This window comes from Lycium ferocissimum, chromosome 3, assembly GCF_029784015.1.
Source record: "Lycium ferocissimum isolate CSIRO_LF1 chromosome 3, AGI_CSIRO_Lferr_CH_V1, whole genome shotgun sequence".
Taxonomy (NCBI): Eukaryota; Viridiplantae; Streptophyta; class Magnoliopsida; order Solanales; family Solanaceae; genus Lycium; species Lycium ferocissimum.
The window spans coordinates 8,583,462-8,655,550 of NC_081344.1; the positions used below are offsets into that span (position 1 = coordinate 8,583,462).

Below are 72,089 nucleotides of genomic sequence, written 5' to 3' on the forward strand. Positions count from 1 at the left end.
ATATTCTTTTGTTGATTTTGATCGTTTAACTGAAATAATATTACACCCTAAAAAATAAAAATAAAAGAGGGAAGTTGTAAAGGTGAGGGAAGAAGTACCTCTATGATGGATTCTATCAAGTATATTTGATCAACATGTTAAAACAAACTACAAGTCTTTCGTCGAGGACCAGGGGAGGAGCTAGCATGGAGATCGAGGACGGGTTCGGTAGAACTTAGTAACTTTGATTCAGAGCGTGTATGTTTGCTGAGAAATTCGGTGAATATGTACATATAATTAATAAACTTCAGATCCCATAAACTTCAAATTCAGAACCTATTAACTTCAAACCCTAGATCCGCTTATGTCGAGGACTCAGGTGGTTCCATCCCTAGCCTAAGCTCAAGGTCCAGTTCTGAAACAGGATTTCGCTGCATGCCCTTGTTTGCTACTTGCTCATCCACACAAGTGCTTGCTTCTTTAATTAATGGATACTCCTTGAATAAGGGTAATTGCATAAGATCTCCAATAATCACTTCATGATTATGATCATAATAATTCACCTTGGATGTAGGATGATCATTTTCTTCATCATATGTAATACAAGGCCTTTTTGAGGGGCTACTAATTATTGTTTCATCGTATGATGATGATACTCCTCGTTGCAACGAGTCATCATTTGCAGGAGCTAGAGCGGGAGGAGGAGAAGGAGGATTAACGGAGTTGTTGATGTCCAAAGAAAGCAAGTTTTGATCACTTGAAAATTCTCTAAGCCTGGCTCTATCTCTTCTATGGATGTTCATGTGTCCACCTAGTGCTTGTGCATTTGAGAAACCTCGTTTACAAAAGCTACACCTATAAAACTTAACATGCCCCAAACCTAGCTCCTCGGAGCTCCATGTGATTATTTGGTCAGATTTCTCAGGGTTTGAAGGATCAATCTCCATAGGATTAATTGAAAGGGCAGGGATGTGAAGAAGAGGGATCAAGAGATAATTGGAACAAAATTGAGAGAGGGGGTCATGGTCGGCACAGAATGAGACTTTTATAATTGACAAGAATTGAACAAGCATGCTTGATTTCGTATTTAAGATGATGATTAATAACTATGACTATAATATGAAGTTGTCTTTCTAATTAATAGCAAGTTGACACAATTATCCTATTGAATATTTTAATACTTTTTTAATTAATTCCTTCACAAAAAAAAAAATAAAAAAATTATGGATGTATGGTGGTCCGGGGTAAATGGATGACATGGGAAGGACAATGTGTGAATCGAACCATGTTATCTATGTGTTAAATTATGTGACTAACTCACCTATAAATTTAAATTGTTCAAAAGAAGACGCCCCGCTGATCATGTGTAGGCTGACTCTTCTTTACGTATCAAGTACACGAAAACTCTTTTTTATAATGAATAGCGAAGAAACTTGAACACGCAACTTGCACTATAAGAAAGAAGACATTTTGAAACAAAAATTTATTGATTATTGTTGCAAAAAATACTTTTAAAGAACTACATTTTTTGTTGTTGCATAAACTTTTGCCATTGGCGGTTATTGCAACGATATGCAACAACTTTTTTGTTGTTGCCAAAAATACTTATTGCAACAATAGTCAATATATGGCAACAAAATTAAAATGTTTGACAACAAAAAAAGTTCATTTTTAAAAGTTTCATCATATATGCCAACAATAAAACCAAATTGTTGCCAAATATTAAATTTTGTCAAAATATTGTTTTTGTTGCCAAAGAATTGTTGTCATTTCTGTACTTTCTTGTAGTGCTATACCTTCTATATATACCATGTTGCTTATGTGATTGTCGTCTAAAAATTTAAATCGTTTTAGAGATGAGACACGTTTATTTATGTTAGATTTACAACAAACTTGCTCATGAATGATTTAAACATGTAGCTTTTAAGCGTAGCATATTTAGCCTTACGTTACTCTCCAAAGGTGATCACCAATATTACAGACAAACTTGTACCTATCTCGACCTCTCCTATTAATATCTTGCTGGCAGAATTTCAAGAGTTGAAAACCCTGAATCACTAACATATCTAATTCGAGAAAAAAATTACTATACGTAAACTAATATCAAAAGTGCTGGTTTAAATTGATGAAATGTCTTAAAAAGGATTCAAGTACGGATGCACCTAAGAATTTAATGGATCGTTGTGAGTATTACAAATGAATAACCCTTTGGAAGAAGCGATAATACTCCAAATGCCTTTACTCGATATACCTCTATAATTGTAAGGGTACTAGAATCTGTAGTTTGTGAATTTTGGAGGAAATCCCCATCTTGTCTAGTTATAATAACCAGTAAGTTCTTTCATATATAATGTGCAAACACTTTAAATCATAAGTAAGTTTAAAAAGTTTTTTGAAGGGCTTCTTGAATCTTGGATACAGAATACATAATTGTACTTGTTTCATGACTATACGTACAACGTATACAATAAGAGAGCTGGCCATGAATATTCGAGATTTGGTTAAGTTAATAGCATTGAACTTGAACACGACTTATATTCTGGCACGCTTAGAGAACATATAATGCAAGGTCAACTAAATATTTTTATATATGACTTTAATTTGTCAACTGCTTCCTCACTTGTTCTTTTGTTCATTCATTAAGCAACAATAGAGGTTCTTGATAAAGAAATGCTAACCAAATGAATTAATTTGGAGTGGTAGGATTCATTGTATTCGAAAATATTCTCAATGCTATTTCTGTTGCCGCCCATGTTTCTATGTCTTTTTAATTAACAATTTCAACCTACTCATGAGTATTACAAAGAAAACAAAACTATATTCTTATATTTTTGCTTCTTTTTTAATTAACAATTTCAACCTATTCGTGAGTAAATTACAAAATACTTTCAAGAGTTATATTTATTGAAATTTAATAAATTTTTGGCAACCTTGCCCTCTTATTACTTTAACAACTTGTGTGGGACGCCCTTTTATTATTTCTAGTATAAGTTACGATTATTTCAAGGCATGGCCTTCTACTAAACTATTAGATTTTTCCAAAACAAATTCCGCTTGTGTATTAGGCCCACGTATATTTGATTACTCACTCTGGATGTGATTGGTGTATCTAGTTTGTTTAATGGGACCATGTAATCAGTTATTTAACCCGTTCAAAACACTGAAGGTAATTAGGGACGAGAGATACGCGGTTTGATCAGGATTTGGACGAGTTAAATTGAATTGAATCAATAGGTGGATGCCCTGGCCCCAATCATGTCCAAAGATTACTTGGGTTGAGATGGGTTGGATCATGATGGCTAAACATGGGTCATAATCTTATAACCCACTCGAATCATATTTTTATTTCCTGATTTTGTGCTCCCCAAATGTAACATGGCATGTTTAGAATTCTGATGTTGCGATCAAGGGTTGAAGTGCACAGATACCCAAATTCGAAATCACCATTTAAGTCACACTCGCATTGTGTGAAAATTTGCAAGCCTCCCACTTCAGAACAACTTCAAACATGTGGTATATGAAGTTAGACTTGATATGTGGCCGGAGTTCAGCCACTTTTGCTTGAATCTCAGCCATATATAGCTGAATTTAGTCATTTTGGTCTGAACTTCAGGCCTTTTTGCTTGGAGGTCAGGCATTTTTGCCCGAAGTACTTCATGAATATATGGTTGAAATTCATTTTTTTTTTTTTTTGCTTGAACTTCAGGAAAACAAGCCTGAACTTTAGCCATATGTAACTTCAAACATTTTTGTCGAAGTTGTTCTAAAGTAGGTATAGACGTGGAATTCTTTTTAAAAGAGGGTACATTAACATACATGTTAAATAGTGATGTCCAAGTAAGATACCCGTTATAAAATTATGCGAACAAGGATGACAACAAAGTTAATTTAAGGAGCCCATATTTAAAATCTTCAAGAGCTCACTTGGAATTATTCCCAGCACCTTCAATTCCAATCTCGATTAATTTGATCGGCATGGTCGTCATCCATCAAATTTAGCAGAAGCTCAGAAAATGAAATAACTCCAAAATATCAAACAAACAAACTTAGGCCTGTTGTTAAAGGTAAAAATTCAAAATGGCTATAGCGTAAAGTCACATGTACATACTGAAGTTTGTGTTAATTATCCAAATCCATACGACTAAAATGCAAAGGAAAAAGAGTAATTTCATATTGCCAATCTAAGAGTAGTCATTTTGTTCCTTGGGAAACAAAGTACAACATTGATAGTCAAAGAGAATTTGCCAGATATATATATGTGTACCAAATGTTCTTGGTTGGTTTGAAAGAGTAATTTCATTTTGAGTTGCTCAAAAAAAAAAAATGGACATTGTTAGGTGATAAGGTCGTCAAAAGCGATTAGTCTAATCTACAAGAATTTTTATAGATTTGAGAAACGTGTGTGGTGACATTCGAGGTTGAGGAGGATGCCCTCCCAAGTTGGTTTTGTAGTCAAACATTATGGTTAAATTTATTTAACTCAATTGTGACACATATTTATTCTCCTTAGTTCATTGTATGTCGTCTGCTTCTATAACTGTCCCTATGAGATGTGGCAGCGCATGATCTAAACAAGCAAGTCACAACTCGCATGATAATATTCACGTCATCTTAGATATTGACACTTCTCCTTAATACTAAGTAGGCTAATAATTAAACCTTTAAGCTTTACAGATATTGTAAAAGCTTTTACATAGTTAAATGATTAACATAATTTGATTGATTTCAAAAAAGTGAAGTTAAGTTCATGTTTCAATATCTAGAAGTAAATGTAGGTTATGATTTTGCCACTTTTGTGTATGACTATTAATGTTAGTGAACCTTCAAATCATATATTAAGGTGAAGGGTCACATTTTATAACGGTTAGTTAGCAACTTTACTTTACTACTATATAGAAGCACCACTTTGGTGCACTTTTTGGTCGTCCGTCTGTGGGCCCCAAAAAAAAATTTGTGGGCCCACATATTATTAAACACAAATCAACTAATATTTAAAAAAAAAAAAAAATTAGGTCCCCATATTAAACACAAACCAACCAATATTAAAAAAATAAACAATGTCAAAAAAAACGTGCAGATTTTGTATTAGTAATAAAACACTAATATAATAAAGTTTTAGATACGGAACATAAACTATAATTTAGTTGTGGGCCCACACATTAAACACAAACCAACCAATATTAAAAAAAAAAAAAAAGGCAAAAAAGTGCAACCCACCGTCTCCAAACTCACGAGCAAAAAAAAAATGGACCCCATATTAACAAAATCAAGCAACATAAAAAAAAAGTGAATCCCATATTAAAAAACAAACAATGTGTATGTAATTTTGTATTCGTAACAAACACTAATATAATAAAGTTTTATATACGGATCACAAACTACAATGTTATATTAATCGTGTTTTGAACATTAAAAAAATAAAGTAAAAAAGGTGGAACCCACTATCTCCAAACTCACGGGGAAAAAAAAAGTAGATCCCATATTAATAAAATCAAGCAATATAAAAAAAAATAAGTGAATCCCATATTAAAAAAACAAACAATGTCAAAAAAAAACGTGCAGACTTTGTATTCGTAGCAAACACTAATATAATAAAGTTTTAGATACGGAGCACAAATTACAATGTTATATTAATCGTGTTTTGAACATAGTGTGTGTATATATATATATATATATATATATATATATGCATAAAAATAGTGCAAACTAATAATGTCCAAAAGGGTGGGCCCTATACTAAACAACACCAAGCAATATAAAAAATGGACCCCATATTAACAAAATCAAGCAATATCAAAAAAAAAAAAAAAAGTGAACCCCATATTAAAAAAAAAAATAATGTCCAAAAAAAAAAGGACTTTGTTTTCGTAGTAAACACTAATTTCCAAAGTATCTCATTAAGTCAATAATGATGGATTCATTGCCACGTGCGTATCAATCCATTAGTGAAAGAAATGAAACTGCTTTTCTTCAAAAAGTTAAGCAGTCAAACCATACGATTTTTTTTATATTAACTTTATCTAATCTAAATATTAAAAAGCGTTGTATTTGCTATTCCGCCATGTCATTTATTTGTTATGTTCACTAAAATAAATATACTTAAAATATTTATATTTTAAAATAAGATATAATAATGTGAAAAGAGATTAATGTCGTAAAAAAAATCAAATAGACATCAAATAATGAATAAAGTAAATTAGTCAAATTATAATTCTAATCGACGTTTTCTTAAAAAACCATGCAAAAGACAACATGAAAAGTAAAATGAGCTAAACAGAATATTTATCAAAAATTAAAAAATAGTATTTCATCATTTAAATAGAAAATCAATTTCTATTTTGTTTCGTTTTAAACATGTAAAATTAATTTAATAATTTGAATTAGAATTATCCAAATCAAAATTTGATAAAAAATAATAAGTATTTTACACCTTTAAATTAATCGAATTAAAATTGAAAATATCAACCGATGCTTAAATATTGCTATTGTTTTATTTCAAAGAGAGGAAAATAGTTTCCTTTTAAACAAGTCTTCTCTTTTAAAAAATATTAATAAATTTGCCGATTTTGTATTCGTAGCAAACATTAATATAATAAAATTTTAGATACGGAGCACAAATTACAATGTTATATTAATCGTGTTTTGAACATAATATATATATATAAAATCACTATTTAAAAATAATTACATACACATAGATACACTATAATTTAAAGTGTTGGGCAGAAGACGACGGCCTAGGACGTCTAGTAGTATATAAAATATGGCTTCTTCAATGAAAAAAGTTTTCTATATCTAGAAGTGATGAATGTGGTAAGTGCAGCCAGAGCCGGCTACCAAGGCTTTCGGAGATCTGCTAGCAATTTCTCTTCTACTAGTATTGGTATCCACGCGATGCGCGGTTAATATAAAAAGAAATTAATTAATAAATTAGTATGATTTAGTGTAAACATTAAATATGAATAACTATTATAATGAAAGACTATCTTAACAGCTACACTCAACTATGATGAGATAAAATTTTTTTTATACTTTATACGTAAATCTCATATACAAAGGAGGACTTATCTTGAATTTCTTAACCTAAAATGTTGGTTAATTTTAATATAGAAAAAATTCAAATATTATCCTTGCAATATTCATTCAACGAAATCTTAACACTGCAATATCCTTCTGCAGTTTGGTATGGTGCTTTATTCTTATTATCTATTCTTCAAAGAAGCATATTTATATGCTTTGAATTAAAATTTTGTCATTACCTAATCTCTTGACAAACTCTCATCCATTTGAATTAAGTAGAACACAAAGTTGAATCTTGTAAAATATATTCGCAGCTTTGTCAAAAGACAAAAGAGACTAAGTTGTATTATGTAAAAACAAATGTGACCATTAAAAAGAGAGTGGTTGAGCATATAAGTCAAATTCTACAGAATATAGACTACTATCTCCATCAGCCTCACCCCGCCGTGCCATAAGTGATCTCCCCTTGTTGCAAATGACCACCGGGAATAACACCAAGTTTAGTTGTCCCACTTAAGTTTGTCCAATTTGTTGCGAAACTTAGCTAATCCTGATGTAAGCAAAAGATTTTTGTTAGATATGATGTTAAGGTTGTAGATATTATTTAAAAATTTCTTACATTCTTCAAATTTCTTAGGTAGTCTTTTTTCTCAGAGGGTCATTTGGTAATAGAACAAATACAATTACCGGGTTCACCTTAAGAATATATATCCGTTTTCATCTCAAGCATGCATGGTTGCATTCGACATGTATTTTTTTTTTCACACAAATTATTTTGCATCTCAATGGACTGCTTTATTATTTCCTTAACATAGAGATCTGACATGTATAAAGAGAAACTAAGAATCCACATGTTTCCATTAATCTATTAAACAACAAATAGGTAAAATATAAAGTAAAACATATTGGTCACCAAGGAGCTAGGCAACGAAAAATGAAGATATTGTCAAATTGAACTCTTTATGTCATAATGATTTACCAAACCAACTTACCCATAAAAAATGACTGCGAAAAATATCTTAGCTTCCCTTTTCAAAAAAACCATCTTAGCTTCTTAAAAAAAAAAAAAAAAAAAAATTGATGTTAAGGTTAGACCATAGGTATCAAAATCAATAGATAAATACATTAACTAATTCTCAGTATTTCTCATATAAGAATGAAACTATCCTGAAAGTATAGGCAACACAGTAAACTGACAACTCCATGCCAAGAATAAAAATTCTCTGTCTCCTTCTTCCTTTGGTAGTACCGTTCTTGTTGATTTTAATTGCATTATGTTGCATTTTAAGTCTTGGTTCTGCCAGTACAAAACATAAAAGAATTATAAAGAAAACTCAAATGTTAATCTTATAAAGTGAAGCATGTGAATAAATTAAGAAACTTTATATAGTGCAAGACAACAAACTTGTATATTTCAATATATAAACCAAAACAGTAACTGATAAGGCTAAGATACCAGAGCTTGCGAACCAGGAAAAGGACTATCTTCAAAAAGCAAAAAGATGTACTCCAGTGACCAGAAATAATACACAAAAAGTTGGAGAGAAAAAATTCCTTGCATGTTTCAAACATATAGCTTCGCGGTAGTTGGATAAGAAGAAAAGGCAAACTTGTAGGGAAAGAAATAAAAGACTGTTTGTGAAAAACAGTAAAGACTATATTCTCTCCCCCATAAATGCACGAAGCAGTTTTTTTCCTGAGTTTGCAGTTTTTAATTTTTTTTTGTTTTATATTTTTAAATTGTAATTTTATAGTGTTTTTTGACTCTTCTATTTTTCATTGTTACTCAAATTATTATTACTAGTATTAGAACCCACGCGATGCGCCGTTAACAATAAGGAAAATTAATTATCTTAATATCTTAATTTATTCTAGTAATAATTTTTGTTGCATCTGTTTGACATAACAATACTTAAAATAATAAATTTATGAAATATGAAAAACATAAAATTTAATATGTAATCTTATACAGAAATTTAAATTAATACCCAATTGACATATTATAAGATTATAAAAATAATAAAGGTGTGAAATATTAGAAATACTGTTGATTAGTTAATATAAGTGATCATGATGTAAAATTAGTGATGTAATTTTTATGTTTTAAAACTTGCTATGTTTCAATTAAAATTCAAAACAATTATCTTTCAATTCATGTTCAAAAACTAATCATATGCAACCTAAAAACTTTTATCTTTTTATTTAGATTCAAAGAACATCACAGTTAATTTAAAAGTTAACCACACTTGTCCTCATGAAAAAAAAATCCATTTAAAATTTTGTAGTGGAAATTTTACTTTTTCTCTATTCTTGTTCCTTGTTATCGTTATTGACCTATCTCTTACATAATATAATTATATTATCACGTGACTTTTATTAGCTTGCCAGTTGACTAAAGTATAAAAGTCTAGTACTCACGCACACTATTTTTATCCTTCTTGTTATATTGTAATTTCTCTGTGATTTAACTAACTTACTAATTTAGCGTTTTAACTATAATAAAAATAAAAATAATACTATATTGTATTCTAGATTGTGATTTGAATTCATCCAAAGTATAAACAGAGAAGTTTTGTTTTTTAATTTTATCATAAGATCTACCGATATTTGATTATTTTTGTTTTAGATTTAAGTGCAATAAGCAATACATTTTCCCTTTCTTTTGCTTTTGTATAAAGCGATCCAAACCCTTCAGTGCTTAGGATGAGGATCTGGACCAAATTAAATTAAAAAATAAAGCCATATAAGATTATATTTTTCACTAATTTTTTGCCTTTTTCTTCATTATCTTCAAATGATGAGCAGTCAATTACCTTTAATCACAATCTTAGGTGTACGTAAAGTTTAAATTTAATATGTGAATTAGGATCATTTCAAATTAAACCATGTTATATCCTTTTTTTCCTTAATTTTTTAATTCATTCGAATACTCCAACAATTGTAACACATATGTGACCTATATTGAGTTCTTCACTAGCATCTATGACCTATGTAGGAACACTTAAGTAAATAAATTGAATTAATAAGTTTAATAAAATTTGACTTACCTTGATATTTTTCCAGCAGTATGATATACCAAACACTGTGTTACCTGTTTGTTCCAAAGCAAAACACAAAATTTTGCTATGTTAATAAAATCAATAGCATTAATAGTCTTTTCCTAGCGCGCTCTATATAAGTCACAACATCAGGAATCACATGCTCCGTGAAACTCTTGTACTTCTCTGATCTCTTCGTAAATTAGACCCCTAATGTTGTTCATTCTTCACTTCGCCTCTTCTCGCGAGCCTGCTATCCCCTGAATGTTGTCACGGAACACCTTACCGTGTCATTTTTTGCACCGCCCTATCCTAATTCTTTGCCCCACTTTGCATGACCTGAGTGGGAAAATTGGTTTGTGAGATTAAAGAGGATTTTTTTAAAAATTCCGTGGAGTAGTTTGTAGCAGAATTAAACTGCCCATGACCATGATTAGAAGTTGGAGTCAATTGGTAGACTTTTCATTTTAAGTTGAACAAATTTGAATTTAATTTTTGTTATCTCAAGTCGAATATTTATTTTGAAATTCAAATTCATCATAACCAAGTGGGATGAATTAAACTACCATGCAGTTGGCGGCACATGTCGTGGTTATCTTTAAGTTGATCAAATTTAAATTTAATTTTTGTTATGTAAATTTTGCCTTTAATTTTTTGTATTTTAAAATAGAAATTTTGTGGTGATGACACTTATCATCTCTCATTGTTTTGCCTCTCCTATTATATATAGATTGTGACTCTAGTGCAACCATGTTTAGTATCAACGTTAATTTATACCGACTTTATAGTAACACCAATTACGTACAAAAAGTAACGAAAGGCACACTTTTTTCTGCTTATGCAAGCGGCCAGCTACAGAAATCAGAAATTAAATTTGGAGACAGCTCCAAGTTAAAAGGGACGATTAATATTGTTTCGTCACCATATTTTTATATGTTGGAAAGTATGAGATATTGAATTATTACTGATAGAATATTGTTAGACCTAAACATAATTAAGAACACACTTGGAAGCCAAAACAGAGGCTTATTTCTTACTGGGATTAATTAATTTGATCTGCCGTATGAAGCTAAAGTTGTCGGATACTTGTGCTACAAGTGTTCCATATGACCTCATGTAGCTTACGTCTATTTGGGATTCTATATCTAACGTAACTATCTAAGAGCTAGTTGTAAGAATTTATTCGAGCAACTTATAATTAAAAGATTTCTTTTTTGTTTTTATGTTTTTGTGTTTGTATATCTAGTTGACAATGTTATTCTTCAAGAAAAAGTAGCAGTTATGGTCCCGATTTATTGCTTTAATCCAATTGTAGTCCAAGTGCTATTCAATTGAACACGTATGACCTAGGAAATTGACACATATATACCAGTCATGGTACGTAGTTGTCGGCATCAAATTTAAGCAAGGATTAGGCATGGCAACAATAGTACATAAAAATTAGCATTCGTTAGCCAACTCTTTCAAAACCCAAAACTAAACAACACATCAGAGCCAACAAGTCCACTGTTATCTCCACCAATCTCGATAGTCGTGACCTATGCAGAAGCTCCATCGCCTCTCCTTTATTTTGCTACCCAAGGACCAAGATTCATTCTACATTTAAATTACATTTTAAATATTTTTTGAGTTGGTGTGGTTGGAATTAATTTAACTTGTACGTGGTTTAGGAAATATATGAACGAGGTTATATACACTATATAAGGAACATTAGAAGTCAAAACTCAGACCTTGAAAACATCAATGCGACATGCATATATCACGTTGTATATCACGTATATCATTGTATATTACACACATATTGTATATTACACACATATTTTCATGGATATTAATATATATACATGAGATCAACGGTTATAGAGTGTGATATGCATCGATATTCATAAGGATATACGCAGATATACTGGGGGAAACACATAGCCTTGAGTTTTCAAATCTAAAATTCAGCTTAAATCTGCCTGATATCGTCAAACACCTCCAATATTGATACTCAGGTTCCTTAAGATGTTTTCAACAAAAACCTCATAATACTTAATCGAAGCAAATCACAAATACGCAGATCAAAAAATCTGAATCAAGTTTCATAATGATCTTTAACAGTGTTTTCAAGTCCTTCTTCAAGATTTTCTTCCTACATATATTCTTCTTCATTGCAATTTGTTCATTGGATTGCAAGTTTGCGCGAAAATAAAATTCCTACATTTTTCTAGTGAGGTTGTTGGATCAAGATCTTCGATTGGAAACTTAAATATGAAGTTGATTAGCAGGTTTGGTTGAAAGGTTGAGCTATTAACTAAACTACCAAGTACCAAAGACAAAGGAATAGCGAATCTGGAATTGAAGCTTGAATTTGTGCAGCTGGATATAGTTTACCAAATTTTAATTTAAATTGTCAAACAATGCCAGTAAGAGAAAGTTAGGCTATAAAAAAATTTAAATGTCATTTATTATCAAATACTATTTATAATACAATAAAATATGGTTAAATTATCATGTATGAGATTGGATCTAGCCCATATAATCAACGGAAAAGGGTCAAATATTCCACTGTACTATTGAAAATAGTTTAAATCCTTATTTTAGTTTCGGTCCAAATATACCTCTTCCGTTATACTTTCGGTCCAAATATCCATCTCCTATTATATTTTAACACAAATTTAATGGGAATTATGGGGAACAGCTCAAAGTACCAAGGTAATCTCCAAGTTCAAGTTTTCTAATATTCATTTTCCTCAAAATTCCAATAGCGCTTGATCACAAAAGTAGATGTAATTAACATCGCGCCAGTGAATAATTGAAATGAAAAGAGAAGAAGCTAAGATGAAAAGAAAAAGAAAAAAAAACTGAAAGCGGAGGGAATGGGTGGGGACTAGTTAAACAGGTGAATTTCTAAAGAAATTATATATTTAAAATTGTGGTAGGTCATTTAATTCTTCATTTAATTCTAAGTTTGCCACGTGTCTTTCCGTCAAAATTAAGAATAAATTTGTGCCAAAGTATAATGGGAGGAGTATATATGGACCGAAAGTATAACAGGAGGGGTATATTTGGATTGAAACTCAAACGAGGGTATATTTAAACTATTTATGATAGTGCAGAGGTATATTTAGCCCTTTTCCATATAATCAACTATATCCATACCACCAAAGCGATGTGGTGCAACGAATATGACTGTTCCTCCCTTAATCAGAGGTCTTGAGTTCGAACCCTAGGTATGGAAATACCCTTGGTAGGGAACGTTTCCTCCAGAAATGGGTCATACTCAGCACGAATCCGAATATAGTTGGGCTTCAATGCAGGTACAAGACACCGAGTGAAAAAAAAAAAAAAATATTCAGAAATGAAATGACCCTCGGTAGAGGGCGTTTCCTCCAAAAATGGGCCATACGGCGTTTCCGGGTGAAAAACCAAAAAAACTATATCTATAAACACAACCAAACAATGAAACAGATTTCTTTAAATAAAATACTTTCTATTAAAGGTATTTTTCTTGGAAACCTGACACAATTCTCCCTCGTCCAAAATTTTTAAGTTATCGTGGCTTACTGTCACTCGGTTGACAGCATGTGTTTGCTATTACTTCACATTTCACTTTCCACTCTCTTTCTTCTCTAGTTCTTTTTGCCTTTTTGGGAATTGTCTCCTTCTCGTTGACTCCTAAGTCGTAAGCTTAATGTTCTTTGAAGAGTTTGTCAATGGCGGAAAGTATATATATACAATACTTTGAATTGAATACTGGTGCTAAGATTCCATCACTGGGTTTAGGTACGTGGCAATCTGATCCTGGTGTTGTTGGCCAAGCTGTTGAGACTGCTATCAAGGTTCTTTCTCTCTGCTATTCAGTTCATTAGTTTGTATCAGTTTTTGATACTCGTTCCGTCCGATTGTAACCGCAGTTTTAGCTCTTTTTACGTCCACCAAGTAAAACAATAAATACATCTATAATTTACTTAGTTACCCACATTTATTACGTGGATGTTTTTTTCAGAATTGCTCAATATAGAAAATATTGAAAATAATTACTCTTCCGTCCTAATTTATATGACTCTTTCATTTTTAAAGCAGATTTAACAAAAAAAGAAAAAGAGTTAAGGATCCAAATACTTTTTTTAGCATAAGTTTTCAACGTAAAGGGCCAAGGGTCAAAACACTTATTGTTAAATAACTTAAAAGATCGTTATATTCTTTTAAGTTAAAAATAAATGAGTTCATTAGCGGATTAAGAAATTGGGTTATAATTATAATTTAAAGTCTTAATAAATTGTACACATTTTAAAAAGATTTATTCCTTCATAATTAGCCTAATTATAAAACTAATTCATTAATTGAATTAAATATATAATTGAAATGCTAAAAAAAAATTTCAAAAGTAAACACCCTCCTAAAGCTCGTTTTCCAAAGAAAAGATACTTCCTCTTTTAATTAATTGGCCGTCAATAAGCTTCTTTCTACCTTTATACATGTAAATCCTTAAACACATTTTCCAAAAAAAAGAATACAATTTTAGCCATAAAATATTAAATTCGTAGGTCAACCGCATTGTGTGGATTTTTAATATCCAGTGTCTAATACCTTCTTCAGAAAATCACCTGAACCTTCACCCTTTTCTCTTGTACTAAAAAAGGTTTTAAAAAAATACCTTTAAACTTGGTTTCCTAATTTCCATACAATGAATTAGGAGGCGAATTTGTTTGTTCACGATAGAGAGCCAAAGTTATGTGAAAATTGAACCGTAACACCACAAAAAAATGTGGTGCTCTTCCCTTAACTAGAGGTCTCGGATTCGAGCCGTGGATATGAAAAAATCCGTGGTAAGGAGCATTTCCTCCCGTAAAATGAGTTATACCCGACGCAAATCCAAATATAGTCGGACTTCAATACAGTTACCAAACATCGGATGCAAAATAACATGCAACCAAACAATGAAAAAGATTTCTGTAAATAAAATACTTCTAATTGAGCAAAATTCTTATAACCTGACACGATTCTCCCTAATCCAAATTTTTAAAAACTATCGTGGCTTACTGTCACTCAGTTGACACCATGTGTTTGCTAATAATTCACATTTCACTTTCCACTCTCTTTCTTCTTTAGTTCTTTTTTGGAATTGTCTCCTTCTCGTTGACTCCAAATTAGTCTTAAGCTTAATTTGTTTTGAAGAGTGTGCCAAATGGCTGAAAGTGTACAATACTTTGAATTGAATACTGGAGCCAAGATTCCGTCAGTGGGTTTAGGTACGGGGGGGTCTGATCCTGGTCTCGTTGGCCAAGCTGTTGAGACTGCCATCAAGGTTCTGTTGATTAGTTTGTTTCAGTTTTTTTAATACTCCTTAACGGTTGCTTTAGCTCTTTTTACGTCCAGGAAAACAATAAATACATGTATATTTTACTTAGTTAACCGCGTTATGTTTTTTCAGAATTGAACAATATTCAAAATAACTACTCCTCCGTCCCAATTTATACAACACTTTTACCTTTTAAATCAGTCCCAAAAAGAATGATACATTTATATATTTAGTAATAATTTAACTCTAAAATTTCTGTTTTGCCCTTAATGAAATGGTTTTTGTCCACAAAAATTTCTTTGACTTGTTTCAAACCACAAGATTCAAAAGTCTTTTTTTCTTAAACTTCGTGCCCAGTAAAATACCCTCGGATAAATTGAGACGGAGGGAGTACTTATTTAATGTTATAGATAATTATTTTGGGACAATTTTTTTGAGCTAAAGCGATAGTTAAAATTTGGACGGAGGGAGTAATTTACCTTTATTAAACCAGTAATTACTGTGAGAATGTGCACTCATTGACTATGATTTGTGACATGAGTGAACGTGAAGATAATTGCCGTGTATTTATTCGATTGAAATATGGGGTGCGGATAAGTTTTTAGCCTTGAAGCCAACTTTAATTTACTAAATTCTTGTGAATACATATTAATTAAAGTTTATGTAAAACACGTCAATGCACCTTTCCCCCGAGCTACAATAGACGTTACGCCAGAGGCTTATCTAGGATTTAAATGTTATTGGTTCATATTCGTAATTCTACCACCTCCATCAAATTTACTGGGTTCAAAATTTATGCGCCCCTGAGTTATGGGTTTGGCAGAACCTGGCAATTTTAGCTCAGACTATGTATTTGTATAAAGAAATTCAGTTAATACATATAAATAAAGTATCCTGAACCCATTAAGCAAATAGAGTTTTGGTTCAAAGCCCATAAATTTAAAATCTTGGATATGCCTCTTGTGTGAGTAAGTATTTTTCTGCGGCGACTAGCTGCCAATGTCAATGGTACCACATTAAAATGCAGGATTCATTTTGGACAGATGTATTTGGGATCACAGATTCAACTGTAAAAATTATCTTTGTCACATAAATATATGATTAGACTCTGGTATAACGTCCGCAATGTGGAAAAAAGTGAAGAAATGTGTCCCACATTTGGTACTAACATACTTGTAACGGATCAATTTAGAAAGTCGCCCGCTTTTGAAGTGTCACTTGCAATTACTACATTGACAGCATTGTGGTTAGCAAGGGATGATTGTCTAGTGCAAGAAAATTAGAGCAGTGTCATATTTGGTATTTCGCGCAATTTTTCGGAGTTAGTTATTCACTTCTCATTTATACTACAGGTTGGATACCGTCATATTGATTGTGCTCAAGTTTATGGCAATGAAAAGGAGGTAATTTAAGTTAATGATTAAGCAAATATAGGCTTTTCATAGATGAATGTCTCTTGCATTACACATGTTATCACAAATGGACACAATATAAAGTGCTTTATTGAGATTTCTGTTTTTTTCCAAAGACATTTTTAAGTTGTCACTTACGCTTCACATATCTTTTCACATGTTCCTCAAATGCTGGTGCTGTGGTGCAGGGTGAAAACATATTTGGGTTTTATCTTGGATCTCAGATATGAGCACACAAAATAATCTGAAAAGCCATAATGAGCTTTGAGAAAGATGGCATTTTAATTGTCCTGTTGGCTTCGTTACTAATAGACATGCCACTTTTTTGCAAATTCTCTAGCATTAGGTTATTCCTGTCAAAAGTGGATTTAACATCTTAACCTTACAAGCTTTGAACTCCTCTTTATGCCATGTCTATTGTTTTAGCTGGAGATTTGTTTTTCAAAACATGTGCTGGACTAATAATTTATTGTTGTTTGCTTAAAACTATGATTTATTTCTATAGAATGTATAACATGATCAATGTTTGTGTTCCTCTTTTCTGCATTAATCTGTAACCAGAAGTATTACCTCTACTGACTTTTTTTTTCCATTTAATTAGATTGGCGAAGTTCTGAAGAGGCTTTTCAATGATGGTGTTGTCAAGAGGGAAGATCTCTTTATTACATCCAAACTCTGGTAATCAAGAGTCAAACAAATTAATAAAAAACATATTTTTCTTCGTTTCTCACCCTAAATATAACAGAACACATTTCTGTCCTTTTGGAAGTCAACTTATTCAATGTTTGTGGTCTCATCAGTTATCAACCATCCTTTTTTGATTTAGCGTTGTTGAGTTCTCTCTCTTTGTCTCTCTATCTCTTTTGAGTTGTGGGATGTAATGGTGCTTTTGATGTATGCTTTAGCTTCCTAATATTAGACAATGAAACAACTACTCTAAGCTGCCTTTAGTAATAGGATCTTTTAATTCCTTCCATTTATATGCATCAAGTGTCCTTTTTTAGTTTTATGTCAAACGCGTGTCATAGTTGATTCAGATGACATGCATTCAAGCAATTGCATTGTTGTTCACTGGTTCTTTTCCATTAACTTCTGTCCTTTGGGTTTAAAGATATTCATAGATTGTAATATATGAACTTGTGTAGGTGCACTGATCATGCACCTGAAGATGTACCGGTGGCATTTACGAAAACTCTAGATGATCTGCAACTCGACTACATTGATTTGTACCTCGTGAGTACTGCTTAACAGAAGCTTTTCATATGTGATGCTGACTAGATGTTTCCCTTTCGGTTGACTATCTTTTAGAAGCATCTGCTGCTATGCCTGTGTCTTATAAAAGAATTCTCTTAAAAAGGGGATCAAATGAGTTGTTAAACTTCTGAGTGGCTTGCATTTTCATTTTCCTATTTGGTTTTATCTTTTTTTGAAGATTCACTGGCCTATCCGGATGAAGAATGCTGCCGATCACTTTAAACCTGAAAATCTGTTTCCAGCAGATATACCAAGCACATGGCAAGCAATGGAGAAACTTTATGATTCGAGGAAGGCTAGAGCTATTGGGGTTAGCAATTTCTCTACTAAAAAACTCGGATATCTTCTCGAAACAGCTCGTATTCCTCCCGCTGTTAACCAAGTGGAGTGTCATCCTACATGTCAGCGGACAAAATTAAAGGAATTATGCCAATCCAGGGGAGTGCACCTCTCTGTAAGCTCACTATCCAAAAGCAGTTTTCACATTTGCATATATTTTAGTCTATTTCTACTCGGAATTGGTTGATTTATTACTATTAATCAGTTTCATGAATAGACTGTCGATCGCTTTCTTTTATTTCGGTCTTTTAATATGTTTATTTTTATTTCTTTCAGGGCTATTCACCGCTCGGTTCTCCTGGTTTAGTATTCCTTAAGGGTGATGAGGTCCTGAAGCAGCCTGTTGTTGTCTCAGTTGCTGAGAAATTGGGAAAGACTCCGGCTCAGGTTTGTCTTCGTTGGGGTGTGCAGATGGGTCATAGTGTACTTCCTAAAAGCACACATGAATCAAGGATCAAAGAGAATTTTGATATTTTTGACTGGTCCATACCTGATGACTTGTTCACCGAGTTCTCTGAAATTCAGCAGGCAAGTTGTTTATGCTTTCCTTCTTATTCAATACCTGTTGGACTGCCGGTTCTTTTGATATGATGAAGATTGAAATTTTAAAGTCATCCCTTACCTTTTTATCCTATTCCGGCATGAAAATTCACATGGAACAAAAAAGTTGGCTATATACCATCTCAGGCGATAGCATTCCTTGTTCCAGGGGAGAAAAGGAAGGAAGGAAAGAAAGAAAAAGAAACAAAAACTACATTCTTGCATTTGTTAGAAGAGTGTCTTATTTGTGGTTCAGCTAGCGATAGACAAACTATGAATGCATGCCTATATGTGTGAACTAGATGGTAATTCGATTAGCCGGTAAAAGCTAGGATTTTGAGTTTATGGGTTCTAGATTTTAGAAAAGTCAGCTTACTGGATTCTGAATATCACGTAGATTTAAAAAAAAAAAAAAAAACAAATACATAGTTTGGCCAAAGCTACTGACATCTGCCGAATCCGTAAGCAGAGCTGTAGCTCCGCCCCTTCTAGTACACAACCTTTCCACTCCCCAGACCAAAAAGAAATGCATCATCATTGCCCCTAACTCCTTTATAATATCTTTGCTAACACATTGAATTATACTTTGATGGTATATTTTAACAGATACGTTCTTCATCAAGAACTTTGCTGGATATATTTTAACCGGTTCTCGTTGTTATTTTTGCATTCTGCAGGCCAGCCTGTTTAGAGTCACTCCATTTGCGAAAACTCTTGCAGAGATATTGGATGGTGAGTTTTAGAGTTACAGATAAAATTTAGGAGAATGGCCAATGTGAATCCATTTCATCTCCTAGATGCAGGTTTCATGTACACTACTGTTGGTCCATTTTACGTTGGAGAATCTATAGTTGATTATATTTTTCATGTCCCTTCGAGGACATCCGATAAAAAAAAAATTATATTTTTCATCCGATATGTTCTGTGATCATATTTAGGGACCAATTTCAACTTTACATTGTAGTAGCATACCATGTTTGCACTTTGAGTAGCAAAATGAAAATATCCTATTGTTGTATCACTACTTTTATTTCTGTGGAAGAAGTTAGTTTTTGTGCATTACAAGTAAATAGGCAAGTCATGGTCTTCCCAGGATATGGTGAAACTGGGGTAAATTTCATAAATGGTAATATAGCTATTTTTGCACTAAAGTTATACAATTTTGTTTTGTCACTTAAGAGTTGCAACACTACAACCTACAACCTTGGTAACCAAATGACCATAATAACTGGAAAATGTTAACTTTCGTGGCCTTTTTCAGTTGAGTGACTACAAGTTTCTGCAAACGAAAATTAATTTTCCATTTTTGCCTCTCTCTATCAGGAAATACCCCTGATATCAGGTCACCTCGCCAAAAATGCACATCCCAATCAATGTTCAGAATTTCACCATAAAAAGGCATGCCCAAAGGTTTATTTTACATAGCTCCACTAAAAAAATAAAAATAAAAACATACCTTCACTTTCTTTTCAACTTTCACATCAAAATAAAATGGCCAAACTATTGTTCCCTTCATCATCTCTGATTTTTCTCATTATGTGTTACAAAGCTAGCCACAAGCCAATCCCCTTCAGTGTCAAACTTTTGTCATAATAGACCAATCAAAGACCCAAAGTTTTGCATAAAGGTTCTTGAATCAGATCCTCATTCTAAGACAGCAAAAAATGCTCATGCTCATGATCTTGAAGGATCAACAATTGATTTGGGATCAAATTATGCCCACTCTTGCTAAGTGAAAAAGATCCAAATATTAGAGCTCCTTTGGGCTCTTGTGCTTCAGCATATAATTTACTAAATTTGGATTTTTGTAGCATTAGAGTAGCTTTTCAATCTGGAAGATATATAGGTCAACAAGGAGCAGATGCTAGGCTTGCTGTTTCAAAGTGTAACATAGCCAGATAGCCTTTAATGAGAAGAAATAGACAAGTCCTCTTGCAGTTGAAAATAATAATTTGTTTAATTTCATTCAGATTATCCTTACTAATGCTATTTCTATGTAACCTTTTTTATTACGTGAATATGATATTATGATTGAGAAGTTTTTGCTTTTATATATTTCGGAGTTTAAAGCGGGGAATTTCACTAGAAATGTCCCATATGTCAAATGATTCATAAATAATATTTATGATGGTATTTAAAGGAAAAAAATTTATCCATTCAAGCTATTAAACCAGCACAATATAGAAAAGAGTACCGAGGGTTAAAGCATAATGGAAATAGTAATGAGAGTTCTTTTCATTTATTTCCCCATGTTCAGTATTCACTTTGGAGTTTCAACTAATTTATGTTCAAACCCGTATAAGGCCCTGTTAAAGCTAGTTAATGATTGAAGCAAGCTAAATTGGTGTGAATGAGAAATGGAGGGAAAAAATGGTGGAAGGAAAATGAAGTTTAAAGCAAAGTTCCTTTGAAAAGGAGTTTTGTACCACATTGGTGGTAGAAAGAGAAAGTTATGTGCTTATATTAGAAAACACTTCTTTTAGCTCTTAAAGGGTTGATAAGAGGAAGTCCTCTCGCGCTATCGTCGTTGCTTGGCTTCGGATTTTGAAAATATTAATTAAATTTTGCGGAATAAAAATAAAAACTCCAACATTCTTATTTTTTTGGAAAAGGCAAGGCCTTTCCGAACAGTCACCAACCTGTTCTGAACAAGTATATTCGCGGCTATATAAACTGAAATTGCCATTTTCGCGGCTATATAAACTGAAATTGCCTTATTTTTCCAATACCCAAAATCAAAACTAAGTCTCTGATTGATTGATAATCTTTTTAGACCAAATTTATTTAAATTCAATTTTCATTTTCTGATATTATTTTTTTTATTCCCGCCGAAAATATTAATTAAATTCGCGGAATAAAAATAAAAACTCCAATGTTCTTATATTTTCGAAAAAGGCAAGGCCTTTCCGAACAGTCACCAACCTGTTCTGAACAGGTATATTCGCGGCTATATAAACTGAAATTGCCTCATTTTTCCAATACTGAAAATTTCAAAATCTTTTGTATTCTTGCATTCTGCATATTTCTCCAAAATCAAAACTGAGTCAGTGTGTGATTTGTTACCGTTCTTGAGTTCGACAAAGTCATTGGCGTTTGAGGTACCGCTACTCCTACGACAGGTATATCTGTTTTATCCTAGGAGGAAGTAATCCATAACCTCGGGTACAGTGAGGAGATTAAATTCCTTAAGGACACACAGTGAATTCTGTGGTCTCGGATATTTTTTTTGTTTCTGCGTATTTTCCAGTTTACACAATTTCTGTTTTTTCTGTTTCAGTTTTTGCTTTTCTGTTTCTGTTTTTCTGAAGTTTCTACGCGGAGTTTAATAACAGGCCCGAGGAAGCGCTCTCTAATTTTTTCCTTCATGAGGGCTCAAGTCAGGGATCTCTGGTTAAGGGTGAAGAAATCCTATCCATCCCAACATAATCCTTGGTAGTGGAGTAATGGAAGTCTTGATTACTATGAAAGAAAATTAGTGAGTAAAAATGGCCATCCACATAACTTTCATGACACTAAATTGTTCTCTGATTTTTGTAAGCAAGTGCATACCAAGAAGAAAGAATCTCTTTCAAGTGCGTTAGTGATTAAACAACATATCCTATGTAATCCTACAAGTGGGGTCTTGAGAGGGTTAGATATACCCAGATCTTATTTCTACCTTTGCGAGGTAAAGATGTTTCTGATAGACCCCCGGCTCAAAAGAAGTGAAGTCAAAGCAGGATGAAAATAAACAATACATTGCACTCTAACACCACGTCAAAAGTCATCACATGACAAATAGCCAGAGACCAATACACAACTAGAGGTGGCAAATGAGCAGTAGGGTTAAATTTGAGCGGGTCAAAATGGATTAAGTAAATGAACAGGTCATAATCCAACCAGTACAAAATTTACTTGGGTCAATACGGGTTGGGTCAATATGTGTAAAATAACAGGTCAAAACCCAACCCGCCCAATATAACCCAAACTGACCAAATTATAATTTGTATAGTACTGACTACTGAGTACTGATGTGATACGGTGAAGGTCTTGTAAGTTAAATCCCAAATTTATGAAAAAACAAATTCAAGTATGAAAGCTCCATCTTCAACTCAAAAAGCACCATTAATTGATGCCGAAATTGAATATTACATCATAAATTGATTTCTGGTTATTTGAACGTATAATAATTGGATAAGTAATTTATAACTAACCAATTTACCAAAAACTGTGTTGGAGCACATTTAGAAACTGAGACTTAACAACAATAAAATGTTAGAATTTTAAAAAAAAAGAGTAACGTGTAAAGGGCCTTCGTAAAATTGTTATTATAAAAATGGACTCACTTGCAAAGAGCTTAAAAAGTACAATGTACTGACAAAGAATAAAGAAACAATTACAGAACAATACGTTTTCGAGTTATAATGACATATTTTGTAGTATAAGAAAATATTAATTTATCAGGATATTTAAGGAAATTGTTGTTCAAATGGATATTGCTTTCTCATATAGGAACAATAAGCAAAGGAAACACGTATAATTCCAGATTGAAGCTAAAATATTTAGGCTTCACGGGTTGATAACTAATCCGTTGAGCAGCCCAAACTGACCCGCCCAAAAGATGGGTTGTTTCGTGTTCAACCTGTTGGGTCAACTCAACAAATGGGTCATGACCCAACCCGTAAAAACACCGGACGGATTGGGTGGGTTTGTGTTGATTTTGCCACCCCTTAACACAAGTCTATAAGCATCCACTTTTTCAAGAAAATAAGCAATTTTTTTTGAAAATATCTGTAATTTGGAGCTATTAGTTTAATGATTTACTGTCAAAAACTGCAATGTAATATATGTAGATTTTGCAATATGATCACAATGCTTTATTGATCTTGATCATCTTGGCCGAAGATAATGAGAAATCTAGGGCGGATTTTAGCAATACATAATCAAGTAAATACTTCATTTGTATTGGATCACCTTGCTATAAATGCATCCCAATCAAGTTAACAGAATTCACTATAAAAAGACATGGTCAAAGGCTTATTTTATATCACTTTCACATCAAAAGAAAATGGCCAACCTATTGTTCATTTTTCTCATTTTCTTGTGTTACAAACCTAGCCACAAGCCAATCTCCCTTAGTGTCAAACTTTTGTAACAATGGAGTCAAAGACCCAAACTTTTGCTTAAAGGTTCTTGGATCAGATCCTCGTTCTAACGCAGCAAAAAAATGCTCATGATCTTGAAGGATTAACAATTGATTTGGGATCAAATATGGCCAAAACAGTAACTAATAAGTGTTCAGCACTGTTGCGAAGTGAAAAGGATCCAAATATTAAAGCTGCTTTGGGCTCTTGTACTGGAGCACATGGTTTGCTAAATTTGGATTTTGATAGCATAAGAGAAGCTGTTCAATCTGGAGGAAATATAGATAAACAAGGAGCAGATGCTAGAGTAGCTGTTTTAAAGTGCAACCATGACTTTGATGACAAGAAATTGACATCCCCTCTTGCAGATGACAATAATAATTTGTTGAATTTCATTCAGATTATCCTTGCCAATGCTGTGAATGGACATGATTAAGTTTTTACTTCATTATATTTCGAAGTTTAAAGTGCGGAATTTCACTAGAAATGTCTCATATGTAATATGATTCATCAAAATGTAACCCTCGCTAAGCATAATCTACCATATATAACTTTCATGACACCAAAATGTTTTCCGATTTTCCTAAGCAAGTACATGTAAATTCTTGCACCAGCCAATGGAATGAAACCAAGAAGAGCGCCCCCCACCCCCACCCCCACAACCCAAAAAGAAACTAAGAATCTCTTTCAAGATGCAGTGTTTTCAACTTGAATCTGGAAAGGCAGCTCTTCATAACAAGTTTGCAAGTGATATAAACTGAAGAAGCCCCCATAATTCACAAAGCAACCTGAGAAAGCTACTGTACAAAAGACAGAATCTATGCATATGCATATACAAATCCAAAAGCCTCTGATATGTATATAAATTGCAGAAATCAGTACACCAGAGGTAAGAACCTAACAAAGGAAACTAATACACTGCAATGCTAAACAAATTAGTTGCATTTCTACAACAAAAGTGGTACACCGGGTAAAAGAGCTATATGACACTCGAAGTAACAAGGCATAGTGCAAGCATAAAATCCATAGGAAGCCAAATCATATTTATATTCGTAAATAGGTGATAAGATGCCATCAGCATACAACTGAGATATCAGTCTCCACACTCAAGATATGAGAATTCTATATTCTGTTCCTATGTTCAGATAATTAAGTACGACTATTGAGCATCCTTCCTTTTGGTCCTTCTATCTTTTCATCGAACATTACAGATGGGTTTCATTTTATGCTAGTCACAAGCTTAATGAGTAGTTTTTTCACCATATAGTTCCTAAAGCCCAAAAGGTTTAATATAGTACAACTGAAAACATTCCTTAAATAAAGTTCCTACTGACCCTAGATCCAAGTCTTCTCTTAGCTTTTATATAACCTAAGTGTTTTATAATGCTCAAGTTGAGTCAATCCCAACCTCAAGGTTTCATAAGCCGAGAAACAGGCATACCATCTCTTCTTCAATAATTTTTCTAACAAGTATAAGAAATTGCATCAGTGAATACAGAGGGATACTGCCTCCGCTATAGAATATGCACCAGCTAATTAGAACTAAAAAAAAATGTACAACAGTACCAGCTACTTGAAGCTTCACTAGAACAGGCAAAACCAATGCCTTGTAGTTCATATGATCTTAGCAGCTTAATTCTGAACTTACACTACATAGATCAATCCGTTTGGCTATCAGGTTAACATTCATTAGTTTTTTTAATCAAGTTGGTAAGCATTTCAGTATTTCCATACCAAACTGGAGAGAGATGAGATATCTCGAAAATACAGGATCGAACACTATTTTCCATTTCTTTGGAGAAAGGTAAAGAGACTTAATCTAGCAAGCATGTAAAATGCCGAACACACATATTTGTCACTATTTCAAGACTGATTAGACCATGTTAATTTACAGATAAGCCAAAGAAAAATATAATGAACGAATCAGCACATCTAATGGCAGATCATGGTAGAGAAACTGGAACTTCACTGAAGCTACAGCTCACTATAGTTGCGCCAGACAGCTCGGAATTCTTCACGGAATGTATTGAGGCGAGCCTTCAGATTAGGACTCCTGAAGCTTGCATGAGCAAGCGTGGCTGAAGAGAGAGAGAGAGTTTTATTCAATCATAGCATAGAATTTGAACAGAATTTACAATTAGAAAGAGAGAACTCACCTAGAAGGCCTATACCAAAAGCCCAAAAGACGGTTAAGAGGCCACAGGAAACAAACCAGAGGAAGAAACTCACTGCATAATTTATCAACAATGAACAAGCAGAATTTCATAATTACAACTCCCAAAATTCAACAGGAAAGAAAAAGAAGAGAAAGGAAGATAGAAAGCGTAAAAAGAGAATAAACGCTTCCAGTACCTATAGAAAATACAAAGACAAAAATCCAACGAGGCCTTCCACAAATGAATATTGCTCTTTTAGTGGATGGACGCCCTCGAATAACCGGCCTGAACATTATCAAATATATGTCAGCAGCGATACAGCCTCAGTGTCCTTTAAGAATTCAAATGTACATGCGTACTCACGTGAGTGCAGGCCTCATTTTTGCAGCTAAATGAGGTGAAAACTGTCTGACAGTTCTTGTCACCTTTTCACTGAAGGTACCTGCAAAACTGCGGGAACAACCCTTGGCATAAAAGGAATAAAGTATGAAAGCCATTATCAAAATTTGATTCTTTAATGGAAAATTTTGTTTTTACTTATTAAAGATAATATATTAATATATTCAAGTATATCAAGAATGTGCTATGAAGTATTTACAGGAAAAATGTCATACGCATTATGTAATGAACTCAAAAAGTCTATCATGGCCTATGTGTCATATGTAATAGCCATGTTATACCACGAAAACAGTTCAGAGATACATCTGTACTTACACTTTGTTTGGATGTTCGTTACATATTGTTCATAATGTATCGTATTATATCATATTGTGTTGTACTATATAGTACTGTATTGTTTTGATGAATACAACATTTGGATAGATTGTATCGCTTCCCGTCGTTACATAATGTTAGACATCAACAATTTAAAGGATAAATTTTACAAGAAAAGTAGGGTATGGTGTAGAACTATCATAAATAGGTAGGATAAAGGATAAAAAATGATTATTAGACAATAAGTAAAGACAAAATGAGAAAAATAAATAAGGTAACGATGCGATAACACCAAATCGGTCGTTACTAGAATTGGGACTTTTCGTCATTATGTAACGATGGATTTAACGATACGATACAATAAAATTAAAGTAACAATTAAAACAAACATTGTATTTAAACTAACAACACAATACAATACAATACAATACAATACAATACAATATAATATAAGAGGTAACAACCATCCAAACAAGCTGAATGTTAGGTGGAAAAAATTGTTTCACATGCATCGCTGAACAAACAGATACTTAACCAACAGAGAGTAAAACAGACAGTTGAGAGTTATTCTTCTAACTATTCATGCATCACCAGAAAAACTGAAACGTCAAAGCTAACACACTTTTCCTTCTTGTCCAGCCTAATATGAAGCGCAAAAAAAAAATTATTGAACATGAAAAAACTTTCAAGGAATCCAAGTGACTTGCGTCATTTTCTCTCCATACGGAGGGCAGGGTACGCTAACGGGTAACAAATGAAAAATTGCATTTAGTTCACTATTGCATCCCTGCAACAGCAGGATTTATTTTCTCGTAATCATAACCAAGAGACATCCTGTTAAACATACTGCAGTTTTAAAGCCAAATAAGTCTCCAAGAAAATAACTCACAGAAGGAAAACTAATATTTAACCCTTTGATAAATAGGAGAATTTGGAAATTGTGTCCAAAGAACAGAACTTATAAGTACATAAATGCATAGGTTTAGTTCAAATAAAAAAAATATAACCTGCACAAAAGCATAACAAAGAAGAGATGACCAAGAAGGAGAGAGCTGTCAAAGGTTTTTTCCTCACAGTCAAGATGATCCAGGTCCCATGTGTTAACAAAAGTTTAGAAATCATTTCATTGTTTTGCACGACAAAACCAAGGTATTCCTTTATTGGGAAAAGGTCCAAATTTGCCCCTCGCCTATTGGCTTTCCTTAACTTTGCCCACCGATAGAAGTTGGTCACTGAAATACCCTCGTCGTTACCCTATATTTATCATATTTGCCTTTGTTTGCTAACTAAGCTCTTAATCGACCATTTAGTCCATGCTGGCTCTCTTTAAAGTTGCCATGTTTGCAGACCCATGGAAAAAACTACCCCCTTTACCCATTTAACCATGCCCCCTCCTTCACTTTGTTTACTCTACCCATTTACCCCCTCTTCCTCATCTTCAACCTGTCAGAAAATCGAAAGGCAAGGCAAAATGTAGGCAAATGCTACGTAAACTAAAACTCTGATGGCACAGAAAAACCTCACCACGGATAAAACAGCAATAAATAGAATACCTGTCATTTAGAAAAGCAATATTAAGCGCTGTCAAAAGCGCAGCAACAATTGCAAGTGGCCTCCTTAGAAACCCCAATGCTGCAATACAAAATGCACATAAATGTACTTGTGAGTTCCAAATAAACACTGTATCGCTAGAAAATCATATATATAACTCAATAAATTTTCCTTACCAAGAATAGCCACAATCATAATAAAGTAATTCGTCCTGTAACTGCAAAAAGAATAAGAACATTTTGAAAAGCAATTCAGAAAAACCTGACTCCCTAAAGCTTCTTATCAAAAATATAAAGACTTTCATCCATTAAATTTGCAGTTTTTCAACATGCATGCGAAACCTGTTACTTCTATTTCGCGCATTCAAAATTTAAGGGAAAATCACACTCTGTCTATTTTTGAAAATATTTACACTACGTAGCCCATACTTTGAGTTTGTTACCCAATTATTTGTGTATAAACAACTCTTATACACTATTATACAAGGTTGATACATTATGTATAATGCTTTCCCCCAGGTATAATGTTGTACTCTCTCCGTCCATTTTTAGTTGTCATGTATTGACTTGACACACCTAATTATTACTAGTTCATCTAATAGAATGATGATTTTACTATATCATCCCTATTTATTACCAAGTCATCTAATGGTTAAAATCAATCAATATACTTTAAAAGTCGTGCAGCCACTAACAATTCTTGAAGTTTTCAACTCAATAACTAATAATAAGGGTAAAATAGGTATGAACTGATAAATGCTTTCCTGGACAAGTAAAAGTGGAAATCTAAATGGACGGAGGGGGTACAATATTGTATATTGGGCTATGTTACGTAATAATTTTCAAAAACTGTATATTTTTGAAAAAGTTCCCCAAAATTAATTGCTATAGAAAGAAATTCCATCAGCCTGGAAAAATTCTTCGTAAATTATTGCAAGGTGATTAAAGTTTGTTTAAAAGGTAAATTGGAGAGTGAAATTAAGAAAAACGTACTAGTAGAGATTACACTTGAGGCGACTGTTCCATTTTGAATAAGATCTTGGGAAAGTAAACCTAGAGAAAAACTCAGAAAGTGGACGTGGTGGAGATGACCATTCTACTTCTCGTAGAGCCTCAATTAGATCCTCTGTACTCACATTTCCCCAATCCATATTAGGCGAAACCCTAGAATTGAAGTTTGGAAGCTTCTGGAAATTCCAGTGGTTCGAATCTTTTTGAGGGTGGTGACAACGAGGTTGTACGTCAAGTGGAATGATTGAGAGGAAAGTAAAAAGTGTATGGTGTGATTTTGGGTAACAAGGAAAAAAAACAAAATGTCTGAGCCCGGATTCGAACCGGGGACCTCTAGTGTGTGAGACTAGCGTGATAACCGACTACACCACCCAGACACGTTTGCTGAGTGATCTCCGGTTTATTCTCATTATTTAAATATCAGATTTTTTTATTCCTTTCAACTCCATCCGAACAATGTATTACAAACAACAACAACAACAAACCCAGTATGATCGCACAAGCGTACCGAGTAGAGGACAGACGTGTATCTTACTTTTTATTTTTGTGGGACGTGTCAAGCTCGACAGATCCGCTAAGAAAAAGCACTGCACAATAATATCAAAAAGAGATAGCAAAATAACAAAATACAAAAAAAAAATATGGCAACAGATAGTAATGCACATTTAGGAATAAGAGACTGCAGGATACTGATATATTACTAGTAAAAGGAAAAGAGGAGAGGAGGAGACCCGCCCCCTCTCTCCCCACACAGAAGTCAACAACACTTAGCTACATTCTACTCCTAATCTTGGACCTCTATACCTTCCTATTCGGGGTCATGTCCCGCACCAGCCAGTTTCTCGTCGTCCCGTCTAATTACCTCCTCCCAGTTCGTCTTCGGCCTACCTCTATCTCTCCTATTTCCTGCTACCTCCAACCTCTTGCACTTCTTTACTGGTGCATCCTCACACCTCTTTTTTACATGCCCGAACCACCTAAGCCTCATTTCCCTCATCTTGTCTGCCACTGATGTCACTCCCACTTTGTTCCGTATAACTTCATTTCTAATCAAATCTCTCCGAGTATGCTCTCACATCCATCTAAGCATCCTCATCTCAACTCCTTTCATCTTCCTCGGGTGTGACATTTCGATCGACGACTCTTCCCAATACAACAATGCTGGTCTAACAATCACTCTGTAGAACTTTTCTTTAAGCCTTGGCGACGCCTTCTTAGCACACAAGACCACAGAGGCAAGCCTTTATTTCACCCACGCCACTCCAATGCAATGTGTGACATCGTCAATCTCCCCGTTTCGCTGTATTACGGACCCTAGATACTTGATATCAACAATGTATTATTTTATACAAAAGTTTCTACTTCAATTGTCTATCCCAACTCTTCTAACCAAACAACCCCTACACTCTTCATTATCATTGTGAATGTAGGGCAATTTTATATTATAGAAATTTTAAACTATGATTGACATGATAATAGTGCTCAATCGACTATTTGATATGAGCTAATTCAAAATGTGGGGATGGGGAACCTGTCGCACGTGTATACTAATTTAATTTCCAATCTATTCTGTTATAAACGTTAATTAATTTGTTGTGTATCCTGTTGAAGGAAATGTAATTCAAAATTGCTACAACAATTTAATTGTTGTAAAATTTATGTATTAGATTTTTTTAAGCATGTAAATTCAACTTCACCAAAAACTCTCTTCTTTCACTTTCAAATTCTCTACTCATTATACCACAACATATGTTCCTATAGTAGTTTGTTTTGAAAAGTGTTTATATTTTTTATTTAAAAATAACTTAGTTATGAATTTTTCATTTCATTCTTTAGATAATTTATAATCATAAAAATATTTATAACTGGGGCAAAGAAAATATTACTCCTATTTTATGGGTTAATTAGTCCCGGAAAATCACGTCAATAACGAATCTAAAAGGTTCAACTCAAGCAAGTATGTTGACCTCGCCCCCTGACGCACTACACTAAAAGCTTGTTTTGATGGTTGTTACCTATTGTATTGTGCTGTTAATGTAAATGTAAATATAATATTTTGTTTTGATTATTACTTTAATTTTATTATATCGTATCATTAAATTTATAGTGACATAACAATGAAAAGTTTCATTTTATGTAACATCGAATTGGTTTTATTGCGTCATTTCCTTAATTATTTTTTCTCATTTTATCTTTACTTATTATCTAATAATCATATTTTATCATTTTATGATAGCTATATATTGTACCTTATTTTTCTTATAGTTTAAACCTTCAAATTGTCGATGTCTAGCAATTATGTAACAAGGAACTAAAAATGTGGGCATAAATACCGAAAATCGAAAAACTGAACCGAAACTTTAACAAACCGAACCGAATCGAACTAGTTTGGTTCGGTGTTTGGTGTCCACCGTAAAAAAACCGAAACCGAAATAGCCGAACCGAAGTTTGATAAAACCGAACCGAAAAACCGAACGCGCACCGAAATTTAATACATTACCCAAAAAAAAGAAGGGAATTTTACATAAATGACTAACATTTAGGGGTTTTAAATTGGGCATAGCTACATTTTAGCTATTTACATTTCGTAGCTGTTAGTTTGCTACGCTAATCGTATTCGTAAATTGTATTCGTAAATCTGATTGTATTCGTAAATCCTGAGTCGCATTTCTCCCCTACGTATTCAAATCGTACGTATTCAACTAAAACATCAAAAACACAAAAATTTGCACTAAAAAAATTAACGAATACACTCAAAAATTACAAGAAATAAATTTCACTCTATTCATTTGTATACACTTCAAAATTCACCGTATTCATTTGTATACAAGAAATAAAATTAACGAATACACTCAAAATCGAATACAAGAAATAAAATTCCGTATTTGGTTGTTCCGTCCGTATCCGATCGCCTCCACCGTCGTCGTCATCAACATCGGATTGTATTCAAAAATAGTAATTTCGAAGCGGATCGTCGTGAGGAGAAGAGAGAGACGGTGAACAACAACCACCACCACAAACAACAACAACAACAACACCGTCACACCATCTTCTTTCTCCCTCCTTCACTCCACCACCATTACATCTCTATCTCTATACTATTTTTTCTCTCATCGCGCTCATCTTTCTTCTAAGTAAAGCTCCATTTCACCATAAAAATCCAAAATCACAACAACAACAACGCGGCCATCATTTTATTCTCCGTCCGGATACGGTTATTATGGGGATAATATTTTAACCTATTTGTACGTTTTAGTTATGGAGTGTAATTGATATACGCACTTTTGCGTGATGTAAATAAATTAAGAGTATACTTCGTATAAAAATAAGTCTAATGTTAGCTACACCACGTGATTTCAAAAAAAAAATTAAAATAGTCCGGACGCCCATTAAGTTTAAAGCTAAAAAAACCCAATTGTAATAAGTCCTCTTTTGCATTTTTGTATCCCTAATTTTCCACCAATTGAAAAATCATATATCCTTAACAAAGAAAGGTAACAGGATGTCTCTTTAGGATTAATGTATGTCCTTTATGTATTTTCTTAATTATTAACTTAGGTATATAACCCTAGTAATCCTATGTCATGATTATAGTTTTACGGTCTTTCGTGTATCTGTTTGTTTGATTTTGATTTGAATTTATCGCCTTTATGTTTTATTACTTTTGAGAATATGAATTAGTGTCGATAATCTCTTCTAATATTATATCAAAAAGCGAATAAAAAAATTGGCAAAACCGAACCAAACTGAACTTTAAAAAATCGAAACCGAAAGAACCGAACCGAACTAGTTTGGTTCGATATTCGGTGTCTACCTTCAAAAAACCGAACCCGAAATAGCCAAACCGAACCGAAAAACCCACCCCTACCAGGAACCTATAGAGTCTATCCAAACCTTGTATTTAGTAACACAATACAGTACAATACAACACATCATAATTCAATACATTATAAAACAATACTCACAACCATCCAAACAAAGTGTAACATAAAACTTCCAAAATCCAACACACAAACCAATCATAAAATAAGATGAAGTACATTGATATCTCTCTCTAATCTCTATATTATCTTTAAGATTCAGTCACCATCACCACACTTTCCTCACTAACAATCTAAATTATCATCTCCATAATCCATATCTGTACACCACCGTACCAAAATTCAACAAAGAAAAAAAAAAACAACCTGAATTTCCTTAATTCTGCAATTAGCACAATCTTGGCTACTTAAAATTGTCAAGATTTGGAATTTTTTGCTAGGATGGCTAAATTTGTGGTTGGTAATTATTTGATTGAGAAGCAAATCGGGTTGGGTTCTTTTTCAACTGTGTGGAAAGCGTGCCACGTGGTCGATGGTACAGAAGTGGCGATCAAGGAGATTGTTACTGATCGGCTTAATAGTAAACTTAAGAGAGTCTTAAATCTGAAATTGTTATTTTACAGAGGATTAGTCATCCTAATATTATTCGCTTGCATGATATGATTGAGGTGAGGTTACACTACTCAACTTAAATTCAATTTCAATATGTGAACTATTATATGTATGGTTGAATTAATCTTAGAATAATTAATATTCCATATTTTTGTACAAATTCGCATTTTTGCTGTTGCAAACTATAGTGGCTACCGAAATTGTAAACAAATACTCCCTTATTTTGTTTTGATTTGACACGGAGTTTAAGAAAGTAAAAAAAAAAAAAACCATTTTTAAATTAATGATATGCAAAATGTTTTGTTCACTCCTTTTTTTTTTTTTTTTTTTTTGTAGATCTCTCATATAACTTGCTTGTTTCTTTCTTTTTTTCTTTCTTTAACGTCATTTATCTTTGTTGCTGCCTATTATTATTATTATTGTCTTGGCACCTTTTCTTGAGCCGAGGGTCTATCGGAGGCAGCCTTCCTACCTCCTAAGGTAGGGGTAAGGTCGGCGTACACTCTACCCTCCCCGGACTCCACCATGTGAGAATATACTGGGTATGTTGTTGTTGTTTGATATGCAGAATGTACCAAAATACACTTTAATTTTGTGGTCTTAAATATGTTATGTGAAAAGTTGAAATTAAAGAGTTGTCAAAAAGGGAAAGAGGTATTATTGTTTTTGAACGGACTATCTATTTATTTTGAAAAGTGTTTTTTTGTATTTGGCTAATTAATTTGAAAAATCACTTTTGCCAATATTAGAACAACAATTTGTGTTTGCCGAGGTTAGAAAGGTACTTTTGGGGGAAAAAAATACTTTTGTAGCAACAGTTTCTTCTGCTACTACTCAAAAGCACTTTTGGTGTCCTAGAAGCTTGGCCAAAGAGGCTATTAGTAATATGTAATTATGAGGATTGATTATAGGGAGATTTAACTCTAGTGTAAAGAGCAGCTTTGCCTTCTTGAAGTTCAATGGAAACTTGAACTGCTGTGCTCTTTTTCTTTTTAAACTCTAGATAATGGTAAAATTCAGCGGTTATCCCTAGCTATGTATGGATGGTACAGTGTTTCTACATTTTAGTGTAAATTTGGCACTGTATATCTGCAATTTGGAGTTGCATTGTCTGACTGATTTGATAATCGCTTAAAAGAGAAACAGAATATTTATTTGGACCTTGACCTTCATATCTGTTCTTTTGATTTTGCTCTAAATGAACCATCATGTGCATGAGTTGTAGGAGCCGGGAAAGATATATATTGTTTTGGAGTACTGCAAAGGAGGTGATCTTTCAAAGTACATACAACGACGCCAAGGGAGAATCCCAGAAGCAACTGCAAAACATTTCATGCAGCAGCTAGGTTCGTTTAAAGCTTCTATTTTTCTTTTTCCTATTTTCCTCTTTTCACTTTTAGACTGAATATTCTTTTCTAGATGAATTCCGCATGGTAATATTCATATTCATATATGTGCCACAGCATCAGGTCTAAAAATCCTTCGCGAAAACAATCTAATCCATAGGGACCTAAAGCCTCAGGTTTGATTTCCTTCCAGTGCTACGTTCCAAATTTAGTTTACTTCAGTAGTTAAGCCAATTTACAAAGTTGAACATATGAATTTAGTTGTTTTTTGCCCAAGCAGGAGCATTTAGATGCTGAGATGCATGTTCTTTTCCAGAAGTTTCCTTTTTGAAGTCATGAGCATATATCTATCATTGGAGCTTTTCTCTATGCATAACCAGCTCATAGTAGCTAAGGATTTGAAAAAAATATATAATAACTGAACTGTAGGAAATACTTGGCATGACATACAGATAAAGGTGATCGAGGCATGCAGTTGCTTTATTCCTGAATAGCAAATCACATTTCTCTAATATAGGTTTCTGATAATTAACTCGTTACTCAAACTAAATAACAAAGGAAAAGGAAGGCATTCAAGGAGATAACTGTCTGTAAACGCATATGTTAGTATTTTTATCTTCTATTTGGTACACCTTAGTTGAGGGAAGGAAGCTGAATATGTGTTTTTCTAGGAGTGAATAATGTCGTTGGTAGTAATTCTTTCTTTGGGAAATAAGAACTATTCCGGAAACTTTTTGAGAATTTGAATGGTATTTTGTTGGAACTGTCAACTCATTGACTTGTGTCCTTTGCCTTGATCCAACAGAATCTTCTATTGTCTGCAACTGATGACAACTCCACCTTGAAGATTGCTGATTTTGGGTTTGCAAGGTAAATCTGTGGTAATTGTTGGAAACGTCTTTTCTCCTAAAGTTCCCCTTCCTAGAGGTCTTTCATTTAACGTTTCATCTCTTTTCAGAAAACGTATTTGCTAGATATTATTTCGTCAATGACTCAAAGTACTATTCTCTCTTGTCAGATCTTTGCAGCCTTGGTTGCTTGCAGAAACTCTATGTGGGTCACCGTTGTACATGGCTCCTGAAATAATGCTACTTCAAAAGTATGATGCGAAGGTGGTATTCTCTTTGAACGAACACCAACCACAGGCTATTCTCTTTTGGAAACCGATTAACTTTTGGCTCCAAATGCAGGCAGATCTCTGGAGTGTTGGTGCCATTCTCTTTCAGCTTGTTACTGGCAAAACCCCGTTTACTGGAAACAATCAAATACAGGTGTAATACCTTTTTCAGCTATGCGTAGTAACTTACCTTATTGGTTCTTTCAGTTTCAGATTGACCCGTTAAATTCAACTGCCTTGCAGCCCTGTTCTAAAATTTCCCTCCATTTTTCCTGTAGTTGCTACAAAACATAGTGAAGTCCACTAAATTGCAGTTTCCTCTGGATGCCAAGAATTTAAGTTCTCATTGCATAGATTTGTGTCGAAAATTATTGCGCCATAATCCAGGTACTTCAGTTATGTTGTCCGGGTTTCAACAGTTCAAATACTTCATTTTTGTGTTGTCAGGATTTCAGCAGTTTAAAATCCATCATACACTTAGACTTCTGTACTTAGGTCATAGTTTTCTACATGCTTTGGCCGTTGAGAAGGCCATAAGATTTAAGCCAGAGTAAACATTACATGGCATTTTCTAATGAAAAGTTCGAAATTTTCTGTTTCTGCATATCTGAACACACAGTGGAGCGGTTGACATTTGAACAGTTCTTTGACCACCCATTTCTTGCACAGAAGCAGCCTGATGAGTTGTCTTGGTAAGCTAGTTGATGAATTAAGTACTTGGTATGACATACGCATTTCAAGGCACGGTCTTTAAGTGTTGGACATGTTACACAGGAATCAGAGACCGCAAAGGGTAATAGATGGGGTTTCTCTGACAGAACCCTATCCTCTAAGGGGCACTGAGGAAACTTTTCAGGAAGATGGTTTACCATTTAGTCCAGATAATGATTCCAGCAGTCCTGATGGTGGTCCTCCTTTTGCTGGGATATCACAGAGATCTTCCAGTGGATTTTCTCATGATGCAAAAGATGACAGGAAAGAAGTTTCCAGTGCTCCAAACAAAACCGGTCCTCCTTTGAATTGCAGCAACATCATACAGAAATCAGGTATTATTGGTTCTAGTCCTGGCCAGCCCCGACATTCTGAAGGCAAGCTGAAGGAATCTAGTTTGATGGACCATAGACTATGTCCACGAGGTGCTTTTTGCAATAATGTTCCCAATTTTCTTTTAATTCCTTTTGCTTATCCTATAATTAGTTTGGTCAGATACAAATATGCTGATGTGGTATTCACCTGATTGACTGATTCAACAGTGGCGGATTCATTCGAGTTGATTGAGCAGGAATACGTCCTTGTATCTTGGTCTCTCATGGACTCATCTTCTTCAGCAGGTGCTTCTAGGCTTAGCAATGCACCATTTAGATCAAGTTGTTCCCTGCAAGCTTCTCGGGACATAGACTCCACATTAGGTGAGCTGGTACTTATTGTTGGTCCTGTAACTAATAGCATAGGTCCTCTACTAAGGTTGGAAAGTCCCTCTTCTGCTGCAGGAGCTTCACAAGGATCCACTGATATTGTAGACCCTCTGGAGCATCCAACTGATGGCATAGCCAGAATCGAGTCTCTGCAACATTCTGCTTCTGCTATCACAGAGTTGGTAAATGAGAAGGTAACTCACATTGAAGACATTTCCCCTATAAAAATGTTGGAAGTGCTATATCTGAATATGTTAGGTGGTTCTTAGCATGCAGAGGTGGAGGGAGAACAGTTTAGTCATCTTTTTTTCCTCATACGCTTCACTTTGAGAACAATACAGTTCTCTGGCAGCCTTGCCACTCTTGTTTAGCATTGATTTAGTGCATCCAAGGTTGGAGTCTTAACATCTTTGCTCAAGCTGGAATCATCCAAGTTTATCAACTTTTTCATCCGTGTACTTCAAAAGTATATTTCAAAGTTACCTAGGCATGGTGAAGATGTAATTGTCCTAGTCGTTTATCAATGATAAAGGTAGAAGTATGAACATCTTCATCTAGGTGAAGACAGACCTTCGTTTCACTTTTCTTGCTGTTTATTCCGAGAAATTGGGCTAAACATATTTGTAGCTGTGCATTGTGTTCAGTATCTTAAGTTTGAAATCATTTTTTGTGTGTCAGTTGAAAAAATCTCTGTTGTGACAAATGTGAGAAGAAGGTGCATAGGTACAAACTTGAGTTGTTTCTGAAGTATGTTACATCTTTACATGCAGTCAACTTTTTAATTCCTGAAAACCTTTAAAAGAATTGGATAAGCAAAACGAAGCTTTTTTCCTGGTGGACCTGGTCATTCACATGGTATCACGTTCTATTGTGATTTGTAATTTATGATCTAAGCTTCATTTATTTATCTTTCTGGGTAAAGTAAATTTCTAATTATATTGGAGATATCTAGTTTTGCATGTTTGAGTTAACCAAACATCACATACATGATACATGAGATCATCAACCAACTGCCCTCAATCCCAAACTAATTGGGTCGGCTAATGAATCTGTAATATCCGTTCTGCTCTATTCTTTCCTATTATATTCTAACACTATATAATTCATCTTTTAAAGCAGGGTTTGTCCAAAACTAGATGTTCTCTATATCTTGCACTTATCCCAAGATATACAAGTTTTGATGACACCGGACTTGGTGTAAGTGTAATGATAAGATATAAGCCGAATCACATCTAGTTGGTGTCTGGAATTGTGTTTTGTTCTTTAAATCATTCAAGAGATTATAGGTTTTCTGAGACGACCTTCCTCTCCAAATGGCAGAGAAGTTCCCATATTTTTTTTGATAAAGCAGAGAAGTTCCCATATTTATACCTTTTCTTGTTGGAAGGGCGTTAAAGGCACAGCCTTTACCCGCACATAACATGACTGTGTCCATAAATGTTCTATGAAACATGTCTTTCACTTTATAGGGTATCTTCGTATTGCATAGCACTCCCATAGGGCTGCTCCATATTAGCCAGCCAATTCTAACAAACTTGCCTTATAGAGAAAAAAGAAGAAAATAAAAATAAAGAGCTGTGATTTCTGACTGGATTCAATCAATAAATCAGGTCTTCTGGTGAAAAATTTAGCTGAGTCGAAACTCCTTGTTTGTTTACAACTATAGCGATCAGGTTGATATCTCTTGAATATGCGCAAACTTTGTTAATATCAGGTGGTGCTAAATGTTTGAATGCTGGTGATATCTTTGCATTTGTATCTGCCTACTCTTTAGAAATTATTTTTGCGTTAATAGACGCATTTAACTTTTCAGTGTTCTCTAGCTACTATGTTCTGGAAGTACTGCCTCCGCATGATTCTTTTTGGCTTGGCCGACAATTCTGCTTCTAAGCTAATATTGGATCATTACTGATGTTTGCTCACTAATACTTCTCTGTTCTGTCTATAGATTGCCACAGGTAGGCATCTGGAAGCATTTTCAATTGAGCTTGTCATGCTTGCAATATGGAAACAAGCCTTGCATGTTTGTAATACGCAAGCGGCATCCGCAATTCAAGGAAGTCCAAACCAAAAAACTACCAAATTGAGGGAGATTTTAAGGGACAGTCGAGTAAGTCTCAACATTGAAGAGGACACTTGTAGCATTTTGCGGCTAGAGAATGTGTTAACTCATATTCAAAGAGCATTTCTGAATGAAGTCGGGAAGGCAGAGGAACTCGCCAAACATATAGAGCCAGGTAAATATTTGGACTTACTGAAAGAAAAAGGTGCCTGGTATGAATAAGTACTGAAACTGTGTCCATGTCAACAAAAGTATTGAAACTTGTGCTGCTTGCCACCCTGTTTTATTTGACCTCTTTGTGCTTTATTTGTGACACTATTCCAGGTTACTGTGCTTTGGTTTGTCCTTTGTTTCTATTTCCTCCCTCTCTCTTATATGCCTGGCTTAGCTTTAATCCCATTGTTAATTGAAAAAATATGCTAGCGATCTGGATGGTTTCTGAGAAGGATCTGGAGATATAGAATTACCTACTCTTGTGTAGCTATTGCTTGTATTATGTGTACGTGCATCAAATGTTTTCTTTAGCCATTGTTTTACATCAGGCGTTCCTAGTTTTGGTAATGTTTTAAGTTTTTTGCTTGAAATTGATTCATAGACCTGTTTCTAGGAAATACAGAGATGCCAGATGCAATGGAGATAATATTTCAATCTGCTCTTGATCTCGGCAGACAGGGGGCAGTAAGTATTTATGTTACTCTTGCTAGTCGTTGGTGGAACTAATTTCCACTAGCTACAATATGTAATTGTCGCCATGTTGTTAGGGGGAAAAAAAAATCTTCAGACTCTTAAGATAATAAAAAAAATTAAAAAAAATCTTTAGACTCTTAAGATTCAATCTAAAGGATTTATTGGATATTGAACTATGTGGTAGGTTGACGAGTACATGGGCCGGCCTGAAAATGCAGTGGTGTTTTATTCAAAAGCAGTGTGCTTGTTAAAGTTCCTTCAAGTGGAAGCACCATCACTCATTCTAAACCCTCCATTCTCACTGACAAACTCCGATCGTTGTCGGCTTGGAAGTTACATTGATGTTCTCAATAATAGGCGAAGTGTTTCAAGGTTGAGGATCATGACTCTGCTCAAGTGTGACGATCAACACTGCTCCCCGTGAAGGCAATAGACCGAGTTAGAGAAAGCTGTTAGTATATAATGACGATTGACTACATATCACAACTTATTCTGTAAAGTTCTTTATCTGTACAGTTATTCTTTTCACTAATTTATAGAAAGTGAAAAGTTCTTTTATATGGTTTGAAAGCTATATATTACTGTAATTAAAATTCCTTTTTCTTCAAAATTTTCAAGAATTTGAATTCCTTGGACTAGTATATACAGAATATAGTATATTTGCTTTGCTCCATGATTATGACTTTCTCATTCTAGATTTTGAATTTCTTGGAACTGTGATATGGCATCTTATTCAATACACAACTCAAAACCAATAGGTTTTATTAGAAAAAAGAAAACGCTAATAGTGCTTCAATGAATGCCAGTGTTTACCTTGTAGTCATTACGTAGCAATTTTATTTTTTAATGACATGGGAATTCGCAACCGCCATCCTTCTACCCTTCGGGTGCGCACAGGTAAACTCAGCTCCCGTACAATAGCTCGCAAATCACATAGGAGATAACTCGCACTAGGCAAGCCCCGCGATGAGCTCGACTCGAAGGCAAAATTTCACTTATAGGCGGGGGTTCGAAAATCCTCCATTATGAAGCCCTATGCTCAACTCAACGAGCAACCCTTGGGGAAAAAGTATTGTATAAATTGGCGGGAATAAGTAATCTACGTCCCAAGGAGTAGAATTGCGACAAAAACGAACTGATCTAAAAAACATCAGGATGCAGATCACCCGACCTGACCCTACCTGACCCTAACCCAATAGTAGTTATATATCCTCCAATCAGTTATATTTAAGATGAAAAAGGAGGAACCAGGATCAAAGGACTAGTTTCTTGCAAGAAGCATTGATGAAGAAATGCATGTGAAGCGGGATAAATTTTTGAGCCTTGTATATCGATACCCACCATCATTTTTCGGGGTGAAAAAAATATTATTTTACAATCAGGTCCACTTCGCTTATCTTAATTTTATAAAATTTCACCCTTTAAACTAAATTGATATTTGCCTATTTAATGGTATAAAGAAGTAATTTATATAACCCATAAAAAGAGAATGGCGTGCGTTTGGTTTTTTGTCCGAATTTTGAATATCAAACATGAAATAAAAACTAGTCCTATGAGATCAATAAATACAAATAAGCCACTAGAAGTCTTTTCAATTAATTTTGCGCGATGAAGAAAACGAAGAGGTGGAACAATAGCACAATATGTGTTACTCGTTTGGATCTACAAACTAATCCAATAAGTAGCTATGGGACAATTCTTTTTTATCAAATGGGATGACAATTCTTAATTAACTTAATTTTTTCCCCATCTACTATCAGTTATTTGTGGAAGCAATATGGGCATCCAAATTCCTTATATTGGATCATCCTTTAACTCTTTTACTAACGAAGTGTGGGATCGCCTCTACATGATGTGAAATTTTCTTCAAATTAGATATAATTGCTCGTAATAAAATGTAAGTTAAGCTCAAACTAAAATAACTTCAATAAAATGTCCCCTCTGATGGTAGATATATTCACAATTGGCGAATTTCTTAATGGGCCATTGGTTAGGGGCTGCGCAAACACAAGCCCCCGCTGCCACAAATTATGACATAGGCTCAACCACTTGGGCCGACCTTAGGCGCACACCCCTCCAAAGTGCAATGGAGGTCACCAACCTAGGCCATGGGCCTTATTGATCACCGATTGACCCTGTCCAGGTAAGAATGTCACCCTGTGTGCTCAGCCCAATATTTAGACAGGTTCTTTTGCTTCGCTTCTCACCCAGCTAGCAATATGGGAGAGTCACTCAAAAGTCAAAATGACATGCTCTCCTTAGCTTTCCCATTGGGAAAAGCAAAAAGAAAATCAATGGAGCCTATACAAGAACTACGAAGTAAGCGAAAGAGTTGCATCACAAAAATCACAAGAACACTAATATATAAATTGAGCTTGAAAATTCAAGTGTCATGCTGTAGACACATAGTACTGCAGCCACCAACACAACCTCCTTCAGATCTTTCTATTCTTCTTACACCAAATTCAAGTGTAGAGCGACTGACAAAGTTTCCTCAAACAATCTCTAACAGAAGTCTCCATTAAAAGAAGGGATCAGCTAATAGCTTTGCTCATCTTGATATCACTCTAAATACTTACCAAGGATATAGCAGAAACTCGTGTAGTTTCCCCAATAAAACAAGAAGCGCATTACATATCTGATTTCCTGTGTTAGTTTCCTTAGTCTTATGAACAAGTTAAACTAAAGACTTGCTTAACAGAATCTCAACCTCAATATCACATTTACACTGATGCCTAACCTTTCAAAGATGCTTCATATTCCGGAAGCCGACATTTTCTCTGACATAGATATACGGAAGTAAGTACAGGAGAAGCAGTACAGAAGAATCACAGTAAAAGAAAGAAAGAAATACTGACAGCAGAGCACAAATCAGATTTGAGTTACAAGTGGTTATGGAAAAGTTCAGTAAAAATTAAAATTCACTTCCAAGTAACATTTTAGCAGGAAAGAGAAACACATCTCTGCTTAACCTAATGGATGGAGCTGCAGAAAAGATAACAAGCAAGTTTTCTGGGTAATCAGAAACATACATAGCACACTAAATAAAGCAGCAGTAAAATGACATCTACCGCTGATAATTGTCAGGTTCATTCGAAGAGGCACAAGCATTAAGAGTTTTCTGTTATTAACATGTGTTAAACATCGCGCCAGCTTTTATCATTAATGTATTTATCATATGCACAATAACATGGCCAGAGGAGTGTATAAACAAGGATGAACATAAAAGCTGTAGAACTGGAAGAATAAATTTTCAGCTCTGTAGGGATACAGGGAAAATAAGTGTCGTACTCTTCCCAATAAGGATGGAAGCACACAAAATCATAGACAGGAGTTATCGTCGAGACAGCATTAACTCAGGTAAACAACAGAAGAGCTGACATAGGCCGAGTTCTGTGAGGCATCGGTGATGTTATAATGACTTCAAACACTGTAAAACAATTGCTCATATTCAGAATCCATCAAGGAATATAATACAAGAAGCATCAAAATCCAGTTCAAGAACTGCAGCTATATGAAAAGCAGTTGAAATAAATTTATCCCTGTGCCTTAGCTCAAAATCACAAATGACCCTCATCTGCATGTTCTCATAGTTTAGGCAAACATACATCCAAATGCTCCAAATAAACATCTACATGAACAGCAGACGTAATATATATATATATATATATATATATATATATATATATATATATATATTAATGTGTGTGTGTTTGTATTTTCAGGACAAATATTTGCTCTTTCAAGCTAAGACTTATTATTCTCACCTTCTTTGACGTATGGCGGGGTTAAATATATATCATATAAAGTATAGTTTCTAACACAACAAAGGGGAAGGACGTGAACATACTGCGTACACCCACCGTAGATCGTATTAGGGGTTCACCCCGATAAAGCAAAAATGAAACAAGCAATGATTCTTATACAAACAATGTATATAACAAGATAGAAGATGCAGAGTACAAAGTGTTGGGATCGAAAAAGAACACGATAAATTGGACAATAAAGAAAATTATACTGAAAGAGGTATAATATATTGATACGGTTTGGAAACATATGAAAAACTAATTAAAAACTATTGGGAGAACATCTACCGAACAAATTTTCTGTTTATAGAATTCTAAAATTTCTCCTCCGGAAAGGATACATATTTTAGAGTCTTTTTCCACCAAGAAATCCTTTTTCAAAAATAAGGTAGGAAATTCGGATAATCACACATTTTTTTTAAACGAAAAATCAACTACCAACTCCGTGCCACACCTTAAATATTTTGTCACGAATTTAGAGGTGGCAAAATGGGTAAAAAATATGGTTATCCGCCCAACCCAACCCATTTTAGATGGGTCGGATATCCAACCCATTTAAAATGGGTCCAATATGAGTCAACTCATATTATCCACTTAAAATATGGGTAACTTAATGGGTAAAATGGATAAAACTCACAACATATAGGGTGTGTTTGGTATGATGGAAAATGTTTTCCTAGAAAATGATTTCTTGGAAAATAAGTGATATTCTACTTATTTTCTTGTGTTTGGTTGGATGCGGAAAACATTTCGTATTTTCTAGTGTTTGGTTTGACGGAAATACTATTTGACCCCCTAACCACACAAACCTTCATCCCCCAACTCACTACCTCTCGCCTCCTACACCCCCACTCCAATTCCCACCCTGCATTTGAAAAAGATGCTACTTCCACAAAGTGACTATTTTTATAAGATAACCATATATGGTAGCAAGGACCTTTTTCTAAGACCGCAAAAAAAAAAAAAATACTACTTTCCACTTTGAAGTCAACCCAAAAAAGTGACTATGTTTGTAAACTTAATTTTTAAAAGTGACACAAAATGTATTTTTGTAAATTGATTTTGTTGACATAAAGATGGCTATTTTTGCAAAAACATATTTTTTGCAAAATATCTAAATGCAGATTTGCAAAATAGCAACTTTTTGGTCATTTTTCAAAAATGGCTACATTCCAAAAGTAGCCATTTTTCCGTCACTTTTTAAAAATACATTTACAAAAGTGGTCTGCTATCTTAGAAAGGACACATGGAAAAAATGGTTATTTTAATATTTTCACAAAGTAGCTATTTTTATAAGATAACCAACTGTGTAACCTCTGCAAGTGGTCTTTTTCTAAAACAACAAAAAAAATTACTTTGCACTTTGAACAACCCAAAAAAAGTGACAGATGTTTGTAAAATCTAGCCATTTTTTAAAAGTCCACAAAAATGGCTATTTTTGTAAATTGATCATTTTTTGGTGACATCAAATGACTATTTTTGCAAAATATATTCTTGCAAAACAACCGAAAATGCAAATTTGCAAAAATAGCAACTTTTTTGGTCATTTTTAAAAAAAGGCCTGTATCCATTTTTGTCACTTTTAGAAAAATGGCTACTTTACATAAGTGGCCACTATCTCAGAAAGGCTACGTTGCAAAAATGATTATTTTAATACCCCCCCCCCCCCGGCATCCCTACCCCTCTCGAGTTTTCTACTTCATATATTTTATTTTTCTTTTATAAAAGTTTTGTAAAAATAAAAAAATTGTGTGGTTAAATTTGGTGTGGGAGGGGTGGTAGGGTGGGGGCACAATGGGGCGGGTGGGGGTAAGAATGTTTTTTTCATTTTTTATAATTTCTTATAAAAGTAAAACAAGATATATCAAATAGACGATCGAGTTGGGAGGGGGGTGGGTGAGCATTTTCCAGAAAAGGTTTTTTGGAGGTTGGAGGTCGTGTCATTGGAATGTTTCGAAGTTTTATTCTTCGACAAATGCAAGGCGCAACTATGTACTACGGATTGGATTTGTGGACAAGAAGGTAAATTAATCTTCCCCATATTAGTTACATAAAACATCTTTTATATTGGATAATATGGATATCCATATTATTCTCTAACCCATTTTTTATCCGTGTTAAATATTATTTTTTCTAACCCATTTTCAACCCGACCCATATATTTTTGCTAATTTACACGATGAATATTCCTGGCCTTAAAGGTGAAATAAAAGAACATCCCACCAGCATATGATGCATTTACATTGACAATGTCTACAAACTCATACGGTTCATCTTTAGCATTCTGTGAGTTGAAAGTTGCAATTGCCAAGTTGCACAGCTTCTTGGTAATTCTGTTTTCTCGTTGGATTCACGAGGGAACCCATGAGTGACACAATTGGGGCGTTAGGCGGACGGACAGAGAAAGCTCTCATCCAACTCTCTCTTATACTGCTCCCACAATCTTTGCTCTTGGATCTCCATCGCCAATTGATTTTAGCCTCTATCTCTGTCCTGAATGTATAACTTAAAACCGTCTACCTCTTATATTTATAGTGAGTCAAGGCAAACCAAATTAAGGTCAAATTAGGACATAATTTTTTTTTAAAAAAGTGATATTATTATTATTATTATTATATATTAATTAAAAGGATAATTTACTCTAAATATTGAACAATCAAAATATCCCTAAATCAAAATATCCCTTAAATATTGATTGACTTTTATGTCCTTAAAATTTTAAGTTAAGTGAGGATAAAATTGTAAAATAATTACCAAATTTAACTAATTTGAAATAAATGGGTGGAATAGAATCCTTTTACGACTTAAATTTCACGTTCCGCAAGCGTGCACATGCTAGTCTAATACTTTACGGGAGCTCTTGTTGTTTCCAAGTCAAAGTCTTAATCCCCACCCCACTCCCCCGGCAAAAAAAAAAAAAAAAAACACTATAGAAGACCCAACCCACGAAGTTTCTTTATCCATATTATGTATTGGATACAATCGTAATAACCAATTTACCTAATATATAGGATTGAAACCAACTAACAATTGAATTTCTATAGCCCGATACTAATTCCAACTGGATTATAACATTGAAATACATATTACCTCTACATAGAGTTCCATTGAACTCACGTGAAAGCAACACAAAGCACCTATCTTAGAGGTAATAATTTTTTGTCCCTTTTAGTAACATATTTTTCTGTAATTATATTATTTGAATGTTTGGTTGATAAATTTGTCCACATCTTTATTGACTTCAATTTTTGCATGTATTTATGCATGCTGGGAAGGGATATGTCTCGATTTAAAGATTGAGGGGGTGCTCCGCACTCAGACTACCGCTGTGCAGCCCCCTTCCAAAGAAACTATAATTGTATTTGTTTTCAATACGGGTTTAACGACTATAACTAGCGTTCAAGTACATGATCATAGGCAGTGGGACTATAATTTCGTTCTCTTCTTTCCTTGATAGTATGTTCATACGCTTTTTCTTCTTCCTTATATACAGATTTTCTAAGCAAACTTCAAATATTTGTTTCAATAGGAGAAGATTTGACGAGGAAGACCTCTTTTTTATTTAGCCATGACAAGGTAAGGTGTTAGCATTGATTATTTTTTTCGGTTAGCGTACATTTACGGTCACAATCTTTTTATCTGATGCGTTGATTTTTTTCTTCTGGATCAGTAGCTTCTCGCACTAAATTTCTAGAGATTACGCTGTGTATTTCTTAGATACGTTTTGATGAAATTAAAGATTTTGATTCCATATGAAATTAAATATTCACTGTTCTTTGGCTGAATTGTAAATGTTTGTGTTTGATATTCAAGTTCTAATAAGTGATAACTGTTGCTAATCTAATATATTCTCAGAAGCTAATTTTCTACTCCCTCCGTCTCATATTACTTGTTCACTTTTTTTTTTTTTTTTAAAACTCAAACTATATAAGTTTTGATCAACATTTTGAGATCTATTTTTTTTTTTAATCATATTGATTTGAGAAGAATTACAACTTGTAGTACTTTTCATATAGTTTTTGAATATCTAAATTATAATTTTAATTTTAAAATACTAAATTAATCTAATTCAAATTAGCTCTCAAAATTGTTCAACTTGACTCTCAAAAAGCGAAACAGGACAACTAATATGGGACAAAGGGATTATTAGATAGTATTGTACATTTAATAATCAAATAGGATTATTTTTGAAATATGGATTTTAATAAGGAGCAAACATCAGATTCCAAATTCATAAGGGATAAAATAAAGTCTTCCATCAATTTGATACTGAATAAAAATAGTAGTCAATTTTAGTTCCGTCGACACTTCTTCATCGAATGATTGTAAATTTGAATAGGAATGAAATCCTCCTGGCTATATGATTCTCAAGTTGAATAGGAAACTCAGGTGTTGAATCAATAAAAAAATATTATATCAATTTATATCTATATATAATATAAAGCTAGGCATAGACAATGTGATGTGGCACCTCTCTATGGCCAAGGATCCTATTTATCTTTTTTTTTTTTTTTTTTTTTTTTTTTTTTTTTCTCACTTTTCTCAATTATTTCATGTTAAAAAATAATTTCCATAATTCACATTTATTGATTTTCATAACTTCTATTTTAATAGCACTCGTAAGTAACCTCTAAATGACTGCTTTGAATTACCTGTAAATGGGGGTATATTTCCACTACTCTTTCCGGTACATATTGTTCATTATGGGTGCTTTAAATAATTAGTAAATGGGTGATTTATTTCACCTCCTTAATGTAGGTTTGTACATATTCCAAACCTTCATATTATAAATTAACGCCAAGAACGTATCAATTTTCATTCATACTTTTTTTTTGCATTTATCATTTTCTATTTATTTATCTATAGTCAAGCATTTGTGTTCATACTTTACATGATTTATCGTGATGATTTATATCATGGGTTTTAGTGTTCTCATGTAGCCCATCTTTATTATCTTATGAATTAGCATGTAATTTAGGGATCTGTTGATAGAGGATTTTTACCATATGTACAGTTGAATTCAGGAATAAGTTTTTGTGGTTTAATTTTTAATGTTTCCCTTAAATTTTCAGTCTTATGTCTCAAAAAGTACTGGAGTGGTGTCGATGAGATTATTTTTGTTATTGCAGATACCACCTGCAATGTAAACATTCGATATGTATTTTTCATATGGATCTTCATCTGAAAGACAAGTTGCATAAGGTATATAATTTTACTCTTTTGTACATATATACATAGCTATTCAATTATTTTTGGACTTATGTTACATGTAATTTTTATAGGAGAACAAAATGAAAACGAGCCCTAAGATAAATGGAGCTGAGAAATAAGTACTTTTAACGAGAATGATCCATTACGCTGGACCTTAATCCTCATGCAATGATCCTCTTAAAAATCACCCAATGTAGATTCCGGTAAGATTTCCGTCGTTAACCTCTTAAAAATCACCCGAATGTAGATTCCGAAAACCTCTTAAAAATCACACCCGAATCACCAATTATTTTTCTTCTTTAAGTGGTTTACTAATTACTGGTGTTACAAAGCTTGATAATTACTAATCCATAGCTTAATGAAGACGGCATTCCTCATTATTAATTTTTTCTTTTTTCCTAAGCCGAAGGATGATCCCGTAGGTGTTATATTATTAAGTGAGTCATATTTTTGTTAAGGCTTGCTAAAAACTCCTTCGTGACATGATATCATTTACTGCGAAAATTATATTGTACGTAACTTTTTGCTTAGTATGGAGTTCTCATTTTAATTAGGCTTTTGGAAGACTTGAGTTACTGTAACATATAATGGTATAGGTCTTTTTCTTATTCTAGAAGTTAATGGCCAAAACCTTTATAAATTCTTGAGTACTCATATTTAAATTCATGATCTGCTTCAATTCAATAAAACATTTAAGAGTAGAACTAATTTTTGAGCAGGTATCGACCGAATTATTCAATCACGGGCGATTTGATTATTGTTAATAGCAATCAGAGTGAGACTATTCTCTATTAGCGCATATAATTTGGTGTTCTCACATTAACGTTTGTAGTCCAATTGGTGTAGAGGGTGGTTTTGGTATTTTCTTGAAGGTTAAAAAAATTTCGCTTGAAATGTGAATATTATATATATGTTATTTTTTTAATGAAGCTCACAAACAACTGACATTGTGACATATATCTCTGGAATGAGTAACTTGAATGGAGTTAATCTTTTTTAAAAAGTAACTGACATCAAAGCAAAAAATGGCGATAATCCGCTTAGTGCGAGGGCCTTTGATATTTTCTTGCAGGTTAAAAATCTTTTACGCTTGAAATTTGAATATTGTATAAATATTTTTTAAAAAAAAAAACTTGCAGGCAATGTTGTACGTATACATTTGTTTATAAATAAGCACTTGAGCTGAAGTTAATCTCTTTAAAAGAAGTATTTGAAATAGAAGCAAAAAATTATAAGTTGTGTGGATGTTTAGTTACGGACTTCACTTGGCAAAAAGAAAAAGTTGGTGAAATTTGAGAGGAAATAAGATCTTTTGGCTTTTTACAATTTTAATAGAAGAAAATGACTTTTTCACATCTCTTATGTGTATTTTTCAAATTTCTTATGTGTAAAATCATAAAATCAAAAAAAGTTTGTAAAGGGCCAAATAACCATTTCTTCCGAAATTTGAAGACTTCCGAGAGAATATACCAATAATATGTTGGTTGCCTTTTTCCTTTATGGTTTTAGTTTAGTAAGATTTTATTTCATGTTTCTTTTGCCTTTTTTCGTTATGTTTTTAGTTTAGTTAGATTTTATTTCATGTTTCTTTTATTTGAATTACAAATTTTCCTTTTTTAAGAAAAAAATTGAATAATGAAAAATGCAATTTATCTAAACTTTAATTCAGATAAATAAATAAAAATAAAAATTCAATAAAAATATTATCTTTGTGATTTAATCAATATAATAAAATTAATTTTCTGTCTTCTATCTCAACTAAATCTATAAAAATATATATTTTTAAAAAAATTTATTGATATCTTTCATAACCGCGCGAGGTGCGAATAAATTTACTAGTGTAGTAATAAACTTAGATGTTGAATCAGTTAGACTTCTTGGATACAAGAGGTCAAGATTAGAAGGACTTTCAACTGTGCTTATGGTGGAGTTGGACTATATGGCACCAGAAAGGTTTATTATTTGGTGTATTAATTGGAGTATTTCCTACATTTAAGATAAAAGATATGATTGAAAACTCTTTTCTCGCAAAGAATTGTTAGGCGGGGGTCACCCATACAATTCAAAATTTATTACTTTTGGTATGCGTTTTGTATTGTTTGATGAAAATATTTCGTGCATTGTACGAGTATAGAGACTTTTACTATATTAAAAGCACTAAGGGTCTTAAAAATGTTGATTAAATTTTTTGACCTTTATTAAAAGACTCTATAGTATACAAAATCGTCATTTACTATTTTCCTCAAATTATTATTTAACTAGTAAAATTTGGCCGCGTTTCGCTATTGGGTCTTTAAATAAATTAGATATAGCCAAATAGTTTTTTCTAAAAGTTTGTATATTTTAAAAAATAAATTTCACTCTTCAATGTAATAACAATCAATTATTCTAATTATATTCTCAAAATCTAAAACCAAATGGAAAAAGAAAATTCAACACCCTACAAATGAGAGATAATAGAATCTTAAGAAATAAGGCAAACTGTATGCTCCCGATTGTTTTCATCTCATCCTTAAATATTTAATTGAACTTTTTTTAAAAAAAAAAAATATTGGATAATACTTATTGCATGAGATAACAAATAAAACCTTAATGAAAAATCGTCAATATATGAATTGATTGACCCGGCTCGTCTACAACTCATATCCGAAAATCTAGTCATAACTCTAATTAATTAATGAAAGTGATATGTATTGGGGTGTGTTCGGTATGAAGGAAAATGTTTTCCTGGAAAATGTGTTCTTAGAAAATAAGTGAATTTCTACTTATTTTCTCATGTTCGTTTGGGCAGCGGAAAATAAGTGAATTTCTTACTTATTTTCTCATGTTCGTTTGGTTGGTAGACAATATTTTCAGGAAAATACCCGCCCAAGCCTTATAACTCCACCCAAACCTCATCCCCACGCCCACGCCCACACCCACCCCTATATTTTTTTTTTTTTGATTTTCTAAACCACCACATCCCCCTCCCCGCCCCGCCCCCCCCTTCCGGTGTGGACCCATACCACACCAACCCCCACAACCACCCACCCCTCCACCCTTAATTTTTTTTTGGAGGGGGTGGTGGGGTGGGGGTGGGGCAAAAAACAAAAAAAAAAAATTCAAAACTTCTTTTTTAAAACAAAATTATTTTTTGGGGGGGGGGGGGGGTGGGGGGTCGGGGTGGGTGGGGGGGTGGAGTGGTGCAAAAAACCAAAAAAAAAAAAATTCAAAACTTTTTTTCCCAAACAAAATTAATTTTTTTTTGGGAGGGGGTGGGCGTGAGTGGGGTGGTGCAAAAAACCAAAAAAAAAAAAAAATCAAAACTTTTTTTCTCAAAACAAAATTTGGGGGAGGGGGGCAGGGGTGGGGTGGTGCAAAAAATAAAAAAAAATTCAAAACTTTTTTTTTTCAAAACAAAATTTTTTTTTTTTTGGGAGGGGGTGGGGTGGGGGCAGGTTGGGTGGGGTGGGGTGGGGGCGGGGGGGGGTGGAGTGGGGGTGGGGCAGGAGTGGGGTGGGGTGGTGCAAAAAACAAAAAAAAAAAAATTCAAAACCTTTTTGTCAAAACAAATTTTTTTTTTGGGAGGGGGTTGGGGGTGGGGCAGGGGTGGTTGGTGTAAGGATGGGGTGGGGTGGGGTGAGCGTGGGGGTGGGGGTGAGGGTGGGGGTGGGAGTAGTTGGGGAGTGGATTGGGTGGTTGGTGGAATGTACTTATAGATTTATTTTCTCTACTTTTATTAGGGAAGTCATTTTCTCCATTTTTGAGGAACTTGTTTTTCTAAAGAAAATATTTTTCAAAATTTTTGACCAAACGAACGTTTTCAATGTTTTCCTCCATACCGAACACACCCTTGGTCTCTTTGAATTCTCTCTCTCTCGAGATCTCGATATTAGGTATGGCTGAAATCACGAATTGTTACTTTGCAAGTGTTCCTTTTTTTTAATCGTTGTTATGACAAGTAGAACATTTTGTGTTTCATATTTTTTCTCGTATCCTTCTGTCTTTTTTATTTAAAAAAGGATTCACCACACCTTACATGTACTAAATTAGAATAAGCAGTTCTATAAAAAGCTATTAATGTAAATACAACACTAAATAAACATAACAAAAATTCACAAATGACATAATATGCAATAATTATTTATCATGTCTGCACTTGTTGAAAGTAAGTGCTGGAAAAACGCGATCAACTCCTCTATGGCCACAAAATTGAGATTCCTATTGCAAGCATTTTTTTTTTTTTTTTTTTTTTTTTTACGTTTAAGCTACCTTCGCTGGTGGGCGGTTAGGCAGAGATTGTACTGCAAACATTGTGTCAAGCACTGGACGACATTAGAATTCTACTCTATCTTCTGATAGAAATATGAAATTTTCGAGAACCATTGTCCATTCCCAACAGAATACATATATTTCAAACATATGTTAAAGCTCTTCTTTAACTGTGGCAAGTGAAAACTGGAAACATAAAAGGATTGTTATGTGATGACTTGAACTTGTAGTTATCGACGAAATGCTTCGGGAAGATGAAGCCATGTGCATGCTATTTCTTTCTCTTTATTTCTAAATGGAGCCTTCAAATTAAATATTGTCTCAGCACTAACTTATACCAGACCTGTAACATGTAGGAGACCGTTCAAAAGCCTATAAATTAAGAAACAACTATGAATCAAAACACAATAGAGAAAACAACTTGCTAATTTAACATTCAACGTGAAACATAGACTCGACTTTTCCGAAAGAATGACAATTTTGGAAGAATGATTAGAATTTGACTTTTATGTAGATGATCCAAAAGAATCGGTTGTTTTTTATTGAGCATAACGTTAGCACAATTTATAGATATCGAGTATCGTGTTATCGCATTTTATTGAAACTTAAGAAATTATTGTAACAAATAACATAAGATATAATTATAGTACTCATAATGTAAAAGATCTATTTTCTTTTAACTTCATCGCATCTCGAACACCTCCAAAAGTCTGTTGGGTTTCATGGTACCCATTAATTTTCGGTGCCACGGAGATTCTCATTGAAGCCTGACTGCCTGAATCATGAGGGCTTTAATTTGCAAGTCGCTAAGCATTCCAAGGATGAAGAGATGCTGCAAAGCCTCTGTCCTTTGAAAATGATCTTTGTCAATTTTAGAAGGAAAAAATCTTTGTCAATTTTGCTGCAAAGAGGAGACCCCACAAGGGAACTGGGGAACCAGTCTTCACCATAAGAGGAAATCCACCACTGCTTTGAGAACGAATTGAATATGATATCCTTTCACGAATTGAGATATAATTGTCTTCTTCACTCTTCCATGGAAAAGACATGCTTGGAGCAAAACACAGGAAAAAGCAGAGACAGGACACAAGAACATTAAAAGGGCCTGCTAGAAGAGACCCGTCTGATTAAAATAGTTACAAACGTTACAATTGTTGGGTAGGTAACCTCGACATGATAAACGGAAAGTTACACCCTTTCTTAAATGAGGTGACATTTTGGATTTTTTAACATATAATGTAGCATAAATTGTACAAAAGAAGGAAAAAAGTCAAAAATAGGAGAATAAAGATAAATAAGTATTCTGCCTTCGGAGAGCGCCACATCACCGGGCTAATGTCTCTTTTATATATACTAGTATAGTATCTGCGCGATGCGCGGAAGGTGTTACAAAAAAAAAAAAATTATTATCTTATTTTAAGCTAAATGTAAAAATTACGTTCTTTCACATTCTCTGCAGGAGTTTTTGCGAGTCTAATTTATATTAAGAAAAAATAGGAGTCTTTCATTAACAGAGTTGTCTAGAAATTTTCATAAATTGACAAATGACATATTTTTATAGAGATATTTGGCCCAAGAACAAAGCTAAAGTTCATGCTTTTATATATACTATAAGCATCCCCATACTGCGCGGACAGGACGCCTGTACCCTAAGGTCACTAAGGCATATGCCTTAGGACTCATAATTATGAGAGTCCCACTTTTACTTATAGTAATATATTATGTGTTAGCTTGAAAAGATTCAAATTGTTGCTAAAAAAAAAAAGGGAATGACAACTTTTCTTTTTTACCGTAAGTTGATTGCTATTGACTTATAGAGCCCCATTTTTACTATTAATATATTTTTGTTAGTTTTTCATTTCTATTAGTAATTTTGAAGGAAAAAAATTCAAGTTTATTGGCATAAAATGGATTATAAGAAAATTAAATAACTTTGCATCTCAATATCTTTGAGGCACCCCCGTGTGCAGATGTTGAAGTAAAGAAAACAAATATTGAAAGTTGAAGCTATTTCACAATATAATTTATGCGTTCATCACGGTAAAGAACCTAAGTGCACTATTCTTAAATAATATTTAGGTACAACATAATTAGCTTAACATAATTGTGATCGAAGAACTTTATTTAAAGCATAATAGTTCTCACATGGATGCATTAGTTTATGTATAGCAGCAATGTTTGATAATAGCTGGCTTTCTAATTTTAGGATCCAATATTTAGCACATCAAGCCCTTGGTATCCTAATCAATTATAAATAAATTAAAATTGCTTAGGAAATTTCAAAAAGAAATGCAATAAACTGCCTTTTTTTTTTTTTTTTTTTATATGTTTGATATTTCTATGTGTTCCCATCAACTTCAAGCCACATATGCCATGGCAAACTTGCACGAGTTTTGTTCATATATCTTTAGCACATTCTTTGCACATCTCGATAAAGATAGAAACGGTGTGATAAACTTGATTAGACACACACACAAAACACACACATAATTATTGCCGTATGATTTTCGGTTATAATAGAATGATAGTAAAGTTTGGACATCCGATTTATGGGTAAAAGAGTAAATAGCCTGTTAGAATGCTGATGTGAAAAGAAGAAAAAGAATACTTGCAACTTCTCGAGCGGATAATCATGCTGCACTTTATACTCAGAACATTCGAACGTGCATACACACATGACACATATACTAACACTAACAAAGTAGCGACACCTAAAGATATAGCATCATACCTTTGTCTTACCATCCATATCACATAAGATATAGGTAAACTTTAATTTGGTCTATTAAATCAAAGACTCCCTTTCTCTGTTTACGTGTTATAAAGTTGGGATTTAAGATTATTTCCTCAACAAATCAATAAGGAACATGAACACACGATAGAGAGTAACACCATATATTGAAGAGAGTAATTTATCAGAGGTACGCGGCCACAGTTCTTTATTTAGTCCTAATTCTCTATAGGATTCGACCGTAGACCCCTCTTCTATGGCAATCCATCAAAAAAAAAAAAAAAAAAAAAAAAAAAGAGAGAAAAATTGTCCCATTCAGACTTCTATTTGCAAAAAATTGATGGTGCAACCTTAAACGAAAGAGTAACGGAAACATAAGAGTTATAATGACAGCTAACCGCACATTAAACGTAATAGTTCACCAATAACCCCGCACATATGTGTATGTGTACTCAGGCAGAGTATCAAAAACAACATAGGCATATCTAATGAGGGATGAGCTGTAAAAAGGTCATGTTAAAATCGAGAAGACCTGATACATATCTATAACTACCAATGTGAAGAGTAGCGCCAACTAAAATAAAGTTCAAAAAATTATTACATGAAAAATGATACCAATATGATGAGCATACATTTGCATCAAACCTCTGTCACCGACAAATCAGTTGCACCGAGTCAATTATGATATACTTATTCAGAGAAAAGCAGACCTTCATTCCACATGACACTGTTTAGAAGGAGCTGTTGTTCTTTCTCCACTTCAACTTCAACTTCAGCTTCATGGTTAATCTCATGATTGAATCTTAAAAGATTTAGCAAATCATGAACCTGCAGGGTTGACAATAAGAATTGTCCCATTTGTAAAACAATATCCTAATTCTAATACATATGAGTTATACCACAGCGTTTAGGAAGCGAGATAAATCATTCCTATGATTTTTATAACCCTAACACTTTTTGGCTGCTGTTTACGTATTTATGGTTGGGCCTAATAATGTACTCCAGTTGACTGAAACCAATCCAGTCAATTCTTTCACTTGGAGGTGTTAGGCTAAATAATTGCAATTTACCGTCAATATAATGATCTATGTTGCTCGCAGAGTCTTACACATTGTTCTGTTTTTTCTTTTGATCAAGCTAGCTAGGAATGCTGTAATTAAAAAAAATAAAAAATTAATACCTTTACGCACGATACCAACACGTATCAAACAGTGTAGTTTAAAACTAATTGTAAAATTCGTAACGATACCTTTTTTCTGTACCGTTACTACATTTTTCTGCCATGGACGACGATAAAGTCAAGTGTCCTTCTGTCATTTCTCTACCTCCTCCTGAATTTGACCATCTGCATTAACACATGAAGTTAGATAAAACATGATGACGACACGAAATGACCAACTCCAGGTCTACAACCAAGTGTAAACTCTCACCAGCAAGTTCAACGGCCAAGTTCGCCTGAGCATCTGCATCGGAGTTTGACTCCTATTAAAAGACAGTTTGCAAAGTGTTAAATCGTCAAGGACCAGCAGCTACCTCCTAGCTGGATTTTGTGGAAATATAGATGTTATTAAATGTTTCTCTTTTCATAAGAGAAATTTTTCTAAACATCTTGAGCATTTATTTTGGACTTGGATGGTTTTCAATATTATTCCCGAGAATGTTTATTCTCGGGAAGTCAATATCATGCTATAATTTAAAGTGTATCTTACCAACATTCACTTCATGCCGCTATTTTTTTGTTTGGAACAGTATCAAAGTCCCACTGAAGGCTCAGGATTCTGTAATAAGTATTAGTTGCAATTAGAGATTTGCAAATGAAGAATGAGCATAAGAACCAACGTTTGATATGCAAGTTTGAAAATATAGAAGAAGAACGCACGAATCGGGTAATTGAAATTAAGATACACGCAACCGCCAACCGGTAGTAGAATCAACGCAATCCTTTTCTTCTTCATATGAAGTATCTTCCTTTTTCGGTAGTAGACAATGTTGATCTTTTTTATTAGTAAATGGTTTGACTTTATCAATGGTAATAATCCCTATTGCGCCTGAAATTAAACCAAAAAAAAAAATGAGCTTATTTAGAGGAAGAACGAAGAATCCACAAAAGATGCAGTTAAAATAAGAGGAGATTTTAAGCGAAACTACTTTAATCTGGGCAACATGTTCCTGCAGGAACAATAATATTATTTTTATAAACACAAAGTAAACAAAATTTAAAACGTAAAGGAGATGAAGAAGTGTTATTTACAAAAAAGAAAGTTCCCTTACCCAAATCAATATGCTTGCTTTCAATGTAGAAGAGATTTTTCTTAGAACTGTGGTAGTTCGAAGTTGCCGAAAGTGCTGCTGGATTATTAAACAAATCGAGTAAAAGGTAAGAAAAGAAGAGAGAAAAATCGTAGCAGTTGTAACTGCTTTGAATTCAAATTTTAATGTGGCAAGTGCAGTTGAGAGAATTGGGGAAGTGGGAGTGTAGTTGGTGGTTTATAACTTTGTGCTGTTGTTGCAATAATTAACAATAATTTAAAAGCTGAGTATTTTGTGGAAGTATAGTGCAATAAAAATAGGCTATGAACGTGTGTTTTAAAAATAGGCATTATTTGTATGTGCAATTATCTCCTGCGAGTAATTTGTGAAAATATAGTTCCACAAAAGTAGGCCATTCGTGTTCAAGAACGTGTGTGTTCAGATTTTTTTTTTTTTTTTTAATATTTTCAAACTCCAAATCTTTTGGAGCTTTGTCCTAAAATTGTACACATGTCTGAATCTGCATATGTCACTTGGCTTAATGTGGTGCTTCTTCCTCTGCTTTTAATAATACTAGTATATGTACCCGCGCGATGCGCGTATTGTTTCAAAGAAAATAAGAGTGGAGAGAGATAATTGCAATAATGTTATCTTTAATTTCTCATCATATTGAATAGTGCTAGCAGAACACAAGCGTACTCTTCTTAATCAATATATATTTAGGTACAACATAATTAATTATATCATAAATGTGACTAAAGAACTTTATTTTAAAGGATGGTAATAGTTTTAACATAGATGAATTACTTTTTAGCATCAAAACATTCTGTCAAGGTGACTATAAATCATTTGATTGCACAAAAACATAAGCATCATGCACTTACAACCATCAATGTCGTACTATCCAATTAAATAAATTTGTGATCCAACTTCTTGGAGTAACTTCTGAAATCTTCTTTATGGCATTGTGCAAAACGCTGCTCTGAACTATATCATTGTCAATGTCAAAGAAACTTAAATTCAGAAGTTCACAGATCAAAGACATGAAAATTTTGTATAAGGTAATTTTATTCACAAAACAATTGCACCAAGAAGGTACTGGGACTATGCAACTTTCACCACATCTCATCTATGTTTGTATGTAACTAATATGTGCAACTATTATAACAATCACCTTAAACTGGAATTTTAAACTTTGGAGACACTTGAACTTCACAAACTTATTTTTCCCCCTGAAAATAATCCAGGATATATCTCTATTATAAGGATCATAACGATAATTTTCTTGAACTTCTGTTGAGCTTATCCCACTGAAGTACTATTTCAAGAGGTAGTTGAAGATCTTTCCACAAGAGAGGATGATGATTTGCTTGGCGAATTGCTCCGGTGATCATTATCTTCATTCGCAGAATTGTGAGCGCAACAATCCCTGTGTAAGCCAACGCCAAAATCAAATGTTATTGAAAAGACTACAGAAGCCAACATCTAACACCAACAATACCTATGAAATAATGTGTGTATCCAAACAACTCGTATTGTACCCATTTGTTGGTACTGTATGAACAATATCGGTAGGAGGAACATCTTCATTTACTTCTCCATATTGTGATGTTAGAAGAACATAAAAATTCCAGGCTACTAGATTAGAACAGTAGTGCTAATCTCAGACAAATAGGAATTTTACGGAAATCGAACAAAGTTATCGAATAGGCCAAATCGAATTTTAGGGACCTTCTCTTTCATTGATAATCACGGGATGAAAAATTGAAATAAGACTCATGTTTTTTTGTTAAGGTATTAACAACCAATAATCCAAACATTTGTATGTCAGATCATAACCATTTGAGAAATCATGAAGCAGCTGAAGAATTTCCAGATCATATAGTCTTTTGGCAAAACATCTATAAGCTGATATTATAAACCATAGAAGTATGATGACATCGAAAAAAGATAGAAGTGGGGGTAGGGTTTTATAAAAAAAAAAAAAAATGTTGAAATCGCGGTCCTAGGAGGAACCTCAGAAAGAAGGCACATTAGTGAGATAATCTGCAATATCAAAGTCATATGGACTTTCTACGATATTAGTCTGCTTAACTTTAGGGAGATTAGTGAAACAATCAATCAACCTCAACTTATTCACCAACTTAAAGTGACAGTAAGCAGAGACTTACAATGATATTTCACAGAATATTTCTTGTCAACCAAGTCTAAATGTTGTAAAGCCATCCTTCCATGCTCCATTGCTATACTGCAAATGCAATCCACCATTACCAATAGATCACGGTGTTTAAACATAATTCCAACTTGCGTCTCATTTTCAATGAGATATACCCAATAAAAATGTGAAATTAAAGGAAACAAATCATATAGTCATCGAATAAATTTTCTATTCCTTATTTTCATATACTAAATTATCCATTATTTACGATTTTGAATTTGTCTAGATGCTCTTTTATTACTTTGTTATAAAATCTACATATTCTTCTAATAGTTATTTTTATCATTTGAGATCTTCTCTTTTACCAGTGAAAACGACGATTATGTTTATTTACATTCTCAAATAAAAACCTTGGGCGCTGATTTCAGTCCATAGTACATTTCAAACTTTTATATTTTCTACTTTATTCTGTTACTTCTTGAATGTGATGAAAGCCTCCACAAACTTATTTATCTCCAACCTAAGATGATTACACAAATATTAACAGTTCAAATCAATTAAAGAGAGCAGATTTTTTTTTTCCATGAAAGAGTAATAATATTTCATTCACAAATCAGAAGCTACAAAACCAGTATCTTTCAAATATCTGGGACCTCTATAGAATTTCAATACATTACTGCATAGAGAATTAAACAAAGAGTAAATTTACCAATAGGTCGGTTATCTGTTCATTGGGAACAATAAGCACACTGACTGCTATGCCATTGGCAGTAATTCCACTCCTCTCTGTTGCAGTTTTAAGAATTCAGAATTTCATATCATAGACTCCTTGTTTTCTTGACTTTCCTCCATAGTGAATTGTCCTTGTCTTTAAGCAAAGCAATAGAAATTCTAATCATACAACAGTTAAATCACTATAGACAAACTATTGTTAAAAGAGAGCATAAATTATTTATAGCAAACTCGTACCTTCTATTAGGTTTTTTGGGTTTGTATTCAGCCATATGTCTGTAAAGAACACCTTTTATCATCGCGTGTGTGTTGAACACTGTCAGGTAGGGGAAATACTTCCGCACGAGTACTAATTTGATTAGCATAAATGAGCCTCTTCATCCAATGAAACTAAAGGACCTTAAGTACAAAAGATTTTAAGATGTAAATAGAATCTTTTTTAATTATTTAACTTATGTGAAATGAAGCTGATAGAAGGTTTTTCTTAGGTAAACACTAAATGAACTGTATGCCTATTTTTTTTTTCCAACAGTTTGATACCTATATACCATATGATAAAAGAAAATAAGGATAGGAAATTAAACTCTCACACAAACGCATAACCAGAGATGGAGAAAGTAGAGGGATTTCAAAATGCTAAAAACCAAACCAGACCTTCTTCATTCATTGATACAAAATTTACTTCACAAACCCGTACTTAATTGGCAGCCTCCCTCCTCTAGTTCCTCCTTAACCTGCTTTTCACAACCATCAAATAACTCAGAAGGATGATAAAAGCTTAACAAATCATTCAAGAAATCGGTTATTATTACTTTTGCTTGAATTTTTTTTTCTGTGTAATCAGTAAAAATTTTGTGGAACTTAAAAAAAAATACCACCTTGTTTACATATGTATGTGATCGCCATCTAACAGTGAGCCATTGAGGACGACCAAAGAGCTGCAAAGAAAGAACAAAAGTGAGTACAAAGACAACAAATGATATGTAGAAGTATTCAAATTCAATATCTTCTATGAACCAAATTTAGCAATTGACTATAAGCTACACAAAAAAAGTGCTCACTGAACACTATGTATGAGAATTAATTCTACCTGCAGAAGATGGTGTGTTGACACCCGATTTTGTCCCCCTTCCCCAAAATACTTATTCACATTTCTAGTATTTTCAGCAATTTAAGAAATAATTATTTATATATTTTTACTATAATTATTAGCTTCTATTAATGCCGGCGTTTTATTATTTTGTTGCCGTCACTAGTTGTTATTATTTTTTGTTACCACAATTATTATTATTATTATTATTATTATTATTATTATTATTATTATTTTATTATTATTATTATCATTATTATTATTATTATTATTATTACATTATCAAATTTGATTTTTACCGCATTATGCACACGCATCGCATTTATTTTTTCGCAACTAAATAATAGCATTTATTTATTGTTGACTTTCAAAATATTATTGCACGGCTATTACGACGTCATATAATTTTATCTTTTTAAGCACTAATAAATGCATATTTTATTTTATAACATTTTAATAAATACGTACTAAATAAATATTTAAAATACCTAATATACATCATTAATTGAAAAGGGCTTTTATTTAATTTAGAACCCAAATCTTAGCCCAATTAACCATCAAAATCACTTTTAAACCTAATACCCGGACCATTACCCGACCCGACCCGCATTTTCAAGTTAAAAAGAAACCACTAGGGTTCTTTCTTTTCCTCATCCGCCTCCCCCTCTCTCTCTTCTCTCCACTCTCTCTCTTTCTTCTCTCTCTCTCTCTCTTCTCTCACCGTTAATAGCAAAATGGCAAGGTTGACGGTCGACTTTCACTTCTTCCCGGCCGTGCATGGCCATTTTAGGAAGGAAAATTAATGTTCGTACCTCCCTCATCCGGATTCAACCTTCGAAAGGATAATTTTTTGTTTTCTTCTTCTTTTATCCTTTGTATCCGAAACCATTTAATAAGATTTTGTCCATTTGTGAGCTTGAAAATTTTTTTATTTTTCTTTTTGTCATTTTCGTGGTAGAGGTTTTAATGGGTTTTTGTCCATTTCCCTTCTTTTTCTCGATCTCAATGGTCATAGGAGTTTAACGTTTGGATTTGAACAAGAACGTTGTTGAAAAATAAAAAAATCCCGCCCAAAATTTTCAATTTCAAAAGTAAACCCTAGACTTTTCTTATAAATAATCGTTTTTGAGGTCAAAAGGGAGCTTTTTTTTTTTTTAGCCGAGAAATTCCCAAAAAAAAAAATTAGAAAATCTCTTTAGCCAAAAAACATAAGTTTTTTTTAGTCATCCAAAATTCCCTAAAATATTAGTTTAGTAGTTAGCATTGTTGAATATCGAGTTAAAAAATATCTAAATTTTTTTTTTGTTTTCGCCCATTGATCTTGTTTGAATTCGAGGTTATACTAATTCGGGATTTGAGGTGTTCGAGTAGATCGAAGATTCGAGACCCATTTTGCCGCACCCGAAGAAGGTGATTCATCCTTCCCTCTTTTACTTTTCTATTTTAGTCGTGTTTTATTAATTAGTTATTTTAGTTCATCGTTCCATTGATTAGATTAAGTTTGTTAGTTTTTAGTTATATTGTTTTAATGTCGATAGATAAATTTATTCTATTATGTGTGTTTAAACATTTGTGTTTGATAAATTAATGGTTAGTTTAGTTAATTATGTAAACATTGATTTTTAGATGTTAGTTTAATATTGTTCATGTTTATATGTTAGCTTAGTGGCTATTATGATGTTTAGTGTAGCCCAATTTCGTCCTTTTAGTTTTAATTAACGTTTTTCGTGATTAGTCTTTAAGTATGTGTGGAGATTCATATGTTTTTGGACTAAATTGATTAAGTTTAATCATTTGTTTGTAAGAAGTCTAAATCATTAGTATGGTCTAAAAATAGCATTAGTTTAATCATGGTTGTTGATTTAAATGGTTTAGTTTGGAGTTTAGATTACTCATTGTAGTCTTGGCTTATTCTTTAAGCAATTATAGGAGAATTAGTAATTGGAAGTCCATTTGATTTATACATCTAAAGGCATCTGGGATTTAGCTAAGCATTTTCGGGAGTTTGTTTGTTTAATTGAATCATGCCTAATCTTGAATATTTGGTTTAATTTAAAGCTATACTAGTCCGATCTTGTCATCTAATTTAGCTTAAAAATCTACTTCACTTTAGCGATTTGCTTAAAGTCATGTGTGTTTCCTTATTCAAGAGATTCATTAATGAGCTTAAAGGAAATCAAATTTGGATTCAAATCATAAGCATAATGGGTTCAATCATCTAGGAAGTCCAAGTTTCTTATTAAAATAACTTAGATGTCCATTATTGATGTTTTAAAAAAAGATTGATTTTGAGATTGTCCCGAGTTTAAAATGTTTTCCCATGATATATAAAGGATTAAACTAAAGAATAGCTTGTCCAAAAGATTTAGCGCTTTCTTGTGATCAAGGTTTATCTAGTCTGTTAAAACCATGATTGTAAAATTATATTCCCGTTAGTTTGAACTAAATGTTTTAAGATTGTTACTTATCTTGATTACTTGAGGCATGCCTATACTTGTTTGGTCATAATTAAACTATAGTCCATGAAGTTTTGTCTCTCTAAATATTCTCTCTCTCTTTTTGAATATGATGTTATTTCGTGAAAGTTTTTTTTTTTTTTAAGAAACAAATCCTACATCGATAAGTTGTTGCTATGACATTCTTTGAGCTTGCTGAATGTTAGGGAAAACACCTACGACTTTGACTAAATATTTATGAGAGATTGGACATATGTCCAAATGACATTATAGTTCTACTATGAGTTTTTTTAATTTTGCCATCACTATGGTCTAATTGAATCATTTTCTCGGTTTGTTTGATTTGTTGTCACAGCACTGTCCCAAGCCATTAGTGGGTTCAAAATGCTATTATATTTATTATGGTCTAGAGTATATCTTAATTAGAACATTAATATGGAGATTAGATACTTGTCATTATGGATCAAGCTTGAACCCTCCTGTTAGCCATGCCTGGGATTCATGAAATCCTTGGAACTTGTGCAACATCGGGAAGATATATGAGTGGCTTTCCAATATTAACCTTCTATATATCCCTATGAATGTGTATACATGAGGTATACTCAAATATACAATATATATACATAATCTATGAAATTGTCTTAAGTTTATATTTTATATATTTAACTTTTCATTGATTAGATACTAATCCTTTTCCTTTCATTTTATGCATGACCTTCGCATACGAGTCCGAGGGACTCGTCTCCTCCGCATTCGGTGTTGGGCTAAAAGCCCAACATAACTTATTCCGCCTCCCTGTCCAGCCTTTGTCCGCAAAGAAAAAAATAGCAAAACCGAAATTCTGGGCCAAAGCCCAATAGGTGTGAATTGGGCAAAAGTGGATATAAAATTTTCGGGCCAAAGCCCATACAAATGTCATGGAAACTTTTAAAATGGGCCGAGTCCATTTAATTATCATTGTTCCTCCATTTCATTTTATGCATTTAATTTGTATTTATGCAACTAACCCTTTATGTTTTGTTTTTTACTTAGATGAATTCTAGCAAAATTAGTGGGTTTAGTTTAGTAATGGGTAGTTAATTCAAGGGAAAATAATAATTAATTCCGTAGGCTTCATTCTTTTCATTTATATTAAAATTATATTATCTTAATTATTTATAATACTTATATTTTTTAGATAATTATTTGCAAATATTTATATATTTTTGAGTTAATGGAATTTTTTTTTTAATACTATCTTAAGATTTCAAAACATCCCTAATATACAAATATATATTCCAAGATATTTTATGAAATATATTTCTTAAATTTATCAAACTATACATATTTTAAGCATAGTTACAATAAAAGATAATAAAAGGAAAGGAAACTTATTACCCTTTTTTTTTATTTAATAAGTCTAGATTTTCTACATTACTATATTCATATAACATAATTTTATTTCAAATTTTAAACTCTTTGCTAAGCTTTCTTTTTTTCTATTTATATGCAAGCCATTATATTTTGTAAATTTTAGTTTTTTCTTAATAGCATTATTATGTAAAACCTTAGCAGCATTTGTAAGTTTTATTTTTAAATGGCATTTGAAATTTCCCTTTTATGCAAATTATATATTTGGTATAAGTCTTTATTTTAAATAGCATTTTTTTTAAAGCCTAGCAATATTTATGAAATATTATTTAAAAAATATTATATCATTATCTTATTCTTTAAGATCTTAATATTTTTTTAAGTTTTAGGGCATTAGTCCCATTTTAAAGCTTCTTTTCATAAATTATTATTTTCTTTAAGTTAGTTTAGCTAATATTATTTTCCTTTAAAACCTTAGTAATATTTGTAAGCTATTTTCTTAAAATTTAAGCACTATATTTAATCTTAATTAATTAACCTAAGTTTGGCCGGTAAACCGTAGTTAACGGATCCTAGAGGATGCCTAACCTCTTCCCTTTAGGATAATTAGAACCCTTACCTAGAATTAAAATTAAGCGGACCATTAACGGAGGTTTAGTTAGGTTTTACCTTAGTTAATAATTAGGTGCCCTAATTCACCTTAAATTAATTAGGTGGCGACTCCTTAAAATAAAACAAAAATAGGAATCTCCAATATGTTGTACTCTAATTTAACCCGTTTAAATGGGGTATAACAGCTTGGCGACTCCGCTGGGGATAATTAGGTTCTAAACCACAACAGACTTAGGTTAATTAATAATTTGTTGGATGTTTTGTTTGTTTTTCTTTATTTTGCCTTATATGCTTTTAAATGTTTTTATTATTAATTTGTGCCTTATTTGTCTCTGCCATGCAATATGTCTATTTTGCTTTTATTAAATTGGCATTCCGTTCATATTTCCTCCATTTCTGGAAAACTCACACTATCACACGTACACGCGGGTGTGTTTTGCGCACCGCAAATTACTAAAATCCCAAAATTTAGTTGGAGAGTTGTGGATTTAGCGATCGGCGGTGTCCAATTCGGTGACCGCGGACTTTCTCACTCGAAGTTGTCCGCTTGGGGAACCTTGCGTCTAGGAAGCCAAATCTTAGAAAACTTAAGATAGAGCTAAACCAAAACCCTCTTTAAGAGCATGCACGAACCTAGGAGGCTTAATACCCAAGGTGTATTAAGTCCATTAGTCAACCTCGTCCAAATGTCCGAGTGGGTCCATGACCCCAAGCGACGATTATCATGTTATATGCATTGATTTGAAGGATAAACATGCGTGTTATGTGGACCATGTGCTATTTAGGTAGAACTAATCGCTTGTATACGCAGGCAGCCACGAGTCAGTACAATACGAGCAGCAGGCATTTAATTACGAGCAAAGCATGCAAGAATTAGATACACTACTAGCTGAGCAAGGAGACACTTACGTCAAGAAGGCATCAAACGGGAGGAGTTCTGGCCATATCATGCATCGCCGAAAGATCGGGCATTCAATCCAAGCAAATAAGGGGCTCAAGAGTAACGAAGGGCTTTCCTCATTTTAATTAGCTTATGAGAGTCAAGTAGTAATTGTAATAATTACTTTTGTATTGGGGTTTTTAAATTTCTAAACATTGTATGTTTTGGGGCTTTCAATTAATAGCACATTGGGATGACATATAATTGCATATTTTATCCTTCAAATCCGCGTTAGGCCTACCTCTGGCACAAAGGAGGTCCCGTGCATAATAGGTCGCGTTGTGTTTGCTATATCTCCCTTTTACTATTTGATTTGTTGCCATATGTGTTTCGTTTGCTAAATGTGTTTTGTTTGCTATGCAATATGTGTTTCTTTCGACATTGTTTGCTCAATGTTCGCATTATTTTCAGCAGCAGTCATTCGCACTATACTAACGCGGTTTTCTTCATTTTTTTTTTAAGGTTTTCCTTTTATTTTGATTATTTTCCCAAACGGTTGATTCGTGTTGGCTGCGAACTAGCGGACCACCCGTACTTTACAAGATCAAAGACACGAGCATCCAGCGATATGAATGATTCAGGGGCATCCGAACAGACTGGCTTGGGACTTGTCGCCCTTCCGAGAGACGAACCCGAAGCTTCGGGAGGAGGGAACGATGAACTCATCGCCCAACTGGTGCAGCAAATAGCCAATATGCAAACTGAGATCGAGCGACTGCGAAATCTTACCAATTTATCCATCACCCTCAATACGCCTCACCACGAACAAAGAACAAATGTGACAATTCCACCATCTTTTTCACCTGTTGACTCGCCCGCTCCTCAGCCCTCTCCCGCAAATCCTCCGCTTTACACATGCCATCCAAATACTACCGATTCACAACAAACTAGCCAGCAACAAACCATCTCACAACAATCAAATCCACAACAAGCCATTCCACCACCAATCCACCCGCAACAAACCATCCCGCCACAAACCACCCCGCAACAAACCAACATACAACAAACCATCCCGCAACCAAATGACCCGCAACAAGCCAACCCCAACAAGCAATTAACTTCCAACAAACCAATCCGCCACCCTTCACCACTCCCCATTCCTCAACCAAACTACCCCACTTACCCAAAACTACCAAGCAACTCAACACATACCTTTGGCACACACCGCTAACCATAACACGCAAAAGATGTGCCACCGTTATATGTAGCGGAAGCTCAACCCTTCACTACCACATTACAAACAGTACAACAACCGGAGGCCAATCCTTATGAGGAGATGGAAAGGGAAGCTAGGGCAAGAGCGGATGAGAATGTTGCAAAAGAGATTCGCAGTCTGAAGGAAGCATTCAGAAGCATCCAAACCCACAAAGGATGTGAAGGACTGGAATACGAGGATTTGTGTATTCATCCCGACATTGAGTTGCCTGCGGGATATAAAGTGCCGAAATTTGATATGTTCGATGGAAAAGGAAATCCTCGAGCTCATTTGAGGTCGTACTGTGATAAGCTTGTTGGAGTAGGGAAAGATCAAGCCATTAGGATGAAACTGTTTATAAGGAGCTTGACGGGAGAAGCACTTGATTGGTACACATGCCAAGATCCGCAGAAATGGCGTAGTTGGGGAGAAATGGCGCAAGAATTCATGGATAGGTTAGAGTTTAACACTGAGACTGTCCCAGACAGATTCTATTTGATGAAGTTAGAAAAGAAGCCAACAGAAACTTTCAGAGAATATGCTATGCGGTGGAGGGCAGAAGCCGCAAAGGTCCAGCCCCCGATGGCTGAAAGTGAGATGACGACGCTTTTCGTACAATCTCTAAAAGATGCAACATACTATGAAAGGTTGATAAGTGTCATCGGGCAAAAGTTTTCTGAAGTTATCAGGATGGGAGATTTCATAGAAGAAGGTATCAAGACGGGCAGAATCACAAATTTAGCAGCCTTGCAAGCAACAAGTAAGGCAATTCAATCAGATGCAGCTAAGAGGAAGAGGGACGGAGTGTCCGCGGTTATGACCATCCAAGAACAAAGACCAAACCAAATGTTAACCTACCAATACCCTCCATCTCAATCTTCATACTACAGCCAACACGCCCAAACCCTCAGCCTTATTATCAACCTCCACCTACTCCCCTTCCTGTTTACCATACCCAACCAGCATATCATTCACCTCGAACACCCGCCCATCAAAGCCCATCACAATACCACCCAACCTACTCACCTCAACCCCAATATCAATCACCGAACCGTCCACAAAATACACCCAGATCTCGCCCAAACTTTGAAAGAAAACCCACTAAAACTTATACACCATTAGCCGAACCCTTAGCCCAATTATATGAAAGATTGAGAACCGCAGGGATACTCCAACCAATTCAAGGGAGAGTTCCTAATCCCCTTCCCCGGATGGTATGACGGGACTAAGCATTGTGCGTACCACTCAGGAGTTGCCGGACATGATATTGAAAATTGCCTTACTCTTAAAGATAAAGTTGAGGCGTTGATCAAAGAAGGAGTCATCCAGCTAAAGGGGCTCCCCCAAATATAAACGACAACCCTCTGCCCAATCATGGTGATGCAAATGTGAACATGATCGTCATTGATGAAGAATGTAACCCGGAATGTAACGTACCGGAAGGGACTATCGTACGCGCCCGTAATTACGCCAAAAGAAGAAGAATGTGACATTCCCTTGTCCAAGAACCGAATCCGTTCCCCTCATTCGAATCGGTCCTTTCTCAAAGCATCCGCCACCCGAGCATCAGAAGAAGAACCTGAAGACAGCCTCGTGGAAAGTTTTAAGAATTTATTCATCGCCGAGGGGGAAGCTGAATGCAACGTGGTTTCAGATGAATGCTCTGAAACCCCGACTATCTGGAATGCTGAGCCTGGATGCACTTTGAACAATTGGACTTGTACCCCGCCCCCGGTTCTCCGGGAGTCTTGGTAGGAAATTTGTATTTGATGAAACAACACGATTCAAAATTGAGGCCTGAATCGTGTTTATGCTTTTGTTACTTTTTGCCTCTAAACTTTTGAAAGCTCAAATGCCAAAATCAAGCTATGCTTTTTATCTATTATTCTATCTTTACCTAATTAATCTTTATCTTTCAGCCATCAAACTAGTAAATCTGCTAATACTGTGAATGTGACACGTAATGAAACAAGCGAGCCCTTAGCAAATGCCGAACGAGACTCCGAAGAATACGAAGAGGACATGCAGCCTGAAGAATTAACTAAAGAATTTGAACATTTCGAGAACGAGTCGAAACCAAATTTGGTTGAAACAAAAACTGTAAATTTGGGAGATTCAGAAATTGCGAGAGAAACAAGGATTAGCGTCCATTTGATTCCGTCACAAAGGGAGGAATTGATCAACCTTTTGAAACAATACATAGACGTGTTCGCATGGCATTACGATGATACGCCGTGTCCGAGCACGAGAGCGAAATGGCTAGAGCTTTTTAACAAGAAGAAACGGATGGCAAAGTGTAGCCGAAAACTATCGATGCGGAATGCTATCCGTAAATATCACATTTAGGAGCTATCTTTTGTTTTATATGTAATATTCGCAATGTCTTTTTGTGTAATGAAATTACGGTCCCTCGGCGGGACACGTAAGAAACTTATATCGGGTTTGATCTTTTAAGTCAGGAATTTCCAGAAAATTTTTCATTTTGCTTGTAACATGAACTACGCCTGACCTGATTCCCGTGGTGGGATACGTAGGCGGCCTACATAGGCCTCGGTCACATTATTAGAAAATTTTAATTTTATTTTCTTATATGTTATGAACTACGCCTGACCTGATTCCCACGGTGGGATACGTAGGCGGCCTACATAGGCCTCGGTCACATTATTAGAAAATCTCAATTTTATTTTGCCTTATATGTTCTGAACTACGCTTGACCTGATTCCCTTAGTGGGATACGTAGGCAGCCTATGTAAGGCTCGGTCTCGTCATTTGTTAAATATCCGCCCACAAGGACAAATTTTAAGGGGCAGCATCGCAGAACAAT

At 33.9% G+C, this 72,089-nt stretch overlaps 3 protein-coding genes, 1 long non-coding RNA gene, 2 other non-coding genes and 1 pseudogene across 6 annotated transcripts in view; 2 read left to right on the forward strand and 5 right to left on the reverse strand.

Moving 5' to 3' along the window:
- LOC132050912 (probable transcriptional regulator RABBIT EARS) overlaps positions 1-1,003 on the reverse strand; it is a 2,736-nt gene extending 1,733 nt beyond the window's left edge. The window contains exon 1 of the mRNA XM_059442248.1: positions 1-1,003. This exon is cut by the window's left edge and continues 1,733 nt beyond it. Coding sequence (XP_059298231.1) covers positions 342-926 — 585 coding nt within the window. The 5' untranslated portion in view covers positions 927-1,003 and the 3' untranslated portion in view covers positions 1-341.
- A 14,086-nt stretch (positions 1,004-15,089) lies between these two features.
- On the forward strand, positions 15,090-24,428 carry LOC132048657 (NADPH-dependent aldo-keto reductase, chloroplastic-like). Its single transcript, XM_059439357.1, has 10 exons — positions 15,090-15,330; positions 16,677-16,727; positions 17,338-17,414; positions 17,882-17,969; positions 18,169-18,444; positions 18,606-18,905; positions 19,547-19,601; positions 21,765-21,804; positions 22,178-22,259; positions 24,069-24,428. Exons 1-10 carry the CDS (start codon positions 15,211-15,213, stop codon positions 24,426-24,428), a joined length of 1,449 nt encoding a protein of 482 aa, XP_059295340.1. The 5' UTR covers positions 15,090-15,210.
- A 1,230-nt stretch (positions 24,429-25,658) lies between these two features.
- LOC132049578 (PRA1 family protein A1-like) lies at positions 25,659-29,702 on the reverse strand. The gene is made up of 7 exons (XM_059440443.1): positions 29,406-29,702; positions 28,590-28,630; positions 28,416-28,494; positions 26,512-26,598; positions 26,345-26,433; positions 26,149-26,220; positions 25,659-26,070 (listed from the first exon to the last, which is right to left on the reverse strand). The coding sequence occupies exons 1-7, from the start codon at positions 29,561-29,563 to the stop codon at positions 25,967-25,969; spliced, it is 630 nt and encodes a 209-aa protein (XP_059296426.1). The 5' UTR covers positions 29,564-29,702; the 3' UTR covers positions 25,659-25,966.
- A 24-nt stretch (positions 29,703-29,726) lies between these two features.
- Positions 29,727-29,800, reverse strand: TRNAV-CAC (transfer RNA valine (anticodon CAC)). The gene has a single exon. It is a non-coding gene; the product is annotated as a tRNA-Val (tRNA).
- A 3,590-nt stretch (positions 29,801-33,390) lies between these two features.
- LOC132049579 (serine/threonine-protein kinase ATG1c-like) lies at positions 33,391-41,124 on the forward strand (annotated as a pseudogene).
- A 1,350-nt stretch (positions 41,125-42,474) lies between these two features.
- On the reverse strand, positions 42,475-42,634 carry LOC132051263 (U1 spliceosomal RNA). The gene has a single exon (XR_009413648.1). It is a non-coding gene; the product is annotated as a U1 spliceosomal RNA (small nuclear RNA).
- Positions 42,635-60,046: 17,412 nt separating this feature from the next.
- On the reverse strand, positions 60,047-62,735 carry LOC132050913 (uncharacterized). The gene is made up of 6 exons (XR_009413521.1): positions 62,713-62,735; positions 62,501-62,560; positions 62,277-62,356; positions 61,860-61,938; positions 61,600-61,758; positions 60,047-60,980 (listed from the first exon to the last, which is right to left on the reverse strand). It is a non-coding gene; the product is annotated as an uncharacterized LOC132050913 (long non-coding RNA).
- Between the last annotated feature and the right edge of the window lie 9,354 nt (positions 62,736-72,089).

Coding starts and splice junctions, on each gene's coding strand:
- LOC132048657 (XM_059439357.1), top strand. CDS start 15,211: ATGGCTGAAAGTGTACAATACTTTGAATTGAATACTGGAGCCAAGATT. Junction 18,906..19,546: donor CAATACCTGTTGGACTGCCG/GTTCTTTTGATA, acceptor TGCATTCTGCAG/GCCAGCCTGTTTAGAGTCAC. Junction 22,260..24,068: donor GCTCAAGTCAGGGATCTCTG/GTTAAGGGTGAA, acceptor GTTCTAACGCAG/CAAAAAAATGCTCATGATCT.
- LOC132049578 (XM_059440443.1), bottom strand. CDS start 29,563: ATGGATTGGGGAAATGTGAGTACAGAGGATCTAATTGAGGCTCTACGA. Junction 26,434..26,511: donor AAAATGAGGCCTGCACTCAC/GTGAGTACGCAT, acceptor GATAATGTTCAG/GCCGGTTATTCGAGGGCGTC. Junction 26,221..26,344: donor TGTCTTTGTATTTTCTATAG/GTACTGGAAGCG, acceptor TAAATTATGCAG/TGAGTTTCTTCCTCTGGTTT.